Genomic DNA, 72,089 nt, shown 5'->3' with positions numbered 1-72,089 from the left:
GGACAGGAGGCAGACGGGAGGGCAGGCTCGCCCCCCCACACAGGTGGCCCGGATCCGGATCAGATCAGCTTCGCCTCGCCCCTCTCTCCCTCCAAAACAAGAAGCCAGCTCCTACAGCTCAAGTTCCAAGTTGTTCCCCCCACAATTCACTCACCCTTCCCCGCCAAGTGTTTCCCCCCGTCTTTTTTTTTCTATTACCTTTTAGAAGAGACGCAAAATAAAATATCGTTGTTGTCGGGTTTAAACCGCATGTCCAAAACTGTTCATTTGTATTTATCATTTTAAAAATGATTTAAATTTGAGAAAATAGACGATCTACAAGCACACAACGCCTCGCAATCTGCTATTTTCATTAGTCTTGTGCGACAGTCTTGTATGATGAAGCAGGGCTTTACTTTATGAAAAAGGGTACCAATTTGAAACTTGGAGATACAAGGTTTCTTGTACCTCCAAACAAGAAGCCAGCTCCAGCTCAAGTTCCAAGTTTCCCCCCACAATTCACTCACCCTTCCCCGCCAAGTGTTTCCCCCCGTCTTTTTTTTCTATTACCTTTTAGAAGAGACGCAAAATAAAATATCGTTGTCGTCGGGTTTAAACCATATATGTCCAAAACTGTTCATTTGTGTTTATCATTTAAAAAAAAAAAAAAAAATTGAGAAAATAGCCGATCTACAAGCACACAACGCCTCGCGGTGCGAGGCGTTGTGTGCTTGTAGATCTGCTATTTTCACTAGTCTTGTGCGACAGTCTTGTATGATGAAGCAGGGCTTTACTTTATGAAAAAAGGGTACCAATTTGAGACTTGGAGATACAAGGTTTCTTGTACCTCCAAACAAGATGCCAGCTCCACAGCTCAAGTTCCAAGTTGTTCCCCCCACAATTCACTCACCCTTCCCCAGCCAAGTGTTTCCCCCCGTCTTTTTTTTTCTATTACCTTTTAGAAGAGACGCAAAATAAAATATCGTTGTTGTCGGGTTTAAACCATTATGTCCAAAACTGTTCATTTGTGTTTATCGTTTTAAAAATGATTTAGATTTGAGAAAATAGCCGATCTACAAGCACACAACGCCTCTAGATCTGCTATTTTCACTAGTCTTGTGCGACAGTCTTGTATGATGAAGCAGGGCTTTACTTTATGAAAAAAGGGTACCAATTTGAGACTTGGAGATACAAGGTTTCTTGTACCTCCAAACAAGAAGCCAGCTCCACAGCTCAAGTTCCAAGTTTCCCCCCTACAATTCACTCACCCTTCCCCGCCAAGTGTTTCCCCCCGTCTTTTTTTCTATTACCTTTTAGAAGAGACGCAAAATAAAATATCGTTGTTGTCGGGTTTAAACCAATATGTCCAAAACTGTTCGTTTGTATTTATCATTTTAAAAATGATTTAAATTTGAGAAAATAGCCGATCTACAAGCACACAACGCCTCGCACCGCGAGGCGTTGTGTGCTTTTAGATCTGCTATTTTCACTAGTCTTGTGCGACAGTCTTGTATGATGAAGCAGGGCTTTACTTTATGAAAAAAGGGTACCAATTTGAAACTTGGTGATACAAGGTTTCTTGTACCTCCAAACAAGAAGCCAGCTCCACAGCTCAAGTTCCAAGTTCCCCCCACAATTCACTCACCCTTCCCCTTTTCATCCACCCCTAAAAGAATCCCGCAAACGTAGAGACCGCGGAACGATCGGCGCCCGCATGTGGAGTTAACTGGCAACCGTCACAACTCTCTACAAAATGACTAATAGTGAATTAGAATAAAACACTCAAAATTAAATGTATTTTTTTAATCAATGCATGTCAGCCTTAACTGGATGGGTCTCGGTAATAGCAGGTATTTTCTAAACCTACACAAAAAGGCAGTGAATTACAAAGGCTCCAAAAACCAAATGTACGAGGTGAGAGACAGAAAAATGATTACTTGAAAATCTTACCTCCACTTAAACCTGCCGCACTGTATGATTGTTAGGGAGACTTTATATTATTAAAAAAAAGTTTAAATTAATTAAACTCTACTGTGCATGATTTCACTCTCTAAATGCACCTTTTGTAATGCTTTGGAGCAGATGTGTAAAGTATTTAAAGATTTTTAACGAATTCTCCCTCCTGTGTTGAGACCAAATAATGCGCCGATTCCATCTTTGCGGCGCAGGTAATTTAATTGAAAAAACTATCTAATAATTCCCTGCCTTTCTATTGTGGATGCAATGCTACACATTCACTAAGAAAATATAATAAAAGACCAAATCTAAATACGAAGTCACTCTGGCTGAACTGCAAATCGAACATTAATAGAATAATTACAGAACTGTTCCGTCAGACGGCTCTGAACATTATTGTCTAAAGTTGGGTAAAGGGTAATTAATTTGGTAGTAAATCATTCACACAGTGTTTGGTAACTCTGATGAGAATGTTGAAATTAGAATTCTCTTTTTTTTTGCATCGACAGTCAAACCCCCCCCCCCCCCCTCTCCCCCTCCGCATCCCCATTGTCTGTTTGAAAATGGAAATGTGTGCCTGAAGTACAATATCCACATTATGAAGCCTGAATCCACATTGTAGCTTAACATGCTTGATTGTACTGCAGTACTACAGGGAAAGAAATATATTTACACACTGCATATACTGTATATACTATATAATATATAAAGTTACAGTACATCGTGTGTGTGTGTGTGTGTGTGTGTGTGTGTGTGTGTGTGTGTGTGTGTGTGTGTGTGTGTGTGTGTGTGTGGGCATGTCTCATCATAGGCAAAGAAATTAAACCAATTTCATCACATTTTCTAATACATCAGATCTAATGCGTTGCAGGGGGGGGCATATTGTGAGGTTGTAGATTAGCTATTTTTGGAATATTCTTTATATATGATATAATAAATACCATATTTCCATCCCAAAGCAAAACATGCTGATGCATTCAATTACGTCTTGAGGTATGATATTTGTGTATTCCTCTCCTATTTCATATTCATTTGAATTGCCCCTCCAGTCTCTGCAAATATTCCAATTTGTTTAATAACAGATTTCTGAAAGATGAACATCTTTCCTGCATTAACAATTTGATTACTGAAAAGTTGTACAGCAGTCACTTCTCTCTGTATCTCTGTCACATAAACTGTATATATTGCTAGTATGCTTTCATGCATATACAGTGCACACTATCAAACACAAGCATCAAACTCACAGATGCGTACACCCCCCCCCACCCACACACACACACACACACACACACACACACACACACACACACACACACACACACACACACACACACACACACACACACACACACACACACACACACACACACACACACACACACACACACACACACACAGTGTATCTAATATCATCTGATGTAAAAGATCAATGTCTGAAACTGAAGAAAACTGTAGGACAAGGTACTAAAGCTCATTGCATTAACAGTTTTTCATTTTTTTCATTTTTTTAAATAGATAAATAAACTAATTTAAGATAGCCGATCATTTTCTTTACTCCGTATGATTCTTTCAAATTTGTTCTGACTGTCCAAAGTGAAGTTCTCTTTCTTTCAAGAGAAACGTCCACGCTTTTTTAAGTGATGCACATGTCGAGGTCCTCCATCTGAACTCAAAACAACTTTCATACGGGCCTTATGCAGCAAAGATGAAGTTCGCAAAGACACACAAAACCAATGGTTCTCAAAGTGGGGTCCAGGGGTCCTTGAAGGTGGTCTAGGGGGTCCCCAGCTAAACAATTGATAGTGATGAAGCAACTAGTCTGTAACTCAGTACAAATGGAACCAGATTGGATTCTTATGGCTGTGAATCACTGTGTTACTCACTGGTAGCTCCCAGGAGGAAACAGTCTCTCTCTCAGAGGAGGAGTGGATTAGACATCGATGTCACCTGTGACTCAATGCTGCCATCTAGTGTTCGAATGCTTTTCTATGGAAAGAAACGGTGAGTGATGAGAATTTCACCTTTAGGGCACGTTTAGGGCAAGTTTGACCCATTTAGGCCTAGAATTATTGAATGCTTTAACCAGTGAAAAATAGCACATATACAAGCTCACAGCGCAGAGTGCCGCGCTGCGAGCTTGTAGATCTGCTATTTTTGAAAAAGTCGTGAAAATGTGTGCAAATCTTTGAATATATGTATTTTCAAAGCGAACATTTGTAACTCAAATTTGGCTTCTGGGTGGTCCTTGGAACTATAATATTTTGAGATGCGGGTCCGTGGCCATTTTGGGGGTCCTTCACATGAAATGGTTTGAGAACCACTGACATAGTAGTCTCTCAAGAACAGACTAACTGAGCTCCATTTACGTGAAAAGGACCTTTTCTTTGACGATGGCTGGCCAGATTGCTGACATAGAAACATAGGTTTTTCAAAAAATCTTAGAAGGATTCAAAAGACACTTTTAGAATCGGGTCCAAATTCTAATTTTCACGATTTTCAAAAATAGCAGATCTACAAGCTCGCAGCGCGGCACTCGGTGCCGCGCTGTGAGCTTTTATATCTGCTATTTTTCAATAGTTAAAGCATAAAATAATGATACACAATAATGTATCTACCTATGAGGGTGGATCCTGCCAAAGCTTTTCAATGGGAACAAAGCGTTTATTTGTTCTTTTGCAGAAATCCGCAAATGGCTACAAACAGCTCCGTTCCCTTTGAAGCACTGGCAGAATCCGCCCTCATAAAATTAAACTTCAGTGTGACCGTGCCCTTAAACTAGAATCCACATATAGGTGCTACCTATGAAATACAATTCCATGGAACGTATAGGGACTAATATTAAAGCACAGGAGAACCCATGATCAGTTCATGGCTCAGTGTTAATGGAGCAGTTTGAATCTCCTTCGATTCTTTGGAGAAAGGATGTTGGCCTTGACAGATGTGGATTTGGATGTAGTAGTCACGCGTGGCCAGACTGTTGCCTCCCACAAATTGCAAATGCTCCCGTCGTACAGTCTGGGAGACGGAAGTTCTGATCATGAGTATCTGGCATAAGAAGCGATAAAGCGGATGTGCAAGCCTCCTCCCAACTTCTGTTACGTACATTTATTGCACATTTATCGTGACCGTAGGTCACAGTTTAGCATGTGAACCGTCACAGCTTGACTGTATCTCTGTCTATCTGTTTGTAACGCCTGGCACTGGTGGTTCCCCTGACATCACTGTGACATCACAGGTGACATCACAGTGATGTCACTCAGCAGGGATTTCCATATATGGGCATACAAATAAAAACAGGTGACATCACAGTGATGTCAGACATACTCAGAGCAGGGATCTCGATATATGGGCATAAAAGGGATTCTGTGATGTCAGACACTCAGAGCAGGGATCTCCATATATGGGCATAACAGGGATTCATGGCCAAGACAGATGGCGCAACCTCGCCCTTTAGGCCCTTAGGCGTCTTACTGGTCCTGAATATAAATAACAATCACAACCCTGCTCACCTGTCTGGCCAAGACAGCAGCAAGTTGAAACAGAGTTCAGCCACACCAGCAACTGTTCTTACTCATTTTATCAGTAGCATGTACCATCATTCCTGCATGAGTCCTCCTGATGAAATATTACAGCTAGACAGAAATACGGCCGAGTTGAGCCAACTGAGCCAAGGTGGAAGGAACATTATTGAGTGGGCACTGGGCATTAAATATTTATAGTCACATATTTCCTTTAATATCAAAACACAGACAAGAGGTAACAGATAGCAGGATCTGACGACATCACTGATGCTGCCTCAGATAACACCTCAATCATCAACTATGTATGTATACTATGTACAGTATGTATCTGACAAAACATGAGCTCATGTCTAATGCATGTCGACAATTTATGAGTCTAACAACAGCTAGACTTATAAACCTCAATGGTTATCAGCACTGCCATAAAGTTCAAATCAAATGTACAGTTTATTTAATTTTGATAGTTCAAAACATTTTGGACATTTGAAGGTTTTAAATGGGCTTGCGCCGCCTCCACTGAGTCAGAAGGACAGTGGTGGCAGGGCATCAATTAAGGGCAATTACCATACAGACATAACTACCAGAGGACTGTATTGTTCCATACAGACATAACTACCAGAGGGGACTGTGTACTGTACCATACAGAACTACCAGATAGGACTCTATTGTACCATAAAGATGTAGCATGTTTGGACAAACGGAATAGTCCTCCTTAGTATACGACCGATATATCGGCCGCCGATTATCGGTACCCGATATGGCCTTATTTGGGCATATCGGTTTATATCGGTATCGGTGAAATTTCCCGCCGATATAAAAATAAATAAATAAAAAACTGGCCGGTGCTGGGAGCTCTGTGGACTAGTGAATGGTAGTGGTAATGAAATATTTTGTCCAGCAGAGGGCACCATTTCTTCACACTGAGGCCAGGCCAGTGGAGTGTGTGTGTGTGTGTGTGTGTGTGTGTGTGTGTGTGTGTGTGTGTGTGTGTGTGTGTGTGTGTGTGTGTGTGTGTGTGCGCGCGTGATAACTCACATAACGTCTCACGTTGCTGAAGAACAACAAAGATAATTCCAAACAAAGTCCAACAAAGATAATTCCAAACAATGTCCATGGGAGTATAGTGTGTGCCAGCGCCTACGTCATTGTAGTCCTTAGCGGCCATTTCTTGGGTAAAAACACATGTGTTTCAATTGTTTGATTACATAGAACTAATGCTATAGTCTAATCAGAACACCTGTGTAAGGCTGTGTTTACCCAAGAAATGGCCGCTCTTAGAACTACATTTGGCACACCCTATAGGGACAGCACTTGTTGGCGATCTAAGGATAGCATTTTTAATTCCCTTTATAGAGTTTAAAACGACCAGTTCTACCGGAGCTAGCATTAGCCATTAGCCAAACTGTGGACAGTCAGTGGAGAGAGGAGGAAGGAAGCGTGTTGCCAGACTTATGGGAGAGAAACAAGCAAACTGGTATATAAAACAAAACACTGTGTGGACAGTGGAAAGAAGAGTGTTGCCAGATGTATGCGAGAGAAACAAGCAAACTGGTATATAGATCATAAAAAGTGCGCTCCCCTCCTCCTTTACTGTATGGTGAATTGACAACGTAGTGTGTTTTGTGTCAGCCGAGCCTTGTCAGGCCTGTCAATGTCAGGCCTGTCAATGCTCCTGGATTGTGTGTAAAAATATAATAATAATAATAATAATAACTCATTTGCTGCCCCCGCCCAAGTTTCCCGAGTTGGCAGCCATTTTTTTTTCAAAAACATTTTTTCTTTCAATTTTTTTTTTTTCAAAACATTTTTTTTCTTCAAAACTTCTATTTTTTTTTTTAAACTTTCATTTTTTTTTCAAAAATATTTTATATCGGTATCATATCGGTATCGGTGATGGGGCCCCCTCTCTTGTATCGTATCGGTTCAAAAAAAAGTCTATCGGTCGGACACTAGTAGGCCTACTCCTACCGAATTAACTCATTTAGTGCCCATGAAATTAACGGATTATAAAGTCCACGATGCCAGTCTCAGGTTGGCATCACCCCCGTTATCTTATTTTGAAGGCCAGAAGTCCACAGCGCAAACACTTCCGGTCTGACGTCATCGCGTCCTGCGCCGGAACCGATCGTTGTCCACGTGGAGTTGTGTAATGGCGGACCGGGAGCTTTTATACATGTGTAACATAAGCGAGCATCTGCCTCCATCCTAGCTTCTAAAGTGTAGTTTTGAGATAATGGACATTAAAGATGAGATCCCCCGTCCACCTCAATGTTATGGATGGGACTATTTTGTGCTCGTGGAGCCGTGATTATGCGAAATCAGCGACGGATTTCGTCTCCGGACCTCCGGCCATTGTTCTCGGTAATGTATCCGCCGTTACAGTAATATATTACTTTTCACGAGTATACTCGGGATTGGCACCATGTGATACTCGAGTATTTTTCACGAGTCTTCTCGGGATTGGCACTATATGAGTTAAGAGAGAGCACCAACTATAACTTTTAAATCCAAAGGTTAAGAGACTGAATAAAGCAAACCAAATGTGTGATTAATTATACCACTTTGAGTGTAATTTTTCTTTGCATTACCCTGTAACTGTTTTGTCTTTTCTACTTATGTTTTGTAGTATTGTTTTATTGCGACCGAAGGTCGCAGTTTAGTATGTGAAACGGCACATCATGTATCCGTCTGGACGTGTACACTTTTTTTACAGTCTATGGGTTTGCCGCTCTGACATCACACTCTGACATCACATAACCACTCTAACAGAATTGGTTTGCCGCTCTGACATCAGGGAACCACACTAACAGATGTCAGACAATGATGTCAGATGTCATAGACGTCATAGGACTTTCACATAACAAATAACTGAGTAAGCATGTTTGGGCTCCATAATACAGTACATGGATCTCCATATATGGGTAACTGGTCCGATATATTAATACATCACTGGCCAGATGGCCAAGACATGGCGCGTAGTCGCTTGTCGCCCTGAGGCGTCTTACTAGTATTGATAGCTATTATAGTCCACCAATTATAACGGCTTTCTCAGGGACTATAGATGAAAATAAGCCAACTCTGGCACATTTACGTCCATGTGAAAAATCGAATATTGATCGTTGTGCACTGTCCCTGGTAAAAAAAAAAAAAAAAAAAACTTTTTTTTTCAAAAAGACTAACGATGGAACCAATGATGTACCCCGTGAAGAAAGATTAATATCAACACTAAAAACGATTGGCATGCAAAAGTACTTTTTCTTTTGCAAGAGAGCATTAACACATGGGAAGCGTTCTTTGCACCTTATTCATAGATAAAGCTGTTTTTATGTTTCAGCCTAGAATGGAAGTCAATGCAGCCTAGACCATCCATTCTGTGTCTCTGCGAGCCACGGTGTGACGTATGGACCAGGGTCATTCACAGACAACACAACATGCGCGCAGCACGCTGCACAGTTAACCCTTTGTTGTCTCGTTGAGGAACGAGACAACTCCTTTTGGCAGAGCGACCTCTAGTGGCCTTATCTCGTTACTGAACGAGTTTGGCCCCTTGGGTGTTGACAGACGATATAAGCAAGGTCAGATTTTGGAAGGCAAGGCCAACTGGGCTACTACACTCATTGTGGAGGCCTCCACACGCACACACGCACACGCACCCACCATTTTCAAATAACACACAATCAGAGCTCAATGCACCACATCATCACAGAGCGACAAAAATGTATTGAAACAGAGAAATTGGAAGCAGATCTGGAAGATCTAAAAAAGCTCCAGCTTGAACCAACAGCCACATTTTTACACATTTCATAAAATAGCAAGTAACCATGAATGAGATCATAGGTATTATCCTTGACAGAGGGAGAGGAGAGCGGAACAATGACCAAGCTACTCAGAACCAATACAGCACCGTACCATCACACACGTGGTTCTCAAATGTCTTCATGTCAAGACCATTGTCAAAAAAGTGGAATAATTGTGATACAAATGACTCAAATCTTCTCCTATGGGGGTCCTGGACACAAAATATTTTCAAATGGGGGGTCAAATACATATAATTTTGAATTTCAAAAATAAAATATCCTGAATGAAATGAATGTGTCCTCATCACACATAATGACAGCAGCAGCAGCAGCAGCACATTATAATAGAGCAGTGGTATTTTTTTACATTTTCTTTACACAAATCCTCTTATGGAGGTCCATGGCACAAAATGTTTTCAGAGGGACATTTGCAGTTGAAAATGTTTGAGAACCACTGCATTAAAGGGTTCTAAATGCGCAGAGATACACCTAAACCTAATAGTCTAGGTCAGTTTTCCAAAGATTTTAACCCTGAAAGGAAAATCGTGTTAATTTATGGCATACATGTTTCCTATGGGTATTGAAGGCGTGCTGAATCCAAATCTGCTGTATGCCCAGCTCAGAAATGGCCACTAAGCCCTCAAAATGGGCTATTTAAAGATGGCGGCCACCACTATGCTGAAACATAAAAGTGCCAATATCTCGGCTTCCAAGCCACTTTCATGCTTTAGTGTGTGTGTGTGTGTGTGTGTGTGTGTGTGTGTGTGTGTGTGTGTGTGTGTGTGTGTGTGTGGTGTGTGCGCGTGCATGCTTGCTTGCTTAGACATGGTCTGCATGTGTGTGTGGTGTGTCCTGTCATTTTGTTTTGTTGCTGTTGGTAGTCATGGTTGCCAGTTCCCACCTGATGTCATGTGGGAGTTCAGACTTATCCAGACCATAATGAATAACTGATAGCTTGCATAACGTCTTCAGGCTAGGACTTAAATCTAAGATGTACATGTCATCAGTGAATGTATAGTATGGTTTGCCTTTGTATCCTCCAAAGATGATGATACGACCTCCCACTATGCAACAGCACATCCCACACATCCTACAGGGGTCTTTCCCCTTGGGCTCAACCTGCTTCCAGGAGAAGGTGTCTGGACTGAAATTCCACAGATCATTGAAGTACTGGTTCTCATTACAGCCACCAAATATGTACAGCTCTCCATTATAGGAAAAGGCTGAATGACTTCGACGTTCCTCTGGGAGAAGCTGTGCAGAACGTGTCTTCAGCCAGCAGTTGGTCTCTGTATCAAACACAGTGTTGTTGTTTGACTTCCCCCGTCTCGCCCAGCCCCCAAATACATACATCTTTGTTCCAATGATGGTGGCAGAGTGACTCTGGGAAGCAGGTGGTGCAGTGCCTCTGGTGTTAATTAAAGACCAGACCATTATGCTGGTGTCCAACGTGTAGATGTCATTAGTCCATCCAGTCAGCTGGGCATGTCCTCCATACACATACATGACCTTCTCCAGGACACAGGCTGAGTGGTAGCTCCTTGCTTCTGGAATAGACCCAGAAATATTGGGTTTGAACCAACTGTGAGTGTCAACATCAAAGGCATAAAGAACGTTGCAGTAAGGATACCGTCCTCCCCAGATGTAGACTATTTCTTCTACCAGCACAGCTGTGTGGCCCCAGCGCCAGGAGGGAACCTTAAGGGGACTTTGTCCTCTTCCATTTGTCACTGGGGGCAACTTCCTCCAACGCAAAGACACTGTGTTGAAGATGTGGACTTTAATCTGGTCACTGTAGTTCAGGCTGTATCCTCCAACAAATGAGTAGAGCTTGTGTCTGACCACCACAGCAGTATGGTAGGAATTCTTAGGTCCTCCTTTCAGATCTATTATCCAGTGAAACATTTCACACACCAGCACCACCGCTAATCAGTGCAAACAAATTTACAGGATTTGTCGTTAAACGACAGCTGAATTAGTTGGAATAGTTGTTGAATGACATTTGGTTTATTGGACGTTTGCTTTTAAAGACGAGTACATTGGTTGTGATGACAATGTTGTGATGTCAAATGCGTGATGATGTAATTATGTAGTATATTTGGAATTTCGATCCATCCAGACTAGTACAGTACAGAGCCCTGGTGGATCCCAGTCAACTAAGGAAGAGGGTTTAAGTGGCTAGACTGTCATGATTACACCCACACACACTGTGAATATTATGCAGCGTTGAAGTGACTTAACACCTGAGGCAGATTATGTCTTCTAGATCCTAAAAGTTTTCTGAAAAACATATCTTGCTATGTGAGTGGTGCCCAAATCGAAATTATAATTATACATTTGGCAGTGGACCCCCATCTGAAAATGTAATGTAAAAATACATAAGATTTGCCCAAACTTTTCATAATTTGTCAAAAATAGCAGACCTACAAGCTCATTTGCGGAACAAAATGACACACTATGTGGGGTGGCAGTGGCATAGGGTCACGCACGCAGGAAATCGGACCAATTCCCCAGCAGCTTGTTCTGACCAGCCATCTTCCGTTGTATCCCTTGCCTCTTCCGACTTATTTTCCAGCCATAGTTTCCCTTTATCAGAAAGAAATATGTTTTTCATGCTTAAAAAAGGTGCTTGTGTCCACCTCTGTGTTGCATGGCTATATACGTATATACAGTAATCAGGAGAAAGCTTTCAACATTGAGATGTGCCCTGCCTGCTTGCTCTTAGGCATCATCTATTTGATGGACTCATGAATGGTGTGTCTGTGGTCCCTGATCTTAAAATACTTGTTGTACTGATCTCCACCCACTGATTCCACAGTGCAGACTGTGTTAACCATTGACTAACACTGACTAACCACTGTTATATAATGACACATGACATTTATGTACATACTTATTTTGAAGAACATTATGTACATACTTATTTTTAATTTTGAAGAGCCTCGGAAGCTTTGTGCGTGTGCACTGTGCACGTGAGTGTCCACTGACGATTGAGGAAGATAATCCATTTGTTTACAAACGCTCGCGAAACTAAAATCCAAACCGGGGCCGACCATCGCGGTAAAGTGTCGCCGTGAAAACAAGCAGATCTCTGCTTCCCTGGCGTTCTTTGCACCGTATGGACCAGGGTCATTCACAGACAACACAACATGCGCGCAGCACGCTGCACAGTTAACCCTTTGTTGTCTCGTTGAGGAACGAGACAACTCCTTTTGGCAGAGCGACCTCTAGTGGCCTTATCTCGTTACTGAACGAGTTTGGCCCCTTGGGTGTTAACAGACGATATAAGCAAGGTCAGATTTTGGAAGACAAGCCCAACTGGGCTACTACACTCATTGTGGAGGCCTCCACACGCACACGCACCCACCATTTTCAAATAACACACAATCAGAGCTCAATGCACCACATCATCAAAGAGCGACAAAAATGTATTGAAACAGAGAAATTGGAAGCAGATCTGGAAGATCTAAAAAAGCTCCAGCTTGAACCAACAGCCACATTTTTACACATTTCAGAAAATAGCAAGTAACCATGAATGAGATCATAGGTATTATCCTTGACAGAGGGAGAGGAGAGAGGAACAATGACCAAGCTACTCAGAACCAATACAGCACAGTACCATCACACACGTGGTTCTCAAATGTCTTCATGTCAAGGTCCTATTGGCCATGGACCATTGTCAAAAAAGTGGAATAATTTTGATACAAATGACTCAAATCTTCTCCTATGGGGGTCCTGGACACAAAATATTTTCAAATGGGGGGTCAAATACATATCATTTTGAAAAAAAAAAAATCATGAATGAAATGAATGAGTCCTCATCACACATAATGACAGCAGCAGCAGCAGCAGCAGCAGCAGCAGCACATTAGAGCAGTGGTTCTCTCTTTTTTTACACAAATCTTCTCTTATGGAGGTTCATGGCACAAAATGTTTTCAGAGGGACATTTGCAGTTGAACATGTTTGAGAACCACTGCATTAAAGGGTTCTAAATGCTAAATACCATCTAGCAGTCTTCTACCATGATGGGACAGTGTTTTTTGCAGGTCTTTCAGTCCGAGTGTATCAAAAAAAGGGGTGGGGGAGACACACCTAAACCTAATAGTCTAGGTCAGTTTTCCAAAAATCTTAACCACGAAGGCAAATCATGTTAATTTATGGCATACATGTTTCCTATGGGTATTAAGGCGTGCTGAATCCAAATCTGCTGTATGCCCAGCTCAAAAATGGCCGCTAAGCCCACCACTATGCTGAAACATAAAAGTGCCACTATCTCGGCTTCCAAGCCACTTATGCTTTATAGTGTGTGCGTGCATGCTTGCTTGCTTAGACATGGTCTGCACGTGTGTGTGGTGTGTCCTGTCATTTTGTTTTGTTGCTGTTGGTAGTCATGGTTGCCAGTTCCCACCTGATGTCATGTGGGAGTTCAGACTTATCCAGACCATAATGAATAACTGATAGCTTGCATAACGTCTTCAGGCTAGGACTTAAATCTAAGATGTACAGGTCACCAGTGACTGTATTGTATGCTTGTGGGTATCGTCTATTATTGTATCCTCCAAAGATGATGATACGATCTCCCACCATGCAACAGCACATCTCATGCATCCCACAGAGGTCTTTCCCCTTGGGCTTAACCTGCTTCCAGGAGAAGGTCTCTGGGCTGAAATTCCACAGATCATTGAAGTACTGGTTCCTATTCCAGCCACCAAATATGTACAGCTCTCCATTATAGGAAAAGGCTGAATGACTTGAACGTTCCTCTGGGAGAAGCTGTGCAGAACGTGTCTTAAGCCAGCAGTTGGTCTCTGTGTCAAACACAGTGTTGTTGTTTAAGTTCCCTTGGCCCCCCCAGCCCCCAAATACAAACATCTTTGTTCCAATGATGGTGGCAGAGTGACTGTGGGAAGCAGGTGGTGTAGTGCCACTGGTGTTAATTAAAGACCAGACCATTATGCTGGTGTCCAACTTGTACATGTCATTAGTATATAGAGTCATCAGGGTGCGTCCTCCATACACATACATGACCTTCTCCAGGACACAGGCTGAGTGGTAGATCCTTGCTTCTGGAATAGACCCAGAACTATTGGGTTTGAACCAACTGTGAGTGTCAACATCGAAGGCATAAATAACGTTGCAGTAACGATATCCTCCTCCCCAGATGTAGACTATTTCTTCTACCAGCACAGCTGTGTGGCCATAGAGCCTGGAGGGAACCTCAATGGTACTTTTTCCTCTTCCATTTGTCACTGGGGGCAACTTCCTCCAACGCAAAGACAATGTGTTGAAGATGTGGACTTCAATCCGGTCACTGTAGATCATGCTGTATCCTCCAACAAATGAGTAGAGCTTGTGTCTGACTACCACAGCAGTATGGTAGGAATTCTTAGGTCCTCCTTTCAGATCTATTGTCCAGTGAAACATTTCACACAACAGCACCACCGCTAATACAGTGCAACAGATTTACAGGATGTGTTGTTAAACGACAGCTGAATTAGTTGGAATAGTTGTTGAATGACATCTGGTTTATTGGACGTTTGCTTTTAAAGACAAGTACATTGGTTGTGATGACAATGTTGTGATGTCAAATGCGTGATTATGTAATTATGTAGTATTTGGAATTTCGATCCATCCAGACTAGTACAGTACAGAGCCCTGGTGGATCCCAGTCAACTAAGGAAGAGGGTTTAAGTGGATAGACTGTCATGATTACACCCACACACACTGTGAATATTATGCAGCGTTGAAGTGACTTAACACCTGAGGCAGATTATGTCTTCTAAATCCTAAAAGTTTTCTGAAAAACACATGTTGATATGTGAGTGGTGCCCAAATCGAAATTATAATTATACATTTGGCAGTGGACCCCCATCTGAAAATGTAATGTAAAAAATCACACCCGTGTGAAGTGGAGCTGTGTGTGTGTGTGTGTGTGTGTGTGTGTGTGTGTGTGTGTGTGTGTGTGTGTGTGTGTGTGTGTGTGTGTGTGTGTGTGTGTGTTTATTGCGTGGGTTCCTAGATCAAGTGTACCCATTTTTGTGATATTTGACGACAATATGTAGGAAAAGGAGCAAAAAGTGTGTTTTGGAGAAAATTCAAAATGGCGGAAAATCTATCCTGATGCAAATGGGCAGGGCCTATTTTGGGAGATGCGTCTTGAGCCAAGGAATCCAGAGAAAAAATATATGTAATTTTCCGACCTACGGTTCCAGAGTTGCGAGGCAAGTGGTCCGTTATAGCGCCACCATGTGGCCAAGTGGCAATGCTTTTGGGGATTCGTTGAGTATGCCACCCCCGACTTGTGGTTGAAAATCAGTGTTGACTCGACGTTTTGTTTGTGATTTATGGCTATTGTTTGCAAAGCGGGCCCCTCCCGCTAACTTTGGAAGCCCGTTACGAACGAACGGAATGGACTATCGCAATATCCCTTGAGTATGTTCATTGCATGGGTTCATAGATCATGTGTACCGTTTTTTGTGCAATTTGAAGAAAATATGTCAGAAAAGGATCAAAAAGTGTGTTTTGGAGAAAATTCAAGATGGCGGAAAATCTATCCTGGCGCAAATGGGCGTGGCCTATGTCGGGAGATGCGTCTTGACCCAAGGAATCCAGGGAAAAAATAAGTTTAATTTGACCAGCCATCTTCCGTTGTATCCCTTGCCTCTTCCGACTTATTTTCCAGCCATAGTTTCCCTTTATCAGAAAGAAATATGTTTTTCATGCTTAAAAAAGGTGCTTGTGTCCACCTCTGTGTTGCATGGCTATATACGTATATACAGTAATCAGGAGAAAGCTTTCAACATTGAGATGTGCCCTGCCTGCTTGCTCTTAGGCATCATCTATTTGATGGACTCATGAATGGAGTGTCTGTGGTCCCTGATCTTAAAATACTTGTTGTACTGATCTCCACCCACTGATTCCACAGTGCAGACTGTGTTAACCATTGACTAACACTGACTAACCACTGTTATATAATGACACATGACATTTATGTACATACTTATTTTGAAGAACATTATGTACATACTTATTTTAAATTTTGAAGAGCCTCGGAAGCTTTGTGCGTGTGCACTGTGCACGTGAGTGTCCACTGACGATTGAGGAAGATAATCCATTTGTTTACAAACGCTCGCGAAACTAAAATCCATACCGGGGCCGACCATCGCGGTAAAGTGTCGCCGTGAAAACAAGCAGATCTCTGCTTCCCTGGCGTTCTTTGCACCGTATGGACCAGGGTCATTCACAGACAACACAACATGCGCGCAGCACGCTGCACAGTTAACCCTTTGTTGTCTCGTTGAGGAACGAGACAACTCCTTTTGGCAGAGCGACTTCTAGTGGCCTTATCTCGTTACTGAACAAGTTTGGCCCCTTGGGTGTTAACAGACGATATAAGCAAGGTCAGATTTTGGAAGACAAGCCCAACTGGGCTACTACACTCATTGTGGAGGCCTCCACACGCACACGCACCCACCATTTTCAAATAACACACAATCAGAGCTCAATACACCACATCATCACAGAGCGACAAAAATGTATTGAAACAGAGAAATTGGAAGCAGATCTGGAAGATCTAAAAAAGCTCCAGCTTGAACCAACAGCCACAGCCACATTTTTACACATTTCAGAAAATAGCAAGTAACCATGAATGAGATCATAGGTATTATCCTTGACAGAGGGAGAGGAGAGAGGAACAATGACCAAGCTACTAGGGGTGTAACGATACATTTTAATAGCGATTCGATACATATCACGATACATGGTTGACGATACGATACATGGACGATATTGGTTCATTCATGGTGATACGATACGATTCGATTTAATGATATAAAATCGATATAGTAACTATTTAGCAAAGAAATTAAATCTGTGTGAAAGGTGTAAATAGTGCAGGTTTTTAAGGGAAACATGTATTATTATGGATATAAATAAGTAAACACAGTGATTATCTGCCAAATACATGGACATTGTATATTGACAAACCTGCACCTTGACATGAACACAGAGATTACACACATTTATCGATAGACCAGTGTAACCATATGGAAAGGAAAAGTAATTAAACCCCTCCCCTTCATTTTTTCTTCTTAAAAATGCTAAATACAATGCACAAGTAGGTAGTATCGATACAATCGATTCTTTGCACTGCCGATTCGATACGATACAAAATAAAACGATACGATTCGATTTTAGCTGTTTTAATTTCGATATACTTTGATTTTTTAAGTTAAAAACGATATTTCGATACAGTTACTATATCGTTACACCCCTACAAGCTACTCAGAACCAATACAGCACCGTACCATCACACACGTGGTTCTCAAATGTCTTCATGTCAAGGTCCTATTGGTCATGGACCATTGTCAAAAAAGTGGAATAATTTTGATACAAATGACTCAAATCTTCTCCTATGGGGGTCCTGGACACAAAATATTTTCAAATGGGGGGTCAAATACATATCATTTTGAATAAAAAAGAATCCTGAATGAAATGAATGAGTCCTCATCACACATAATGACAGCAGCAGCAGCAGCAGCAGCACATTAGAGCAGTGGTTCTCTCTTTTTTTACACAAATCTTCTCTTATGGAGGTTCATGGCACAAAATGTTTTCAGAGGGACATTTGCAGTTGAAAATGTTTGAGAACCACTGCATTAGAGAACAAGGGTTCTAAATGCTAAATACCATCTAGCAGTCTTCTACCATGATGGGACAGTGTTTTTTGCAGGTCTTTCAGTCCGAGTGTATCAAAAAAAAAAGGGGGAGGGGGGGGGGGGGGGGGGGGGATACACCTAAACCTAATAGTCTAGGTCAGTTTTCCAAAAATCTTAACCACGAAGGCAAATCGTGTTAATTTATGGCATACATGTTTCCTATGGGTATTAAAGGAGTAGTTCACCCCCAAAATGACTTTTTTTCTATTGATTACTCATGCCATGGAGAGTAGAGTTCAATAATATTTTTAGTTTTTTGTCACATTCCTAAGACATAAATGTGATAACAATAAATTTACCCCCATTAATTTCGGATGGTGACCCGTTTCGAAACGGGTCACCATCCGGAATCAATGGGGGTAAATTTACTCAAATCAAATTTTTGTCTTAGGAATGTGACAAAAACCAAAAAATATTATTGAACTCTACTCTCCATGGCATGAGTAATCGATAGAAAAAAAGTCATTTTGGGGGTGAACTACTCCTTTAAGGCGTGCTGAATCCAAATCTGCTGTATGCCCAGCTCAAAGATGGCCGCTAAGCCCACCACTATGGTGAAACATAAAAGTGCCACTATCTCGGCTTCCAAGCCACTTATGCTTTAGTGTGTGTGTGTGTGGGTGCGTGCATGCTTGCTTGCTTAGACATGGTCTGCACGTGTGTGTGGTGTGTCCTGTCATTTTGTTTTGTTGCTGTTGGTAGTCATGGTTGCCAGTTCCCACCTGATGTCATGTGGGAGTTCAGACTTATCCAGACCATAATGAATAACTGATAGCTTGCATAACGTCTTCAGGCTAGGACTTAAATCTAAGATGTACAGGTCACCAGTGACTGTATTGTATGCTTGTGGGTATCGTCTACTATTGTATCCTCCAAAGATGATGATACGATCTCCCACCATGCAACAGCACATCTCATGCATCCCACAGGGGTCTTTCCCCTTGGGCTTAACCTGCTTCCAGGAGAAGGTCTCTGGACTGAAATTCCACAGATCATTGAAGTTCTGGTTCCCATTACAGCCACCAAATATGTACAGCTCTCCATTATAGGAAAAGGCTGAATGACTTGAACGTTCCTCTGGGAGAAGCTGTGCAGAACGTGTCTTCAGCCAGCAGTTGGTCTCTGTGTCAAACACAGTGTTATTGTTTAAGTTCCCCTGTCTCTCCCAGCCCCCAAATACAAACATCTTTGTTCCAATGATGGTGGCAGAGTGACTTTGGGAAGCAGGTGGTGTAGTGCCTCTGGTGTTAATTAAAGACCAGACCATTATGCTGATGTCCAACGTGTAGATGTCATTAGTCCATCCATTCAGCTGGGCATGTCCTCCATACACATACATGACCTTCTCCAGGATACAGGCTGAGTGGTAGCACCTTGCTTCTGGAATAGACCCAGAAATATTGGGTTTGAACCAACAGTGAGTGTCAACATCAAAGGCATAAAGAACGTTGCAGTAAGGATACCGTCCTCCCCAGATGTAGACTATTTCTTCTACCAGCACAGCTGTGTGGCCCCAGCGCCTGGAGGGAACCTCAATGGGACTTTTTCCTCTTCCATGTGTCACTGGGGGCAACTTCCTCCAACGCAAAGACACTGTGTTGAAGATGTGGACTTCAGTCCGGTCACAGTAGTTCAGGCTGAATCCTCCAACAAATGAGTAGAGCTTGTGTCTGACTACCACAGCAGTATGGTAGGAATTCTTAGGTCCTCCTTTCAGATCTATTGTCCAGTGAAACATTTCACACACCAGCACCACCGCTAATCAGTGCAACAAATTTACAGGATTTGTTGTTAAAGGACAGCTGAATTAGTTGGAATAGTTGTTGAATGACATCTGGTTTATTGGACGTTTGCTTTTAAAGACAAGTACATTGGTTGTGATGACAATGTTGTGATGTCAAATGTGTGATGATGTAATTATGTAGTATTTGAATTTTGATCCATCCAGACTAGTACAGTACACAGCCCTGGTGGATAAGAGTCTGATTGATTGATTGAAGAATTTATTAGAAGTTTGCAATAGAAAAAGGTAGTTTCATGACAGTACAAATCACTGGTACAAGGTCAACTAAAAGGAGATCCTAGAAAGCCGAGGCTTATTTCCACAGGAACCACACACAGTCAACTAAGGAAGAGGGTTTAAGTGGCTAGACTGTCATTACACCCACACACATTGTGAATATTATGCAGTATTGAAGTGACTTAACACCTGAGGCAGATTATGTCTTCTAGATCCTAAAAGTTTTCTGAAGAACACAGGGCTATTTCCCTTTATCAGACAGAAATATGTTTTTCATGCTTAAAAAGGTGCTTGTGTCCACCTCTGTGTTGCATGGCTATATATATTTACACTGTAATCAACAACCATCTTTCAACATTGAGATGTGCCCTGCCTGCTTGCTCTTGGGCATCTTGAGGCAGTGAGTTCTATTTGATGGACTCATGTCTGTGGTCCCTGATCTTAAGGTACTTGTTGTACTGATCTCCACCCACTGATTCCACAGTGCAGACTGTGTTAACCATTGACTAACACTGACTAACCACTGTTATATAATGACACATGACATTTATGTACATACTTATTGGGAATATAGGTTATCGGATAAAGTTGGTTGGAAAAATATTCACCAATATATGACAATGTATACATGAGTTTTTTCCTCACATTTGATTTCAAATCGGAATACTTATTTTGGAGAAGAAAAAAAAGTTTCTACCTTGTTTAACTCAGTTACTGCCAAATTAAATATGCCTTCTAATGGCATTATTGCCATAAAATCTCCGTAGACTCCCATGTAATTTATAGTGCACAAATCATGCACGCGGCCATGCACAGATCATGCACCATGTTTGTGCAGGCTGTTCACAGCTTTCAAACAAAAAAAAAAGATTGGAAATCTGTTCAGGCATTCTTGAGATAATAGCCATTATGTTTTACATTATGTGAGCAAAGATGGCTGCCCTGTATGAAAGATGGGGTTGTATGGGGGGTGGAACATGCAAAATCGCGATTGAAATCATGTTTACTAGATTTAATGGGGTCCAAAATTTATTTATTTATTTTTTTTAATTAAAAAAATCAAAAAGAAAAACATTTTTTTGGGGGGTTTTTTCTAAGTAAAAGTCGCCAAAAGTCGTCTGGCAGGGAAGTCCATAGTGAGATAGTTGATCTGAAAGTCGTTTGGCACTGTATGAGTTAATCAAAAATATGCTTTTTGTAATATATTCCAGCATAGTGGTGGCCACCATCTTTAAATTGTCCAATTTGAGGGCTTAGTAGCCATTTTTGAGCTGGACATACAACAGATTTCGATTCAGCACACTTTAATACCCCTAGAAAACATGTATGCCATAATTTAACACGATTTGCCTTCAGCACTTTAAATTAGCACTTTTTCTGAAATCCTGCCTAGTCTATAACCTGTTAAGGTTATAGACCATAACCTCAGTAAAACTAACCATAACCTCAGTAAAACTAACACTGGTAAATGCTAACCTGGTGAAATGCGTACCTGCCAACGCTGGTGAATGCTAACCTGGTGAATGGTCGAAAACGGGAGGTCGTCTCCACTGTCACACTGAGGTGCTTTTTTTTTTATACACTCGGACTGAAAGACCTGCAAAAAAGACTGCGCCCTTCTAGCTGTCTGGTCAGTGGTCAACCAAATTCACTTTTCGCACCACCCCACCCACACCCACACCCACACCCACACAGCTACTCACAGTTGTCCATTGCAGGGCTCTTGCAGATGATGAAATCTAAACAATCATCTTCCAAGGGTCTTTCGTTCCGAGGATTCTAGTGAAAAATAAGATTTTGCAGTGTACAATATCAGTGAGATTCATGTCTGCTTCTTGTGTTAGACTATTTCCTCTACATAAACTTAATTGTGAGAGTTAGACTGCAAATAAAATAAATCAAAACGATCCTGCAAGCAAGACAACTATTTCACAAAGGCCAAACCAAAGGCTTAACCTACACAGATCCAGTACTATGGTGGTGCTATCAAAACACTTATTTTGTACACTCCATGGACTGGACTGGAGTCCATGTAATAACATAATGGTGCCATAATAAAATAATGGCGCCTTGGCTTGGGTAGGGACATCTAGTGACAACTGAAATCTGCAGACATGATTAATCATCTCAGCTGTCATCATGTTAATGTCGGGCAAACATTTTGGGGTTGAGCAGTGCAGGATGAAACTTTACACAAGTTGCATTCTTCACGTCCCAACAATAATAAGAGTGTTTTGATTTCCATCTTGTGGTCAAAATGTGCAATTGCAGTTCATTAATTATATTACAGACATTACTGCACCTGTGAAGACACTGCAGTCTCACAGTAACAGTGGTGTAAACTAAAGTAACTAAGTAAATTTACTTAAGTACTGTAGCCTACTTAACTACATTTTTTAGTTATTTGTATTTTACTTGAGTATTTCCAATTTCCAATACTTTTACTTCCAATCCACTACATCTTGGATCCAAAATTGTACTTTTACTACATTTATTTGAACACTTTAGTTACAGTTACCTTGTAGATTGAGTGTAGGCCTATTGATACTTTTATTTAGTAGAGTACTTTTTCAACTCCAGTAAACACGCTTGTTGAACTAAAACCTTATGGTGGACAAACTAAAAGTACTCAAACACAGTACAGCCCAGAGAGTGGTCAAATACTCAACTATCTGCTACGAATATTAGGCCTCATGTCCTCTACAAACCGCAATTCATTGTGGCTTTTTGGAGGTATGTTGCACATTTGCAATGACTTAGCCGTAGACTACTAGGCTACTAAACCAAATGACATTCAATAATGCTTGATAATTGTATACGTACGTGCAGACAACACGCGGTTGTGTTTACAAGTCACGGAAATGACGGCTCAACGGCTGTGTTTTGAACTGTGCGGACTTGTGATTGTGAACAGCTGATGAAAAGCGATGAAACGTAAAGTAAGAATAAATGAGCGCAAATACAGTTTGCTTTCAAAATAAAATTCCACATATTCCTAGGAGGATTTCCATAGCCTACATGGGCGGCCCGCAGCTTATCTGGATAGTGATATATTATTGATTTCAGTTAGGCCTACAACAATTCTAAACATGCAAACATGACCCGCTTTAATTATGCCTAGGCCTACTTAAAGTATATATTTAGCTTAATGTTTTAAAACAATATTGTTCATAAAGTTAACATAAGTATAAAGTGGATTTGAATTTAAATACTAAATGTTACTTTTCATGATTCCAATAAAACCATGAAAATTGCAAAAAGAAAATCTCAAAAAGTGTCACACTGCTGCACGTTTTAGCTTGTAGTTGTAGATTAGCTATTTTAGTATTTTTGCTACTTTTAACGAAGTAGGGCAGTTTACACACACAAAAATAAGTTAAAATACGGAGATAAGAGGTGTCTGCACGACAGTATGCAATGTGTCCCTCTGGAGTGTGCTGCAATAATAGTGGCCCTCAAGTTGGCCACTCCTGATTTACAACGATCAATTTTTACTATCCGTACCTTATTTTGAAGTCCCCGTACAGGAAGTTGTTGGTTTAATTGATGTGACTTGACTGGCAGTGATTTAACCATTTGACTTGCATTCAGAGGCAAGCTAGCTGTAGGGTTGCTAATGTTATTGTTAGTGCGTGACATCTAGCTCAGTTCTATTAGTATAGAATGAATGAATGGTGGTCATGCATGCATGTTAGTGAATGAATAGTGGATGTTTGGAGATAAATCGTGATTTATAACACTTGATTTCACAGAAGAACATTATCTGTTGTTGCTGCTCGATGCTGCTGCTCTGTGGATGAGAAGATCTGCTGCAGATGCTACATCTTCTTCAACGTTTAGCCAGGTTTCAGTTGGACTTGGTTTTTTAAAACGATATAACCTCGCCAGGTCTACCGCCAGTCATATCAACGCTAGTAAAGGTATCTATCATAATTGTGTTGTTGTTGCATCTGATGATAATAGGCGAAGATTCGTAAAAAAAAAAAAAGTAGTCTATTTCGGTTTCACTTTCATTATGTAGGCTATATGGCTTAAATGGTAGGTAATGACAAGATGCATGGACCTATAATGATAATGACTTCATGCTAGTAAATTGTAATATAATATCCACGTTTGTATATATGCATAATATGTATGAGAATTTTTTTTAATTTAGGGTAATATTGTTTTGAATGTTCTATTCAACTATGTAATATCCAAGTATTGTATAGCATAATTATGAGGAAAGATAAATGTAATTCTTCTTCTTTCGTGTGTCGTCATCCTTGATGATTGGTTGACAACATTTTATTTCTTATAATTTAGGGTAATATTGTTTTGAATGATCTATTCAACAATATAATGACTATATCCAAGTACAGAAGTATTATAAGTGTGATCACATAATTACTATTTGCCATGTTATGGTAATCATTAAGTCATCAACCCTGCAAGACTCTAGTCTAAAGTACCACAAATTATGAGCACATTAATTGCTATGTAATATTACTTAAAGGGTTAATTAATTTGGCAATCAATGTCATATTCTGTGTGCTTCCAAAACCTTTTAGCTCAAGAAGACCCAAAAGAGAAATCAGATATTCGCCCGGGATGCAAACTAGTGAAAATAGCAGATCTACAAGCTTGCAACGCATCGTTTTGCACCATGTTGCGAGCTTGTAGATCTGCTAGTTCTAAAACATTTTGTTTTCTAATTTAGGGAATGTCTACAACCCCCCACCCACCCACCCACTGTTTGGAAAACAGTGGTGTAAAGTCACTCAACAATAAGCAGATAACCACCCGGCTGCAACAGAATGACATTGAGTTTGTTTCTCCTCAGTTGGGACACTATGGACCTGCACAAGATTATCCACGATGCCCTACATGAATTCATCCAGACCTTCATTCCAGATGCTGATCTCAGGTCAGACCTGCTGTAACTGCATGGATTACACAACCTACTCCCACACTTTCACGAGAACTGGGATTCTTAAGAGTTTTATTTGTCATGTGTGTTTTCCAGCCTGAGAAATCTGTTATCTGATGATGAATATTGGTTATTTAACTTTTTTGGAGAGCTTCAGATTCAGAAAAATGCAATCTTTCATCCTGTTAAGTCGCCAACCCACTACTGTCGATCTAGCGTCCCTATTCTGAGTCAAAACAAAATGTCATGCCTCAGCTACTACAATTCCGAATGCTCATCAGGGTGGGCAGTGGTGCTTTGGGATTTTCTTTTCAGGGCGGGCGGTCATTTACTGACGTCACGTGCACGCGCCTCTAGTGGCTATTTAGAAAGAACGGATGTCAGAGCTAATGGTGGGAAAACAAAAACGATGTTTTCTAGTCTTTATTATATTTGCATTGGTACTTAGGATTTTACTTTCTAGTTTCATTTAATTCAATTAGAAAATACAGCGCTACAGTTACTAGAGAAACAAAGTTTGCTTTGAACAAATCTCAAGCAGTAGCCTACATACCACAGTAATGGAGCCACACACATTTACATGCAGTCACCGCTGGAAACCTTAGGTGTTAAAGTAAGTATCCAAATGAAGAGAGTAGCCTGGGCTTGAATCTAGGGGGGATGCGCTACAGACCACTCACTGGTAGACCTGGTAAACGTGTTATGCAAATAGCCATTAAATTAGGTAGGCTATATGGCGCGTCGTCACTCAAATATGGGGACGCATTCTAGCATGCAAAGTGCAAGCACTGTTCGTGCCGTGCGTGCGTGTGCATGTGGGAAATATACTGGTCACACGGCGTCCGGTCGCGTCCGGCCTCGAAAGCGCTACTGAGGGTGGGGGTTCCCCACTTCCCCAGTTAAATTATGATTATTTTGGTGGGGTCACAGCCTGAAAAGGTTGAGAACCACTGCTGTAGGAGGGTGAAAGCGGGTTACATTGTAGTATCTTATTCTACTCTTTCTTCCCCACCAGTACCCTGGATGAGGTTCTGCTCTCCTACATCACCGGCGTGCTGGAGGACCTGGGCTCCCAGGAGAGCGTGGAGGAGAACTTTGACGTGGAGGTGTTTGCCGAGATGCTGGAGGCCTACATACCCGGCTTCGCTGAAATCGACAGGTAAACGACTGGATAAGAACACGTTCTCCTGATGCCGCCCTCACACTGGCAGCTACCAAACATACAATGATACAAAACAATGCAGAGGCGCTGTTGGGAATAGTTTTGTAACATTGTAACATCTCGTTGTCATGGTACCCGCAGTCGCAGTAACCTGTAAATCAATGCAATGTTGGGTCGTCTCTCTGTATATTTCCACTAGCCAGCCCTAAGGTTGTGTCCAGATAGTGCTATACAGTATAAGCATGGAAACATAGTAGGCCTTCTGGGTGAAGGTGGCGTGGCACAATATATACTGTTGATTTATTTAATTCAAACGATATGATATTAACTACAACCAAGTTTGATGTTTACCTGGTATCTCTAGTTGCTTTGTGCTTGTTTTCACCCAAATCACTCTGGATGGGAGTATCTGTCGGATAACATTTTCACACTGTTTCATCATTTAATTTAAGCTTTTGTTATTTTACAGTGTCAAAGTCTGTGAGATGATGTTCAGCCTGGCTTCCAAGCTAGCCACAGCACGAAGCTCAGGTGAGACGTTCTTAACGGCTTGCAATTATTACAGTACGATCGACCTGGCATTAGTGTGGGGATTTAAGGGGAGCAAATGCTAATTTCGTGCAAATTTGTCTTAAAGCGCAACATTTTGCACAGATGTAGCCCAGGGCTTACTCTAATGATTTAGCTTGGGCGCCCGAGCCGACGACCTTCGGGGTCGCCACAGCGGCCAAATCAAGTTGGGCTCCCATTGACTTTCTATACAGGAGGAAAATACCCAGAAAAACATTTTTCTTCTGGGTATTTAAGTAGGATCTGAGGGGTCTAACTAGGGGTTTGTCATGATGCTGAATCCATTGCAGGCATTTGTTTTGCACAAAAAAAGCATTCCTTGGGCTAGAAATGGCCTCAGAAAACGATGCATGTATGGGTGAGCATTCATGTTAGTCGGAGGCCTTAGGGTTTTTGAGCGGTGGTCACACCGTCTCCATAGCGTGGCCGTGTGTGTAGGTATGTTTGTTTGTTTGTTTGTATGTGGGTCTGTATGTAGCCTCAAGCCTGTGGTGTAGTACCTTTTCTGACCACACATGTTAAGGGAGGGGCGCTGTTGTTCAGGCCAGGCCACCCACACACACACACACACACACACACACACACACACACACACACACACACACACACACACACACGGGGGGGGGGAACCACCGCTCAGTTCACACGGGTGTGATTTTTTTTCTCGTGCTAATCAGTCTAAAAGTGCAAATTTTTGCACAGATGTAGCTCAGGGCATGCTAACGATTTAGCTAGGGCGCCCGAGTCTGCGACATTCGGGGTCGCCACAGTGGCCAAATCAAGTTGGGCTCCCATCGACTTTCAATACAGGAGGAAAATACCCAGAAAAACACTTTTTTCTGGGTATTTAAGTAGGATGTGAGGGGTCAAACTAGGGGTTTGTCATGATGCTGAATCCATTGCAAGCATTTGTTTTGCACAAAAAAACATTCTGTGGGCTACAAATGGCCCCAGAAAACTATGGTTTAGTGATGAAAAGTGATGAGTCATCACTTTTCAGAGTTTGTGGGTGTTTTCTGGAGCTGTGGTGACCCCGAAGGTCGCCGACTCGGGCGCCCTACCTAAATCATTAGAGCATGCCCTGAGCTACATCTGTGCAAAATTTTGCACTTTTAGACCGATTAGCACGAAAAAAAAAAAAACCCTAAGGCCTCCGACTAACATGAATGCTCACCCATACATGCATCATTTTCTGAGGCCATTTCTAGCCCAAGGAATGTTTTTTGTGCAAAACAAATGCCTGCAATGGATTCAGCATCATGACAAACCCCAAGTTAGACCCCTCAGATCCTACTTAAATACCCAGAAAAAATGTTTTTCTGGGTATTTTCCTCCTGTATAGAAAGTCAATGGGAGCACAACTTAATTTGGCCGCTGTGGCGACCCCGAAGGTCGCAAACTCGGGCACCCTAGCTAAATCATTAGAGCATGCCCTGGGCTACATCTGCAAAATTTTGCGCTTCAAGACAAATTTGCACGAAATTAGCATTTGCTCCCCTTAAATCCCCACACTACATTGGACTGGCAGATATTTAACCACTTGAACCGTCAACACTTAATAAACTTGACCTTTTCACAATGCCTCGCGCTGCGAGTGTTGTGAGCTTGTAGATCTGCTATTTTTGGCTAAACTACAGATTTCTGATTACTGTTTATTTCTGACAGAGAATGATGTGAGCAAGGTGAGAACAGATGACATCCCACTTCAACATGCAGCTCTGTCTACTGGGCCTCTTCCAGAGAAAGACGTGTGCTGCCTTAGTTTGCAGACAGAGGGCGCCACTGCCAAGGTATTAAAATCCAACCAATGTCAGGCTTGTCAGCTCATATTGGTGGATTGTTTTTGTTCATATTGTCTTCTCCACTTGAATCTTTGAAATAAAGTTATTGCCACTGTTAAATTCATTTCAGGTGCAACAGTTAATCACAGTAATCCATTGAATCCGTTATAAAAGATAGTATATCATCGATTTCTATAAGAAATTATCCATTTTGGGGGGACATTTGAAATGTATGCGTTTTTAATGGCAAAATATCAGATCTACAAGCTCTCGACACATCGCTTTGTGAGCTTGTAGATCGAATATTTCTGAAATGATGTTGCACCACTAAGTATTAAACAGGGTTAATACTTAATAACAGACTAATATGTTTAGTCCATTATATTAAAAAAATCAAATCAAAATGATTTCCCCCGTCCATTTATTGATATATAAAAAAAAATAAACAGATTATCAAAAACACATGCAGCCTTAAACTCCTGTGTGACTGATTAGTTTCAGGCCAGAAGGAATGTAAATGTTTGATGTGGTGTAGGCACCAGCCTCAGAGTGGGAGCAGCAGGAGCAGCACCTGCTGGAGATGTTCCCTAAGTGCGGCCTGTCGGAGGCCCGCAGTGCACTGTGCATCGCCAAGGGGGACATGGAGGAGGCTGTGAGGCTCATCATCGAAGGGGACGTCCAGCTCAAACCTTCTCCCCTCAACGTGAGGCTCCCCTAATAATAATGCTCCCAAGATACAGACGTGCCTTTTGTTCGCTCTGTTGTGTCTTTGAGATCTTTTTTGTTCTGTAAAAGTTAGAGATGTGCCGATTGATCGGTGAGTGATCGCGATCGGCTGATAATGCCTCTATCGGCTTTGATCGGTATTGGCTTTGCCGATTTACAAGCTAGATCAGCTATTTTCACAATATTTATCTGTGGTACTGAATGTAACCTCAGCTTCAACTCCTACACGTTGAATTGGATACTAAAGGACCTCAGCCTGCAATCTCCACTGAATATACGATGTCAATGTTTTGTAAGAAGAATCATTAAGTATATAAATGCTGCTACAGTAACACATTAAATAGAAGAATTTATGTATTTGACGCTGTGATCGGGAATATCGGTATCGGCAGATAGTGATTCCAGTTGATCGGCCATGTGGCCCCGTAGGTCAGGATCCTATCTCCTGTTTCTGTAGCGTGAGGTGGCTTGATGTAGTGCTAGCATGTCGCAGGGACTTAACCCACAATTGAACCATTGATGCTGAGTGCCAAGCAGTGTTCCCCAGCTTTCAGTATAACTTGGCTGGGGATTGAATCCCGACCTCCCTATCTCAGGACAGACACTCTTATAACCATTTTCCGCTTGGATGACAAACTGCTGTTCTCTTCTATCCTGTTGGCTCAGGTAAACCATGGGAAGGATGTGTCCCGAGTCGCAGACCAGAAGCTGAAGGAGAGCATTCTGCAGAAGTAAGTCCAACGTACCGATCATGTCATGGTAGGAGGAAAACGACGATCCGAAATGATTGAATAATTTATTAGCAGCTTGCAGAAAAAAGCACAGGAAAGTACAGTTCAATACAAGGTCTGCTAAAGAGTTCTCCCATAACATAGTCAATTCAAATCAACCTACACACAAATGTCTGCAACTGTTTTTAATTTTGCTTTGTGTTGTCTTGTTTTTGTGAGTATTGATGTCGTACTGTAATGTGAGTCGCTCTCCATTCCGACATGTCGCCACTCCGAAATTGACTTCTTATTGTCGGAGTGGCGACGCTTCCATAGGGGTTAAGTTTAGGGTAAGTGTTAGAGATAGGGTTAGTGTCGGAATGGAGACATGTCGGAGTGGCGGGGTGTAACCATCTCGACGGCACTGCAAATGAGGGCAACCTCAATGTCTTTTCGAGATATAAATAAAGGTTGAATGAATGAATGTACTCAATTCATTGAAAAGACACGAGGTTTACACCCGACAGAGACGATGTGTAATATGTCTAATGTGAACCAGGAACATATGCTAGTAGACAGGATAAAAGTCCATATCAATGGCCAAAATGCAAAACCTATCTGAAAAATTCACTTTGTTGGGAAAATGAAAAAGAAAAATGTGTGTTCAACACCAAAACCTCTACTATTTCAAGGTAAAAACGCGTCGCAGCGCGACGCGTTGTGAGCTTGTAGATCGGCTATTTTCAGCACACAACCAAGTGTAAAATCAGTCATTATGATGCCATCAAGGCCTGCCAAAATACATTTCAGTTGACTAAATCAACTGTAGATTTAGTCGCCTAAAATCTTATGATATTTAAAATTAGACTAAAACTAAAACTTTTCAGGTGACTAAATTATGACTAAAACTAAATGACATTTTATTCAAAAGACTACGACTAAAACTAAATCAAAATGTGTTGTCAAAAACAACACTGCAGATAGGAGTTTTTGGCCATCGATATGACTAATGTATATTTATGTTTCTCCAGGTACATGCATGTCGACAGGGAGGAGGACAAGAAAACGCACCGGCCCGTCGCTCCCAAAGACGTAAGTCCTTGCTCGTGTTGTCGTACCGTTACGTCGGCAGTTACAAACATCAAATCGGTCCTGGCTCTGTGAAAACCATCTCCATCGTCTCTCGTTGCTCTCACACAGCCTCCAAAGAAGCTAGTTCGTTACCACGGCAACCAGGTGGTGACCACCAAAGGGGAGCGGTACCAGCTGGTGAAGAAGGAGGAGAGCGACGAAGTGAAGAAGACCTACGTCAGTCTGAAGCCCGCCAGGAAATACAGGTTCCACTGACCAAACGCACCAGAACGGAGGTTCTCAATCATTTTTAAAGGGGAAGACCACCCATTTTCAATATTGAACTATGTCATTAATATACCTTAGAGGAGTTGTGTGGAAATAGAAAAAAGTTCCCCCGCTTTTGTGTTGCCTAGAACTGGAGGATTGATTTGGGGGTTTGTATTGTAAAGTACAACGGTGTGGTGTGATCACGCTGTACTTTACAATACAAACCCCAAAATCCACCCACACAGAAGGGGGTGATTCTTTTTTTCTATTTCCACACAACTCCTCTAAGGTATATTAATGACATAGTTCAATATTGAAAATGGGTGGTCTTCCCCTTTAAGCACGGAGCCACTTATTATTTTATGCTTTAACTATTAAAAAATAGCAGATATACAAGCTCACAGCGCGGCACCTAGTGCCGCAAGTGAACATTTGTAACTCAAATATTTGCTTCTGGGTGGTCCCTGGAACAACATATTTAGAGATGGGGGTCCGCGGCCAAATACATGTAATTTTGGGGGTCCTTGACATGGAAAAAGTTTGAGAACCACCGATTAAGGGATTTAGAAGACATTCATAGAAACAATCGTGTCAAAAATATTCAAAGACTTGCACACATTTTCAAGATTTTTCAAAAATAGCAGATCTACAAGCTCGCAGTGCGGCACTCGGTGCCGCGCTGTGAGCATATCTGCTATTTTTTAATAGTTAAAGCATAAAATAATGGTTAAAGTTATGTGTTCCAGGTATAAACAGGTTTCAAGGACCCCCCCCCCCCCCCTTCCAATAACTTAAGAGTGTACAAATGGAACCGGAAAGGGTCCATTTGGTTCAGTTTGTACACCCTAAAAGAGTTGTGTGTCCATTGGAACCCCACTTTGAGAACCACGGCACAAAGACAGTAGTTCTCAAACCCTTTTTCATGTGAAGGACCCCCAAATTAATATGTATTTTATTTTGCCACAAACCCCTATCTGAAAATAACTTGTGCCAGGGATAACCCCCCCTCCCCATTCCAGATTTGAAAATGATAAAAAGAATATTCCAACATTTTCAGTATTTTCCAAGATTGTCTGTTTTCAAATGTCCGATTTACAGTAGGGTTACAGCGGTTAAACGGATTCCGATAATGATGGTATTGTAGTAACTCATTTTACTGGGAAACCCCCTGTACTAAGAAGTAATAGCAGGTATGTTTTTTTGTATTATTATTTGTAACTTATTTATTATTTGCTTTAGTCGTTTTACCTGAGATAAAGGTATTACCATTATCTGCCTTGGTTGAAGACTTGTAATTGCTTTTATTGGCAACATCTGGGACTGTGCCAAGTTGGGGATGCCATCATAGCTCCTTTGTGTGATAATAACCTGTGTAATATTTAATACGTTAAACCATCTCAGCAGGTCTGATGAAGCATTGACAGTTTATTCGCGAGTTATATTGTTTCCGGTGTGCTTTTTGTTAGTTTTCATTTTTATTTACAATAGCCAGAGCGGGGCATAGTCAGAGCGTTTCAGGCAAAAATCGTGCACTTTATGAAAGAAGCATGAAATTTGGCACACAGTTAGAACATTTTTGGCTATAGGGCCATCGCAGATTTGTCTTGGGAAACTTGTGGGAGCCAATCAAAGTTGGGCTCTCATAGACTTTACTATACAGTAAAATAATACAAAAATCGTTCCTTTCTGAGAAACGGCCGCCACAAAACTGTGAAAAGTGATGACTCATCACTAAACCATAGTTGTATGGGGTCCGTTTTTATCCCAAGGAATGTTTTTCCTGCAAAACAAATGTTTGCATTGGATTCAGAATCATTAAAAACCCCTAGTTTGACCCCTTACATGCTACTTAAAGCATATTTATTTCTGGTATTATTTTACTGTATAGTAAAGTCTATGAGAGCCCAACTTTGATTGGCTCCCACAAGTTTCCCAAGACAAATCTGCAATGGCCCTATAGCAAAAATGTTCCATATGGCATGTTCTAACTGTGTGCCAAATGTCATGCTTCTTTCATAAAGTGCACGATTCCATCAAAATACTGCCCGAAACGCCTGGACTAGCAGGACTGCATTCCCCAAATGTGTCGGCTGGCTGTAGTCAACAAATTTGACTGGGAGAAATTAGTGTAAAAACGACCTCTCGGCTCACATCTACGCAAAGAAATGTCACATGGGACAGCTGTAGGAGATATTTTAATTTGTTTTGCCATATTTTGATAATTTTAGATCACCGTAGATTAGGTTGGATTAATCTGCAGTTTCTGCAGGAACAGTTGTGTACATTTGTGGCGTGATCACTACGGTTTTTGGGAACAGTCGTGTTTGTTGTGGTAGCCTCATCATACCGTCGTTGTCGGGTGAAAACCTTGTATATCCAAGAGAGTACACATTTGAAACTTAGATACAAGGTTTCCACCCGATGACGACATGGTGACAGTTAAGCAGTAACCCATCATCATACTTTTTTATTTTCAATGCTGTAAATTGCAACATTTCTGTAAATCCTGTCACTATTTAGAGGTAATGTTTAAGTTTGATATTAGTCAGCAATTCCTTATCGCCCAGAGAACCATGGATATTTATAAATCAGTTGAATGCTGCTTGAGGAATAGTGCTACAGTTCAATCGAATAGGATCCTCTTTATTTTTGATATAAATGTCTAGATTTGCAACGTTTCTAAGTGCTTGCCAGTGTTGTAGAAGGAACCTTTTTAAGCACTCAAAGGGCCTGTTTACAGAAAGAGACTATTAACATGGTCCTCTTTAAGTTTAATTCATTGCATCTATTCTCTACTTGTATTTGCTTGTGATGTGCTTGTCAACTGTATTTGAATTGTTTGAATTTAGTTCATTGTACATTAGGATACATTGGTTAACATGCATTTTCACTGTGTTGGTTACACTACTTTGTTTTGTCCTCCATCGATTGGAGTGATCTATCTAGCCTTTTATTTTGAATCAGATATAATCTACAAGGTGTTGAAAAGGTGTAAATTACACTTGCCTCAATGTTGTCTTTAATTATTGTTAAGTAATATGGTGTTATTGTAGCGCACAATCTTATGTTTACCTAGTTGTGTTCAAATTACAACTTTGCTTTGAAACTAATATGGCGTATTACTACAGTTTATAGTAAATAAAGACTCATTTTTTTACATTACTACTTTTGTCTGATTTATTCACTTAATTGACCATCAGTAGCATGTTAAGAATGCAACACCACTTGGAATGTTTATCTGCAGTAGCCAAGTGTAGCAGAAGTCCACAAACTTTATTCAGAATTGAGAGAGAGAGAGCGGGCACATGGCCAAAACGATAAACAGAACATTCATGAACCACTGATGAGTTTCCCAATTTCATATCCTGAAAACAAAAAAACGTGCTTGCAACAAGTAGCCTAGTGCCATGCCGTTGTGGAACAAGGCACACATGGTAAACAAGATAACGTTGGAACAGAAGAGAACTGTCAAAACCGAAGTACAATCCAGACATCTGTACTTGTACAGAGGAAGTATTGCAGTAATAGTGGGAGAAATATGTGAAAAAGGACTTCCGGCAGAAAGCGTGAAAATGTGCACCTAGGGGTATTTTTGTGCGCTGAATTCAAAAATTGACGGTCCCAAGCACTTTTCTCTAATTCACTTACCTTAGGGTTAGGAAAAAAAGACCCCCCAAAAATCTTTAAGTAGCATGTGAGGGGTCTATCTAGGGGGTTTTCATGATTCTGAATCCATTCCAAGCATTCGTTTTGCACAAAAACATTCCTTGGGCAAGAAATGGACCCCACAAAACTATGGTTTAGTGATGAGTCATCACTTTTCACAGTTGTGTAGGGTCCATTTTTAGCCCAAGGAATGTTTTTCGTCAAAACAAATTGCTTGCAATGGATTCAGAAACACGAAAACCCCCTAGATAGACCCCTCACATGCTATTTAAAGAAGATTTTTTTGGGGGTCTTTTTTCCCTAGTATGGTAAGTGAATTAGAGCCACCAGATCCCATGGGAAAAGTGCTTGGGACCATCAATTTTTGAATTCGGCGCACAATAATACCCCTAGGTGCAAATTTTCACGCTTTCTGCCGGAAGTGAACACATTAACCTATTTTTGTTACATATTTCTCCCACTATGTGTACATGATAAACAGATATGCACACAAACAATCAAGTGAGAACCTCACAATCAGACTGTACTGAAAATGCTAAAATTTGCCAACATGGAACAGTCCTTTCTTCATAGTTCACCACATTATCCACAGACTTAACAGATTCATCCAGGGTTGGTTTTATAATTTGTCGTACAACGGTGCAGCGTGGAGAAAATGGCCAATCTGCAAGCTCACAGCGCTATTAGTCAGGGAATTTTAATAAAACCCTGGGAATAAATTCCTTACCAAACAATTTCTTCACCAATGTGTTCGTAAAGGTGTCTAGTAACATATCTAACAAAGATTGAAATTCAACATCCCTAGCAAAATGTCTGACAGCTAGGGTAATTCTGGGTCTCATTCACTTACTGTACTATAAGGGGAAAAAAATCACTCCCAAAAATATGCTTTAAGTAGCATGTTAGGGGTCTAACTAGGTGTTTTTAATTATTCTGAATCCATTGCAAGCATTTGTTTTGCACGAAAAACATTCATTGGGCCAAAAACAGACGCAAAAAAACTATGGTTTAGTGATGAGTCATCACTTTTCACAAGGTGTATGGGGTCCATTTTTGGCCCAAGGGATGTTTTTCGTGCAAAACAAATGCTTGCAATGGATTCAGAATAATTAAAAACACCTAGTTAGACCCCTCACATCCCACTTAAAGCATATTTTTGGGAGTGATTTTTTCCCTTACAGTAGTGTATAGTACCTGTAAGTGAATGAGACCCAGAATTACCCTAGCTGGATTTTCCTAGGGAAACTGAATTTCAGTCTTTGTGAGATGTGTTACTAGACACCTTTACAAACACATTGGTGAAGAAATGTTTTGGTAAGGAATTTATTCCAGGACTTTTTAAGATATCCCCGACTATATGTGTAGTGAGCTTTTAGATCACCTATTTTCAGCACACGCCAGAGTATAAATTACACAGACTCTAAAACACTTCTCTGTACACAACATTTTGGCACATTCAGCACTTTACAGGCAATGAATCTGTCCCATCAGTGCTTCTTAATGTCCTTCATAATTTATTCATGAACTATTAAAAGAACACTCAAATGACACAATAGCCATCTTTCAGATGGTTCTCACAACCTTGATATCCTAAAAAATTGCAGTGTGTAACTATTACACAAGTGACTTCTTTTTGATAGAGTCAACGTAAAATGTCATTTTTAAAGATACGCTCAAAGACATTCTCAAAACTGTCTTCAGATGAATTCTTGTTTGAATTTCAGTAGTGGACCTGGGACAGCAATTTGTCAAGTGTCTCAGAAACTTAACGGATTCACGCTGACAATTTGACCAGGAAGGGGAAAAAAAGTAGTTAAAGCCAAGGGATATTTCACTTTCAAAAAAACTTTTGGTCATTTTATCATCTAATCAGGCTTCTGGGAACACCCTGGACAGTTTTTGAATTTCTTCATTCAGTATTTAGATATTTGATATTCATTTCCCCCCATTTTCCCACTTCTAGGACCTTCCTATACAAACCCATTATAACTTCAAACTCCATTTTAACCATGATAGATTCGATGAAAACACCTGTCCTTTTTTCTGGTGACTCCTGACACCCTCCGAATACATGAGCAGGATGTGTTTCTTTGATAACTTTTTTCATTTATTTTTTATAATCTATAATCTTTTAATTTCCCCAAACAATTTATAGAATTTGATGAAAAATCTTATCGAAAAAACACGGCCTGCTCACGTTATTCGGAGGGTGTCAGGAGTCACCTGAAAAAAAGGAAAGCTGTTTTCATCGAATCTATCATGCTTAAAATGGAGTTTGAAGTTATAATGGGTTTGTATAGGAAGGTCCTGGAAGTGGGAAAATGGGGGGAAATTAATATAAAACATCTAAATACTGAATTAAGAAATTCAAGAACTGTCATGGGTGTTCCCAAAAGCCTGATTAGATGATAAAATGACAAAAAGTTTTTTTGAAAGTGAAATATCCCTTTAAGAAGCTTATTACAGCCACTTTCAGCAGGGAGTAGAACGTTTCTTTTGAGGATGAAGGCATAGAACTTTTTGTTTGTTTTTTTAAGAATGAAGATACTGATCAAAATGGTATCTTGTATCTTTGAGATACACTCAATATTCAAAGATTATGCCCGTTTGTATTTTGTTGCAGGATAAAACCAATTGTAATAAAAACTCCAAACTCGGGGGCAGGACCCATTTGTGGGTCGTGGACACATTTCTATGGGTCCCTTAATTATTGGTTTCCTACATTTAGTTTGTCATTATTATTATTTCAAAACAAACATTCCCCAAAAGGCTAAAAAATGCAATGATTCATCAGTAAGTCATTTAATTAATAAACAAAAGAAAAAAATCCACCTGGGTGTGTCACGTGTTTAATGAAGTTGATCAAATGGTTCTTACTCCTATGCCCAAAAGCAGGACCAAAACATTTCCATCGGTCTCATGGAATTTTGGAGCATGTTAGGACCGGTTTCCTTGCTCTGAGACGCTTGATAAATCCAGGCCCAGATGCACAGCAAGTCAAACCTGACACGCCACTGTGGTTCAAGTGGAAAATCGTTTTTTCTTCCCTTTAAAGAAGAACATTTTACTAACTAGCATAAAAATAGAAATTAAATTAATTGGCAGCTAAAACGTTTCGTGTATGAATACTTTTCCGTGCACCTTTCTTACTGGTACTGTATGTACCATTATGAAAGAAAAAAAAACACACACACACACACACACATCCAATAATATTCTTAGAATATAAATCAAACAACAGCATAAAGATCAAACTTATCATTCAACTCAAATAAATTAATTATAGGTCATCAGATTCCTTCCGCGTTCAATTCAAGTGTTTTGTTAATCACTCACAAAACCACGTCATTAGCAGACCTACGTGAACGGTGAAATTATGTGAATTAATATTCACAAAAGCATAATATATTATTTTTCCTAGGTAACGCAATACATACATTTACAAATGTAAGAGGAAGCTCTTCAGAAATGTTTTCAGCTCCGAGGCAGACAATACAGGATAGTTAGGTATAGTTGGGGTGTAGAGAGGGCTCCATATTAACTTGTCAAACTACAGTGGTGTTGTTATCTATGCGATTAGAAACAAAATCGGCCACAACTTCCATTGGCCACAGGGTTCAGTCACAAAAAAGGCCATATTGTTGTTGTCGGGTGGAAAACCTTCTTCATGTCCAAATAACAGTTCCTTTTGTATTTATCATTTCAAAAATGATTTAAAATACTGAACATAGCAGATCTACAAGCACACAACTCCTCGCGGGTGTGAGGCGTTGCGTGCTTGTAGATCTGCTATTTTCACTAGTTTTGTGTGACAGTCTTGTGTGACGAAGCAGGGCATTACTTTATGAAAAAAACATAAAAATGTTAAACTTGGGAGATACGAGGTTTCTGCCCGACAGTAACGATATATTGTATATAAGACGACGTTTGGGGGGTGGGTGAGGGGGGGGGGAATATGCCCCAGACCATTAGGGATGGGACGATAATCGTTATTATCGTGATGAAAAAAAAAACAATCGCAGAGAATTTTAAATTAAAGTGAAATTGTCCTCTGTCGCACACTAGGATGAATTTGCTTTTGTTGAGCTGCAAATTCAGTCCCGCTTAAACCAACACTTAATGGACCTTTAAAGAGTGCATTTGGTAACACTCTTATTTTACTCTACACATATCGATCCACCCAAAAAATAGCAGATTTACAACGCGTAGTGAGCTTGTAGATCAGCTTATTGTTGGCTAACGTTCCCCCTCGAATAGGGATATCGAGGGTTCAAGTGGTTAAGAAAAGTAGTATTTTAGGTTTTAAGCATATTTCGATTATCGCAATGATATTGTTAAGTACAACAATTATTTTTGCCACAATAATAATGCTTCAGGAAAACAAGACCAGTCCAGGTCCTACTGGCATGCGTGGAGGTTTGGAGGGTAGGTAACGGACTACATTAACGGTGGAGTGAACAGTAATTCTCACAAACGCCTTTAGACTAACAGATGAGTTTGACATAAGCCAAACTTGCAAACGTCACTTCTTGAAGCAGCTCCGACTCAAAATGTCTTTTCGGGTAGCAGTCGTGGATTTGCAAATGAAAACAGCTCGGGCCATCAAAGGAGAGTACTTGCACTTGTCTCTCGAGGTTTGTCCGCTTAGAGCCATGCAAAAATCGGTAGCTCCCAAATCTGAGAATGCAGCGCACACGCAGAAGCACCACACAGTCACACTCACACGCGCGCACACACACACACTCAACTTCTTCAGCACACAATTTCAGCAGCAGTGTGGTAGCGTTTATGGGTCGGGATTCTAGCTGAAGCCCTGGTCATATCGCCCTCGGATCATCATGTTCAGTAAAGGCCCCACCTAGAGGAGACAGAAGGATTTATTCAGTATTAGGGCATTTCTTGTCTTTTCTTGAGACGAAACACTTAGAGCAAAGAAATACATCTCATGACTAGGGATGGAGCTCGAAACAATATGGGGTCCGCTACAACCCGATAACAAATGTATTGAGTACCCGGTATCAATAAGCTTTGGGCTTATCAAGCTTGTTATCGAGCATAGCGGCCTATAATGTCATGTTTAAACAATCAAGACTAGAGGCGATCAAGAAAAAATTATTACAGTACTATTCATAATATAAAGCCACTATTACACATATTGCACACTAATGAATGATTGTTTTAATGATATTTAATGATAATATTTGTTACTTTTGTCAATTGTCATCTTCATAGATGGTGGTCAGCCACAAACTCACAGTCACAACAACAGGCCAATAAAAAAAGATACCAGTTATGTTCTGAATTTGTCTCACGTCTTTCCACAAAATATTAGAAAACGCTCAATAGTGGACTGGATAAAAGCCCGGCTCAATAAGAAGGATCGATAAGGTGCTCATTATCGATAAAAGTTAACAAGCTCCATCCCCACTCATGACCCAGTGTTAATTTTGTTGACTAAAAGATTTTCGGCTTTGACAATTTCAGAAGACTAACTAAATGTGTGTCATTCAAAAGACTAAATCATAATTTGCTGTCAAAATTAACACCGTCATGACCGAAATGTTGTTAGGCCAAGTCCCAAACTGCGATTTGTTTCCTCAACAATTGAGTACCTGAGACGAATAACAGTCTAAGTCCGTATTATAGAAGTTTTTAATCTCTTAAAGTCTTAATGCACTCCCCTCTCATTTTGTTGAATTAGATTTTTTTACTTAACTCATATATATTAGGAATTATAAGACATAATACTTATGGAAAGTGGAAAAACAGTATATATCCAGCAGTTTGTGGAACAACAGTCTAAGTCCGTACAAGCAATATTCAGCAGACAAAGGGAGAAAATAACATTAAACAGACAATTAAACAAAATGAGGGGGAGTGCATTAACAATTTAACAGATTAAAATTACTAGTTTGTGGTTTACAGTCTGGTAAATCCAAAAATATATATATTAAAAAAAAATCAAATATGGACTAATGTTCATGGAATACTGTTATTCGTCTCAGGTACTCAATTGGCACAATATGTAAAATGATAATGTTTTGGAGCTCTAAACCTATGTTCCTGGTGCTTTAAATACAGCAGAAATCGCAGATTGAGGCTTTTATGAAATATCCCAGACCATTTAGGGTTTATAAGGAAGATGCTTCCGAAAACATATTCTATTTCTAGTTTGCCCAATTCTCTATCTCTATCATTACAGTTGGACTCTGTCTCTGACTCCACCAGCCACATGGGTTAGGGCAGGGGTCTTCAGCGTTTTCAGACCAAGGACCCCTTAGTTGAGAGAGATGAAGCAGGGACCCCCACTACATATTGTATAAAATTGTGTTGCAGATTAAAAATGTTCATAGATTTCTTAGACAGCTTAGACTTGTTTGACAGCACTGTCATCATGTTGGAGTAATGTGTATTTTCTAGGGGTGCAGGAAAAAAATCGATTTGAATTCGAGTGTGTTTGTAAAAGTTAAAAGAATGTGTGCAAGTGTTGTGAAATGAGTGTATGTGCCCTTTAAGAGGAATGCTGGGAGACGCGGGAGGTGTGGATAGTAGAGGGAGGAAGTAGTTGATCTCTGACCTGTGTAGTGTTTGATGTGGGAAGAGAAGCAGTGTTTGATGTTCACGATACTGAAGAAGTTATAATAAACAAACTTTGCCTGATTAAAAGTGACTGTTAATTCACCACTGTGCAACGGGAAAATAGTTACACGTTGGGTTGTACCCCAAAGTTAATAACGGATTACGGATTAAGTGTTATAGTGTTAACTTCGGCCGTGGAATTGAATGGAATTCAGTTCCCCTGTGTCTGCCGGTTTTGAGAGGTCCGGAGGCGAAGACAGGAAAGGTTACACAAGTATGAATAAATCAGACATGTTGTCTTGGATTTACCTTTGTGTGTTTACATTATTGCAGTTGATAAAACCTTTACAATTGTAAAAGCTACGTAAATGTACTCTGCTTTCATGCCAGCAGACTGGAGTAGATCCTGATATATGAATGGAATAGAGAATCGTTTTGAACAGAGAATTGTTTTGAATAGAGAATTGTTTTTAAATCGGAAAATGATCGTTTCTGAATTCGAATCGTATGGATTTGAAAGAATCGAAAATAATCGTGAATCGTGACCCCAAGAATCGATTCTGAATCGAACCGTGGGATACCCAAAGATTCGCAGCCCTAGTATTTTCAGACATTTAACCACTTGAACCGTCAAATACTTAGTCTGCTCTTCTTTTCCCTCTACAAGCCTCTTTGCCAAAAATAGCCGATCTACAAGCTTACAACGCCTCGCAGCGCGAGGCGTTGTAAGCTTGTAGATCTGCTATTTTTGGCACACAAAGATTTGGTGGCCCCCCCCTTGCGGTGCGACCCGCAGTGAGCTTGTAGGTTGGCTGTTTCCGGTACAAATCATCCACAGAGAAAAGACACGTGTGAGATCTCGAATCCGTGCACACTGAAAAAGCCGTAAAACAAAGCTACACGCTGTCCTTTCTTTCACGGTTGTTTCACACACACTACGCTGCGTGTCATTCCTTGGCACTAAATCAGGTAGGCCATAAATATTCCCAGTAATTGGGTTACTGAGAGGGTCAGTATACCGGTGGGATTCCTAAACGGACGTCCTAGAATGTGGAGCAGCTTCAGAATGTGGCGTGACGTCCCAGAAACAACTGCAGTGGCAGAGAGAGGGGCGACACTAACTGTATGTTCCACTTCTGAAAACAGCACGCCCAAGAAGACACACTGCGTCTGTGCTTATATTTGCCCGTTGCTGCTCAGCAATAGGGATGGGACATAGGGCTGTCACAATTATTACATAATCGTCTAATCGTGATTTTCTTTTACATAATCGTGATTATTTTTCATAATCGTCATAATCGTTTCCATGTCAAAAATAGTGGAAATAGCAGATTTACAAGCAATCGGCTATTTCCACTATCAATGTTCTTTTTTAAGTATAAAGTTGTCAAATATGTCAGTAATTTCTTTGTATATTTAGGTTATGTGTCATATCTACCATGTGCAACTTAAAAGCCAAACAGAAATGTGATCGTCAATGACAAAAACACAATTCATTATTTTAGTGACAAATAATCGTCATGTAAAATGTCATAATCGTGACAGCCCTAATGGGACAATATAAGAAATTCATGTCACGATTACCGTGACCAAAGAAATTTGCGAGTTACGATATTTGTAGATCTACAAGCTCACAACGCGTTGTGTGAGCTTGTAGATCGGCTATTTTTTTTTTGGCAAAGCGATTTGGTAGAGAGTAAAAAAAAAGTTATTTCCAGGTCTGTTTTACCGATTACAGAGGGTTTAAGTGGTACCGGATATGCAGCTCGGCAAATAAAAGGTGAATTGATCCCAGTGCATGACGGAGGATAATTACACGATACATTTAAATCTCCACAGTACGATTAGTGTGTGTGTGTGTGTCACGATAAGTAAGGGATAACGTCTGGCTGAGCGGTCGTTATCGAGAAATAAAATCCTGACTGTCGGGATGACGGGATCCCACTTATTAGACGGCTACTCATTAAAATTAATAATTTGACTCAAAACTAAAAACCTTGGAAAACAAGGAAGTGTTGGTCAAATAGAATCCATTTTCTGTTACTGCATTTTCTATTTCACCCTTCAGATATTTTTAAAAACACTGACATGAGAGCAAATGACAATCTGTGTTTGTTTACATGGCTCTCATGTTGGATACGGCACAAAATTCACGCAGTGCAGCCCGAGTGCAGCAGGTGCTCTGAGCCTTTGATTAGACAACGGTCTGTTTTAGAGCGGATCGGTTATTTCAGCGATAGACCAATCAGAATCAAGCATTCAACCAAGCCGTGTAATAAACGATAATAACGATTATCGACCGTCCCATCCCTACTCAGCAAGCGAACTGACCAAACAACAAACAAACAAGGCAAAGTTCTTGTGGTCTTACTTCATGTGCGTCTCCCAGTGCCTCTCCCAGCATCTTCTCAATGTTCCGCATGATGGCGACCTTCTGATGAGATCGGAGAGGGTACTCTATCCTCTTGGGCGTGGGTGCACCCTGTGAACACAGCAGTACCATGATATACATTACACGCGTGTTTACAAAAACACAAAATAGCTACCTGGTAAAGGACATTTAACCACCTAAGCCCCATGTATATCTCTGCTGTCGGGCCGAAACCTCCCAACTCCAAAATGGTCATTTTCGGGAAAATGAGCTCAAGTGGAGTTAGGAGGTTTTGACCGAAGGGCTTTTTACAACTTTTCATTGGTTCAATATTATTTTAACCAACAATAGCCCTGATTTATGAAAAAAAAGAGAGGGCCAATCGGTTGGAGTTAGCTGGTCTGGCAGAAAGTGTGGAGTTAGGAGGTTTTTTCCCAAGCACTTTTTACTACTCTCCATTGGTTCAACATTATTTTAACCAACAATAGCCCTGATTTATGCCAAAATATCAAAAACCTCAAAAAAGGAGTTAAGAGGCCAGACAGTGACGAATATACGACGAATAGCAAAAATAGACGGGCTGCATTTAAAGCAATTTATTTCACTTTCACTCATACAAACAGAGGTAACCATGCAAGGCACCAACCTGCTCACCGGGAGCAGTTAGTGGTTCGGTGTCTGGCTCAAGGACACTTTGGACACACAGTCAGAAGGAGTCAGAGATCAAACCGAAAACCTCTTGACTCCAAGATGGCCACGCTGCCTCCTCACTCTACAAGCTCACGGCATGTTGCGACATGTTGGGAGCTTGTAGATCTGGCGTTTTCGGTATTATGGGATATTTTTGAAAATGTTTGCCTACGGAGACATGCCAAAAGTAGGGAAACCGGATTGAAAGTTGTTAGTGGACCATATGGGCATCAATAGATGTCAATGTCCTTTCGCAGCTTTGATCATACATGGGAACTTCTTGTGAGTTAGTAGATCACAGAATAGGGAATCAGGGACGCTGGGGTTCATGTGGTTATGGCCAAGACAATATTCAAAAGAGTGAAGTAACAGCGTTCATACCTTGTACCAGAAGTTTACAGTGATGGTTACTCCACCATTCAACAGCGACTCGATGTGATGCCACCTGAACAAAAACAAAGAACATTTATTCAAGTTTGACCCCTCATATGCTACTTAAAGCAGTTTAATGTTTGCTTTTTTCCCCCTGTAATGTAAAGTTAATGTGACACCGACTCTAGCGGCTGATAACATCAATTAAGCTGGGTCTCAGAAAGGGTATCATTACCAAAATGTAAACTAAAGACATGTACAAAGTCAAAAATGTAAAAAACGTACGGTCACCTTGGGTGGTACCAATTTGTGAAGATATCAGAATTAGCCCCTGGCCTATTTTGTAGTAAATTATGTTGGAGTGACAATAATGCGCTCTAATGGTGACAGGACCAAAGCCTTCTTCCGCGTTTAAACAGTGCTAAAAAGGAAAGCAGAGTGACCGCCTGCCCGATGCGAGTATGTTGTCACGAGTCACGGCTCGATTGCACCACTCATGTCAGCAGCCCAGAGTGCACAGGTGAAGCCGACGAGTTGGAAAGGTGACAGAACGGTGACGCCACGGTGGCCACAGCAGCAGGGGAGGCAGGTATAAGCGTTGGACAAACTGCTGGACCTCATGTCTCCCTCCACTGAGTGACAACAGGGAGGCGTGAGGTGTGGCGGAGAAAACCATTTACACCCACAGCCATCTCGCCCCGCCCGCTAACTAAGCCACGCAGTGAAGCATGCTGGGTAAGGCAGACAGAGACAGATTCGGTTGACTGACTCTGTGGCTCATCAGGAGGCAGTTCACACTGACTCACACCAACACCAAGTTCAAACACTGTAGCCTCGTTATAGCATATAGCTAGTAGGGCATTCACCAAATATTCGAATATCAAAGTCACTATTCAACATTGTTCACCGAAGTCGAATATTCGCTTTTTCTTTTTTTTTTTTATATATATTGTTTTCTCTTTACAAAATACTGTATATAGTTTATAAAGCTTGGCTAGATAGGAAGCCATAAGAATGAGTTGCCAATGCCCCTTGGTGGATGAATTTGTTAAGGCTCTATACCAGGGGTGGGGCGTTGTGAGCATGTAGATCGGCTATTTTCACAATGTTCAGCTCGTGCTGACTTAATATTTGACAGTTTGGCCAGTCCTGTCGAATATTCGACTATTCGAATACTTTGAGGTCGAATAATTCAAATACTAAAAATCACTATTCGTGAATGCCCTAGTTCACACCGACTCACACGAACACCAAGTTCAAACACGGTAGCCTCGTTATAGCATATAGCTAGAGATGCTCCGATTGCAATTTTTGGGGGCCGATACAGATCACCGATAAACTGGAATCAGTATCTGCCGATACCGATATTCCAGATCACAGCGACGAATCCATAAATGCTTCTAGATCGACAAAGCCGATCGAGGCAAAGCCGATACCGATCAAAGCCGATAGAGGCATTATCGTCCGATCGCGATCACTCACCGATCAATCGGCACATCTCTACATATAGCGGCATCTAAGTCAAGATTAAGGTCATTGGCTCTCATTTCAAGGATACCCAGTTTGGGGGCCACGGACCCCATAACTCTGTTTGGTTCCGTTTGTACACTCTCAGAGTTACCGACTGGTATTGATAGGTTGGTTCCAAACGATCAATCATTTGATCCCATGAGAACCGTCGACTTGAGGTATTACTAAGGTTAAAGTCGCTACCACTACATGAATTAGTTATAACTCTGTAATGTTAACAACTAAATATGTATAGAAGTCCTTGAGGAGCTCTAACGTCTACTCACAATCATGGCAGACGGATTTTGACTTCATCAACAGATTGAATGTAACAAACGACCCCATCCTTGCCAATGCACTTTGCGAGACAGATTGCAGCACATCGATTGGATGTTCATGATGATGCTGACAATTTATACGAAATCCACCACATGGAGGGTAGTGCACAGGTTTGTGCTTCAGACGGCCTGTGCGAGTGCATCAGCGATTTAATCTATCTTGACTCATTGTCGAGTGAGTGAGTTAAAGGGATATTTCACTTTCAAAAAAACTTTTTGTCATTTTATCGTCTAATCAGGCTTTTGGGAACACCCAGGACAGTTTTTGAATTTCTTCATTCAGTATTTAGATATTTGATATCTTCCTATACAAACCCATTATAACTTTATAATAATTTTAACCATGATAGATTAAATGAAAACAACTGTCCTTTTTTGTGGTGACTCGTGACTCCTAACACCCTCCGAATACGTGAGCAGGTGTTTTTTCGATAACTTTTTTCATTAATGTTTTATAATCTTTTGTTGTATTTAATAATTTTCATTTCCCCAAAAAATTAATAGAAATCAATGAAAAATGTTATAAAAAAACACGGCCTGCTCACGTATTCGGAGGGTGTCAGGAGTCACCAGAAAAAAGGACAGGTGTTTTAATTGAATCTATCATGGTTAAAATGGAGTTTGAAGTTATAATGGGTTTGTATAGGAAGGTCCTGGAAGGGGGAAAATGAATATCAAATATCTAAATAATACTGAATGAAGACAATTCAAAAACTGTCCTGGGTGTTCCCAAAAGCCTGATTAGACGATAAAATGACAAAAAGTTTTTTTGAAAGTGAAATATCCCTTTAATGTCTGCATCTCTGTTTACTCCTCTGTGTTTACAGGTGAAACCAGTGGATCAGATGACTCTTCTGTCATTTGTGCAAATACCGTATGCATTTAACCTGACTGCGCCAGATAATGGCAGCAGTGCGTATGCCTGGCTGCATACCGCTCTGTTTACCATCATCTGGGACCTCTCGGGCAGACTCGATGTAAGGGGCGGGCCATTTTTTCAAATTCTTTAGCAGGTGATTGGATGTGGCCGTCTCTCTGTCACAGTCTGGGAGTGCCAACTCCAACCACTCATATTGGCCTGTCTGCATCCACGTGGTCTGCAATCAGACTCTATTGGCTCAGAGCCGCTCAGAGCCCGCCCGTAGCTGCCGCTGATTGGTCCGGCCCGGGGCTTTACGAGCGTTATCAACTCCCACCGAGAGATCTGAGATGGTAAAGTAGGGCGGTAGCCTACGCACTACTGCCACCATCTGGCAAGTCAGGTTAGTATGCATTACTTTATGAACATAATCAACAGTATGTGCTACTAGCTAGTAGCTAATAGTCAGCACCTGAACCATAAAACCATTTACATGCTTGGTACCAGTGCTTGCAATTCACACTCGGGTGGCTTGTTAATCACTTACTCGCAAAACCTATAGCACAAGGATGGTTATCGGTGAAAACTGATAATTCTTTATTCAAGTGCAGAGATCGTGAAGATACCAAACTTCACAAGACATCCAAGGTGCTGCCGAAAAAAACTTCTGGGAACTCGGAAAGTCCTAACTCAGAAGGATTGTAACACAGATAGATGTACGTTACCGTAAACCACTTACCAGTACATTGGGATATAAAGTACGTCTCCTGGACCAACAACAGCTTCGTAGCCCACTATATTTTTAAAATTGGGAAACTTCTCATAGTCAGGATTGTCGAAATCAACCTGGAAATTGAAAAACAACACTTATTTAGGAAGATGTAGGGAAATATAGGAAAAGAACAAGAGCCATTCAAAAATGTTGCATCTTTTTACGTTTTTTTTCTTGTCCTCATCCTTGCTTTCATTGTCTAACGTGAACAGAATTCAAATACTCTCGCTTAGCGCAGTGATTCTCAACCTTTTCAGCCCGCGACCCTGTGTGGTGCTCAACCTAACACGGTTCTATTGTGAAAATAGCAGATCTACATGCTCACAACGCTATTTTCACAATTTCTGCCTCTAATATTTGACAATTTAATTTGTAATTTTAGAGTATTAAAAAGTCCTTAAATTGTCACTTTAGAAATGTGCAGATACCCTCTATATATTGACTTGAGGGCTACTTTTAAAATTACCAGCTCGACATGATCCACCCACCCCAATAAAGATGTACCTGAGGTGGCTTTCGAATAATAGCGACACTGGCGTTACATATAAGACAAACGCATTTGAAATGGGGAAATAGTCTTCATCCCATTCTGTATGGAATTGGTATGTTCTTGGGGTTCTTTGTAATGCTACTGACTCTTGAAAACAAAGCATTGCATTGGGTGGTTTGCTTACTTTAGAAGCCATGAAAGGAGCGGACAGGCCCCTTTTTATGTCAATCAATCAGTCACCTTAATTCAAGACAGAATTGTTTATGAATATTTTTCTTTACATTTGAATTATATATTTGTAGGGCATGTCATGTGATCTACCTGCACAGCCTTTGTGATCTACTGGTGGATCACGATCTACCTTTTGGGCACCCCTGCTCTATATACTTAAACTTGATGTTGGTTTGTTGAGAGAGAAAACAGTGTTTCACATTAAGTTAACCATTGGGGACCCCCTCAAAATAATTTGGGGACCCCCCCTGGGGGTCCCTACCCACAGGTTGAGAACCACTGGCTTAGCGGATCAGTTATTTGAATTGCGTTTTTGGCCGATCACACAAAAACACCCGATCAACTAAAAACCAACTGTGAACGTTTAGAAGGGTCTTACCTGGCTCTGCCGGTCACATGGGTGATGGACAGGAAATGGATAAAGACACTCAAACTGATCGGGAGGGAACAGGATGCATCGCTTGTGACCTTTGACCTGTGCAAAGAAGTTCTGCTGCTCGTCGTAATGCGCTGGCGTCACGTTGCCTGAGGCGGGAGATGACATTTTGAAGTTAGAAGCTTTGAAACAACACAAGACAGTGGTCCCTGGGTTAAATAAAAAAGCTTTTGTAATAGTAAAGGTTGGACTGGTCACAGCAGCCAGAATCCTGCTGCGGAACTGGAAAACCCCAAGAACTCCTGTTTTTAAAGAGTGGAACGAGGAGATGATCAAAATCACATCGTATGAGTACATGCTGGGAAGAGTGAATGGTATGGGAAAGATGAAAGAGATATGGGATAGTTTTCTAACATATATGACACTTATTTGAAGATGTGAAGAGGTTCCTACTTTTATTTCCTTTGTATTTTTATTTTTGTATTATCTTGGACTGACTGTATATATATTTGTACCTGTTGTTGTGCTGCACTGTACCACCCATTACCACTTTTTGTATTAAGAATAAAAAATAAAAAACATTTGAATTATAAAAAAAGAATGTTTTTAAAGCCCAGGCAGCTCTGTTCATTTCAAGTAAAACTAATCCTTTACCAATTTATTTCTGAGGCTGGAGGCCTTCTATCGGGGTCGTATATTTCCCATTGACATAATGTTTGCTGGGATGCTATGATCGCAGATCGGATATCAAAGTGATCCTAATGCTGCCTGGTCCAAATCTGATGCACTCAGATAAGAGATTAAACGCTTTCAACTCTTGGACACGGACAATCGGTAGGTGGAGATCTACGTGAGAATAATGGGATAGCAGACGAGACAACACACAGAGATCTCTTACCCTCCATGCCGATAAGCAGCAGATTAGATGTCAGCTGTCCCCAGTTTCTCTTGGCCTGCTGCTTATTGATCCAGTTCCAGTTGAAACCCAGGAAATCCACCACGATCTTCCTCCCCACCGTGTCGTTCAGGGTCTGCTGCAGGTAAACCCTGGAGTGGACGGCAAAGACAAAGGAAAGAGTTCTCTAAATATGGGCAAGATATTGTCACTGTCGGGCAGAAACCTCGTATCTCCAAGTTTCAAATGTGCATGTTTTTTCGCGAAGTAAAGCCCTGCTTCATCAGACAAGGCCGTCGCACAAAAGTGGTGAAAACAGCAGATCTACAAGCACACACTTTTTTCGACGAAAACGACTGTTTTCACTAGTTTAGTTCATTTTTTTAAATGATAAAAACGAACGGTTTTGGACATACAAGGTTTCCACCCGACAACGACGATATGCAACATTGATATCGTAGTTATTTTGTGTGTGTGTGCGCGACATGTTTTAACCATCAGTCTAGTAAATATGTTATTACTGCAAAGTCAAATAGAGCCACAAGGTGGTGCCTTTGTTCTGTTATGATGTGCTAGACTAGAGTTTGCGTGTACTTTGTGTTAGTTCCCACTTACTACAGTGTAATACCAAGAAACCACAAAAACAATTCCAGATTTCATCAGGGTTAAATGACCAATACACAACTTTTCCTCTGGGGGGGTTGACTAACTGCAGGTTTTATTTTTGTTCGCGGACTGTGTCTCTGAACAGTCCATTTTCTTCTGTTCTTGAACAAGACTGTCAAGCAAATTTGAAGGTGTATTAATAATTTACGTATAAGTATTTAAATTTGTCAATGCTTAATGAGAATAATGTATCAATAACAACATAACAAATACTCAAGCGAACAACTGTGTGCATTCTGTGACCTCGGTGGAACCTACATCCCTGGGTACCAAACCCTACTCTGGAGCTCAGACTGCACACTCAGTCTCCTGCATCCACATCAGCCCGGGAAACAGAGTTGGAGAGGCCCTCATTGCGCGCTATAGAGAGAGATCTCTCTCTATAGCGCTGCTGCTGCTACTCAAAGATTTGCCATTTCAGATCATGACAAGTGACAAGCCAGTGGGCCAATTACATGAGTTATATTTCGACGTTGTCGGGTGGAAACCTTGTATGTCCAAAACCGTTTGTTTTGTATTTATCATTTTAAAAATGATTTAAACTAGTGAAAACAGCCGATCTACAAGCACCGCGAGGCGTTGTGTGCTTGGCTGTTTTCACTACTTTTGTGCGACGGCCTTGTATGCTGAAGCAGGGCTTTGTTTTGCAAAAAGATTGGAGATACGAGGTTTCTGCCGACAGTGACGATTTACTTTGTTGGCCGCCCAGCCCCCAAAATGGAACGAAGGCCGACATTTTTTTTTTTTTTTTTTCCTAATGGCCGGCCTGAACCGGCCGTTCGGGAGTTGTCCCGCTTTTCCCAATGGCCAGCACGTCCCTGATCCACATTGACTCATTCAAACGTATCAACTGATCTAGGATGATTGCTGCTGCATTATTACACCATGCCCAATCTGGCTAGCCATCGTCAAAGAAAAGGGAAAACAGCGCCCTCTACTGTTTTCCAGTTAGTCTGTTCTTGAGAGGTTACAGCATGCCAAGCTGGAGCCTCCTATAGAAACAACAAACTTTTTTGTCTCATAGTCATCAGAGTTCAAGAAGTTTGGATTCTGATGAAGACGTAGTAGCATCAAAGAGGAGGACCCCTGTGCTCCACTGTGTTTTTGGGAGCTCCTAGAGCTTTTTAAAGTTATTGATCTGCAAAGAAGTCCATTACTAAGAAGACATCTATCCTGTCTCTGTCCTGCTGATGATACTAAAGTACGCCCCGAGGACTGCTTAAAGGCTTTCAACACCTTGCCATACCTAACTGACGTACACACACTGAATGAACTGCCACGTGCCTTTGCCAAGAAGCCTAGCAAATGATCCTTCGATATCGGCTCTCCTATCATTGTGAAGCAGAATTCAACAAGCGTTGGATTGTTCACCCACTAATAGGGAACGTGAGCTGGGTTTAGACCGTCGTGAGACAGGTTAGTTTGACCCTAGTAGGGTAAAACTAACCTGTCTCACGACGGTTAGTTTTACCAGTAGGGTAACCCTACTGATGATGTGTTGTTGCAATAGTAATCCCGCTAAGTACGAGAGGAACCGCAGGTTCAGACATTTGGTGCATTTAGAACGGGTACACATTATAGTGTATTATTATTTTATGCTTTAACTATTGCAAAATAGCAGATATACAAGCTGCGAGCTTGTAGATCTGCTATTTTTGAAAAATAGCGAAAATTAGAATTTGGACCCGATTCTATAAGTGTCTTTTGAATCCTTTTAAGGTTTTTTGAAAAACCCATGTTTCTGTGTCAGCAATCTGGCTATAGCCATCGTCAAAGAAAAGGTCCTTTTCACTTAAATGGAGCTCAGTTAGTCTGTTCTTGAGAGACTACTGTATGTCAGTGGTGCTCAAACCTTTTCATGTGAAGGACCCCCAAAATGATATGTATTTGGCCACGCACCCCCATCTCAAAATATTTAGTTCCAGGGACCACCCAGAAGCAAAGATTTAGTTACAAACGTTCGCTTTAAAAATACATATATTCAAAGATTTGCACACATATATCTGCTATTTTTCACTGGTTAAAGCATTCAATAATTCTAGGCCTAAATGGGTTAAAGCACCGAGTTCACAGTGTCGCATCATGGAAACGGTTGCTAGCCCTTGTGAACGGTCTCTCTGCCGTTCCGACAACCAAGAACGCGTCCTGAGAGCAATTCTCGACTGTGACCAGCAAGCACCGGATGAGACCCGTTTGTGGCCTAATACGCCGAGTGAATTTAACAAATTAATGAGAGCACCGCTAGAACAGGAGCTAATTGAAGTGATTGAGAACACATTCTAGCAGACAATTAATTACAGAGTTACACTTTATGGCACGCATATCTCATCAGTGATGGGCTTGTGGCCGCGTGCTCGATGTCCTTGGACCGAGTGGCCACCAGACTTATCCTGTGCATTTCAAGAGGAAACCAGAACAATGGCTTTGTCAGCCTGGGTTCAGGGGATTCCCATCTCGCACTCGCCCGAGTTGTTTAACTCTGTCTGTCTGCACCCCTTAAAGCATCACCCTTCACCTAGTCTCTCGAAAAGGCAGACAAAAGCTTCCGGCATGCGGTCCGCGCAATGGAAGTCATGTCCATGACTACGCACGCCATGCTGAGCCTCTCACGCTCACCAGGAAGGATGCAGTTTGTCACTGGGATGACAAATGTCAAGAAGCCTCTTGAGAAATAGCATCATATCTAGTCTCGCGTAGCCAGACAAGACAACTATTCCACAATATCCGAATGCTCTTAGGGTTGGAAATCGGAATCGGACAATATCAAAAATCGGTAGGAACCGGCCGAATCGGTGACTGGCAGGTCACTGACATAAATACCGGTTTTATGCCAATTGTGTCTATGGCACTGCACAGCATGATGCTCTGGTCCTGTGACAAAAGTAAACATTAGCAAGTAGCAGCCAGTCTACTTAGTGGCAGCCTACTGAATACAGATGGTGCTGATTACTTTTGCAATGTAAGGATATATTCATAATCCTGTGTCAATGTCGTCTCCAAAAAGAAGGGGGGAAAAAAGCATTCATCACCTGCTTTCCCCCTGCCTAGTCCAGACGGTCATATTGGTTATTGCTTATTGGTACTCAAATTGAAGTATGTCTTTCACTTCAGCTTTAACCGGATACTCATACTCATAAATCATATCAGCACCTGTCTTGAGATGTCCTGATTTTTCACCCCCTTTTCACTCATTCTGATGCTTGCGATCTTGGCCTGGGAGCAGCGTTGGTGCAGATAGATAAGGAGGCTTTGGAAGTTATTGTGGCACATTCAAGTGGCTCTGTGTTGTGAGCAGCCAATATGCAGCGATTTACACGTTGGCCACGATGGGAAGAAATGAATCGTGGGGGCGGGCCACCACAGTAACTTTTAAATAAACAGACGACAGCGCCACTGGCCATGTGACTATCTTAATAGACCACAGAAGCCATAGAAGGTTTATGTTCGACCAACTAGCCCGTTGGTCTCTCTCTCGACTACACAGACATACATACTTGTTCACAAAGGCGAAACCCTTTACTGTGCCTCAAACATGAAGAGTGCTACAGCCTCCTACAGCTCCAAACAGCCCACCAAATGAGTCACCAGATCTATTTTTTTTTTGCCATTGAACTTGTGAATACCAATTTAATTTCTGTTTTAGTTTTTTAGGCTTCATAATCACAAATTGCGCTGGGCAGATATGAGAAATAATAATAATAATAATTGATATACTGTAAACACATTAACACAAAGAAATTGCAGACACATTTAATATAATTATACGACTTAAATAGCAGATATAGCTGATCTAGTTGTGGATCTACTATTTTTTGGAAAATGTTTGAAAATGCATTTTTCAACATGGAAACGACGATGAATAATATGCAGAATAATTGTGATTATCTCATCTAATAAGGCAATTATGTAATAATTACGACAGTGACAGGCCTGACCACTCTGACCCTTGGGTCTGTGCACAGTGCTCACGACACCCTCAGTAACAAATGCCACCCTGCAACAAGCGACCCTGAGGCCAGAGACGGTGTTTTGTAGTACCCATCATCCAAACCAGTGACGTGCTGGGCCCCTGATTCAGCCCGGGAAAAAGCGTTGGAGAGGCCCTCATTGCGCGCTATAGAGAGATCTCTCTATAGCGCTGCTGCTACTCAAAGATTTGTGACAAGTGACAAGCCAGAGGGTCAATTACATGAGTTATATTTCGTTGTTGTCGGGTGGAAACCTTGTATGTCCAAAACCGTTTGTTTTGTATTTATCATTTTAAAAATGATTTAAACTAGTGAAAACAGCCGATCTACAAGCACACGACGCCTCGCACCGCGAGGCATTGTGTGCTTGTAGATCTGCTGTTTTCACTACTTTTGTGCAAACAGTGTAATTTTTACTTTTTTGCAAACAGTTAAACAGTTTCCTAATGGCCGGCCTGGACCGGCCGGGAATGAACCGGGCCGTTCGGGAGTTGTCCCACTTTTCCCAATGGCCAGCACGTCCCTGGTCCAAAGCGACAGCCACGCTGACTTCCCTGACATGTTGCTATGACACGCCGAGTGTCACTGACCCCGGCCCCCGTCACAGACTGCGAGTCTGAGAAGCAGTCGACTGTGACGTGAACTGTGTGTCTGACTCACACCCACCCAGCAGGGGCGTCACAAGGGGTAGGAAAGTGGGACTGAGTTACCAGGGCCCAAGGTGGAGGGGCCCTAGTAACTTTAGCTATTGAAAAATAGCAGATATACTGTGCCGCGCTGCGAGCTTGTAGATCTGCTATTTTTGAAAAGTCATGAAAATGCGTGCAAATCTTTGAATATATGTGTTTTTTGAGCGAATTTGTAACTCAAATTTTGCTTCTGGGGGGTCCCTGGAACTCAATATTTTGAGATGGGGTTCCGTGGCCAAATACATACCATTTTGGGGGTCCTTCACATGAAAACGTTTGAGCACCACTGACATAGAAACATAAGTTTCTTGCGCACATTTTCACGATTAAAAAAAAAATAGCAGATCTACAAGCTCGCAGCGTGAGCTTGTATATCTGCTATTTTTCAATAGTTAACATTCATGGGGGGCCCGCAGTAAATCCTTGTACCCAGGGCCCAGAATGTGGTGCGACGCCCCTGCACCCAGGTCGTACAGGACAGAGTGACCTCACTGCCCCTGAACAGGCCTGTCAAAACTGTTACATAATCGTCTAATTGCAATTTATTTGACATAATCGCAATTATTTTGTCACAATCGTTTACATGTAGAAAATGTTCATATTTTTTCAATCATTTTTAAAACTGGTGGAAATGGCCGATCTACAAGCTCACAACGTGTCGCGATGTCAACGCGTTGTGAGCTTGTGGATCGGCTATTTCCACTAGCAATGTTCTTTTTTTAAGTATAAAGTTGTCAAATATATGTCAGTCATTTATTTGTATATTTTAGGTTATGTGTCATATCTGCCATGTGAAACTTCAGGGCATACAAGCCAAACAGAAATGTAATTGTCAACGACACAATTAAATCGTTAATGACAATTATTTGAGTGACAATTAATCGTCATGTAAAATGTCGTGAGTGACAATGTCGTGATAATCGTGACAGCCCTACCGTGAACAGGTATTTATTGAATACTTGGTATTTGTCCTACTCCTAACCTGTACTTTCAGTTTGGGAAACCAATTGTATTTAGTCAAGGAGGGAGAACTCATTCAGGATAATTCATACAGGATAAACAAGTGAAATTAGAAGTGATGACACGAAGAAGTAAGCAGACAAAATTGGAAAACTATTAAAAAAATCCTGAAATTGGCGACGCACCTGAAAAGGCATTTCCTGTTTATTAAAGAGCTGGAGAGACATGGACTCTATAGAAATGATTACTATCTGACTAATAGAGCTTTAACTTTATAACATTTTTTTATGTACATTTTCACTTCACTTACACTACCTTTAACCCATTTAGAACGGGTACACATTATTGTGTATCATTATTTTATGCTTTAACTATTGAAAAATAGCAGATATACAAGCTCACAGCGCGGCACCGAGTGCCGCGCTGCGAGCTTGTAGATCTGCTATTTTTGAAAAATTGTGAACATTTGAATTTTGACCCGATTCTATAAGTGTCTTTTGAATCCTTCTAAGGTTTTTAGAAAAATCTGTTTTTATGTCAGCAATCTGGCCAGCCATCGTCAAAGAAAAGATCCTTTTCACTTAACTGGAGCTCAGTTAGTCGGTTCTCGAGAGACTACTATGTCAGTGGTTCTCAAACGTTTTCATGTGAAGGACCCCCAAAATTATATGTATTTGTCCACGGACCCGCCATCTCAAAATATTTAGTTCCAGGGACCACCCAGAAGCAAAATTTGAGTCACGAATGTTCGCTTTAAAATTACATATATTCAAAGATATTCACAACTTCTTCAAAAATAGCAGATCTACAAGCTCGCAGCGCGGCACTGTGAGCTTGTAGATCTGCTATTTTTCAATTGCTAAAGCATTCAATAATTCTAGGCCTAAGCTTAAAGTGCTCTAGAACAGTGTGGAAATCTCTTTTCCTTCAGTTAATCAGCTATCCTCCTGCTTAGGGCTGTCACAATTACTACATAATCGTCTAATCGTGATTTTTTTAAATAATCGTGATTATTTTTCATAATCGTCATAATCGTTTCCATGTTGAAAAATGTTCATATATTTAAAAAAATAATAAATAAATAGTGGAAATAGCAGATCTACAAGCTCACAACGCGTCGCATCACGACGCGTTGTGAGCTTGTAGATCGGCTATTTCCACTATCAATGTTATTTTTTAAGTATAAAGTTGTCATATATGTCAGTAATTTTGTATATTTTTGTATATTTAGGTTATGTGTCATGATTGCCATGTGCAGCTTCAAAGCCTAAAAGCCAAACAGAAATGTAATTATCAACGTCAAAAACACAATTAAATCGTTAATCGCCAATTATTTGAGTGACAATTAATCGTCATGTAAAATGTCACATCGTGACAGCCCTACTCCTGCTCACACGCCACACTCCTCTACGCCCTCTCTAGTACCTACACCATCCCACGTTGACGTTACAGTGTGCGTGTGTGTGTGTGTGCGTGCGTGCCGTGCGTGCGTGCGTGCCATGCGTGCGTGTGTGCTTGTGGTCAGGCCAAGTCAGGTCAGAGAGAGCACTAAGCACTTTCCCAGATGCTAAATGCTTAGTCATTCCCCACAGCTTCCTGTCATTACATTTCAAAAGAGTAAACACTTTCTGCTTCTAAGCACACCTGTAGCACGTAGCCTTACACCCTTTTGTTTCTGATAATGTACCCATTTAGGGTTCACGTTAAGGGCCCTTTGCTTTTATTCACAAGCTATAGAAAATGAGAAAAGTGAAGGAAAGGAAAGCCCTGCTTCATCAGACAAGGCCGTCGCACAAAAGTAGTGAAAACAGCAGATCTACAAGCACACAACGCCTCGCGGTGCGAGGCGTTGTGTGCTTGTAGATCGGCTGTATTCACTAGTTTAAATCGTTTTTAAAATGATAAATACAAAACAAACGGTTTTGGACATAAAAGGTTTCCACCCGACAACGAACGACGATATTTTCTGTAAATCAATGCCCCACTTTGTCACACAAGAGGGCAGCGCAGAAGTAGCGGGAACGACTGATCTACGAGATGCGACGTGTTGTGAGCCTGTAGGTCTGCTATTCTCGCTATCATTGGCAACGTTTGAAGGTGAAAAGTGGTTAAAGTCTTTGACTTTTATAAATATTTAACCAATGAAATGAATTAACAAGAGCGTGTGACTAAATATTAACTCTCTCGTTGCTATCAATTAAATCTCTTTGAAGGTCCAAGTTGCCATGGTCTCCATAGACTTCCATGTAATTCATAGTGCACGCCACGGATCATGCACGCCCATGCCTAATCATGCACCACGTGTGTGCACACTGTTCACAGCTTTCAAACAAAAAAATACGCTTGGAAATCCGTTCAGGCATTCATGACATGGCAGCCATTATGTTTTCTTCAAATGTAAACAAACATGGCTGCCATGTTTGAAAGATGTGGTTGGTATGGGGGTTAAACATGCAATTTTGCGATCGTGATCATGCCTAATACATTTTTTGAGGTCCCAAAAACATTTTTGAAAAAAGAAAACATTTGATTTCTTTTTTTTTTTTTTTTTTTACGGCCCAAACTCTGGAAACTCAGGGTTGGCACGGGGGGGGGGGGGGGGGGGGGTACCAATACAAACTCGGGAAACTCGGGGTTGGCACAGGGGGGTACCAATACAACTCAGGAAACTCGGGGTTGGCACAGGGGGGTACCAATACAAACTCGGGAAACTCGGGGTTGGCACAGGGGGGGGTATCAATACAAAGTTGGGAAACTCGGGTTGGCACAGGGGGGGGTATCAATACAAACTCGGGAAACCTCGGGTTGGCACAGGGGGGTATCAATACAAACTCGGGAAACTCGGGTTGGCACAGGGGGGGGTATCAATACAAAGTCGGGAAACTCGGGTTGGCACAGGGGGGGGTATCAATACAAAGTCGGGAAACTCGGGTTGGCACAGGGGGGTATCAATACAAACTCGGGCACCAAACAGGTTAACTACTATATTGGATCCATTGGAACACAGGTTATTTGTTCCATCCATATCCTGAGAAGTATTTGCTAAAACCAAATTATACCAAATAATTACCTCTCCTCCCCTTCCGTTTCCTCCGTCGTATGCATTTTCTCCACAAACTCGGAGAATTTCATTTCCTTCCGCTCCGACTTGGGGACAAAGTCCCCGAAGTTGGCCATCTTCTTCTCGTCGTAGTAGAGGAACTTGTGGTTCTCGGCAATGTAAACGGAGAAGTCTCCGTTCCCGATGTTCTCCTGCAGGTAACCGATGTCCCACTTCAGGGCTGGATAGACCAGGTTGGTGTCCGTTAAAACCACAGGTTCCTGGAAAGACACAATGGAGAAAATTAACAATTGACACTGTGTTGTTAACCCATTTAGGCCTGGAATTATTTTATACTTTAGCTATTGAAAAATAGCAGATATACAAGCTCACAGCACTGAGTGCAGCGCTGCTAGCTTGTAGATCTGCTATTTTTTATTTATTTTTTGCAAATATTTGAATATATCTCTTTAAAAGCAAACATTAACTCAAATTTTGTTTCTGGGGGGCCCTGCCCCTGGAACTGAATATTTTGAGATGGGGGTCCGTGGCCAAATACATATCATTTTGCCGGTCCTTGACATGAAAAGGTTTGAGCACCACTGACATAGAAACATGCGTTTTTCAAAAGAAGACATTTTTCAGAACACATAATCTGGTCAAAATATCCAAAGACTTGCACACATTTTCAAGATAAACATTACTTGTGGTTAAGTGGTCAATCGATTGTATTCCAGCTTAGGTCAGTGGAACTAACGTAGTATACTTTAAGTACCTATTTTAAAGTATCGGTCGGTAGCACAATTAAAACATTTTTCAAGGTTCGAGTCGTGAGCTTGTAGATCGGACGAAAATAGCTGACCTACAAGCAAACAACGCGTAATGTTGTAAGCTTGTAGTTCGGCTATTTTCTAACAGCCCAAGTATAATTAAACAGGGTTAAAGTGGATAATTTTTTTTATCTAATTTACAGCTGTGGACCCCCGGACCCCACTTTGAGGACCACTGACATACAGTACAACCACAGCGACATCATTCATAACGTTCATGCACACTGATTGACACATAACAGTGATGCTACTAACCCTGCGTCCTGAGTCCCTGACTCATATTTTTAATAAAGGACTCATTAAACTAAGCATCCCTGCATCCCCAGGATGCATACAACTCTATCCTTCCTGCTATCAATCATTTCACTGCACCAGCTGAGCTGCATGTGGTGTCCTTTATCAACTACATAAAAGTAGATATTTGCCACTATTTGTTTAAATTAAAGTCCTTTTTGTTGTTCTCGCCGTTGATACATAAAGCGTGTGTTGTCGCGGGACCCATACAATAATTCTGGGACCCATTTGAATGGCCACCTGTGGGTCCCGGGACCCATTACATTGAAAACCTGGCAACATCACTGACATAATAATATGACCTTACATCTTTTTTTGTTCATGTTTATTGATGGAGTCATCGTCATCGTTTTGATGAGATCACGAAATTATCCCATATTGGTTCTCTGATGAATTCACTGCTATTGTTAGGCTATTATTTTTGATTGATTGAATATTGATTCGTTTTTTTTTCTCCCCCTTTTCTTCTTCCTTCAAATGAATAAAACTGAAAGTGAAATACGGTAGCCTAAAGCAGGGGTTTTCAAAGTGGGTGGCGGGGCACCCTGGGGTGCCGCGATGGCAGTCCAGGGGTTTGCCGCGAGATAATTTGATAATATTTGGAATTTATTTGGACACTTGAAACAATATTTAGTATCATTTTAAACTTGAAGTACAAAGTTATTTTCAGTCAGTTTTAACCAAAATGGCAATTATCTCAACATTTTCCTCGCAACATAATCACTAAAATATCGTCACTGTCGTGCAGAAACCTTGTATCTATCCAAGTTTCAAATGTGTACGTCTTTTGGTAAAGCAAAGCCCTGCATCATCATACAGACTGTCGCACAAAACTAGTGAAAACAGCCGATCTACAAGCACACAGGCGTTGTGTGCTTGTAGATCGGCTGTTTTCACTAGTTTAGTACATTTTATAGATGATAAATACAAAACGAACGGTTTTAGACATACAAGGTTTCCACCCAACGACGATATGCTATAAATATAAGGTGCTGGGAGTGAAAATTATAATGTAGGGGTGCCTCGGATTAAAAAAATATGTATGGGGTGCCCTGAGACAAAAAAGTTTGGGAACCCCTGGTCTAAAGCATGTGGTGCTGCAGTGCGCGACACGTTCACTGGTTTGGTTTCTAATGATTATGATCTCATGCAACAAACATTATTCAACACCAATGAGTGTCCTACAGCAGTGCTTCTGTCCCGGGGACCCCCACGGGGGGTCCTTGAGGGAGTTCCAGGGGGTCCCCAGCTAAATGATAGACAGTTGGGAACCAAACGGACCCTTGTTATGGGTCTGTAACTCACGAGAGCGTACAAATATTGGAACCAAAATAAATGTACCTGTTCTTACTCTCAGAGTTAAATTAACATTTGATTTTACATTATCAACTGGGGTCCCAGCAGGGCTCCAGGGTGCGAGCTATTAGGTCGCATATGCGAGTTAATTTCATAAAGTGCAAGTTAAAATTCAACCAGGTCGCACGAGCGCGACTTGAAGGAGGATGAGTGTAAAAGAAAAAAATCCCCGAACGAGGATCTCTCTCTCTCTCGCTCCCTAGCTCTCTCTCCCTGCTCCAGTCCTTGCCCCTCCCCTCCCCTCCCCTCCCTTCTCTCTCCGTCTCTCACTCACACACACACACACACACACAGACAGGGTGAGGAGAGATGGGAGAGATGCACACACGGACACACTCAAGCTAGCGTCGCATGGGCTCCTCACTTCTCACGTGGAGTCACACAGACAGACTCTCTTGCTCACTATGGATAGATCTCAGTCATTCTCACATACCTTTCTTTGTATAACCCTGCTTTTTCTGTTGTCATCTCGAACTGGATAATCTATATGGGGCTGTGGGTTTTTTGCTATTAGATTAGCTTGCTTTGATTAGCAATCACTCGTGATTGTTTCAACCGTAGGTTACATTAAACCTACTGTTACTGTGCGCATTGGGGTTGAAAACAGCTGTGGCTCATTAAATTCCTCAGTGCCCAAAATGCGCATTTTCACTTCAAAGACAATTAGCTGAAATTAACGGCACCTGTAAACTTCTGTCTTTAGCGTAGCGTAGCGTGTGTGTGTGTGTGTGTGTGTGTGTGTGTGTGTGTGTGTGTGTGTGTGTGACTGTGTGCATGTGTTGGCGTTTGTGCATGCCCAAGTGAACGTTTTCTGTTACTGTATCAAGATAGCTACTTCCCAGTATCTCATCTTGAAACTGACTTCTACTTCACTCCAAAACCATAAGGACATTTTTATTTTTCTATCCTGAATGGCAGCAGGCCTATTATGGCATATACTGTAGTCTAAGTAGTGCAATCATGCAGCTGAAAGTCAAAGTTCTAGGTATTATATTGCCTTTGTTAGCCTAGATAATTGTTTTTTTTGTATTATTTTTTTACTTATGAGCATCATCAACATTATATTGAATATCGAAGGCTTTCCTAATATCACAGCCTTAATGCTGACCTATTTTGTCAACTACTGCTGCTCATGCAGAGAAACCTGAAGTTCAGATTAAATTAACACAACTATCATCAGCATGATAAGGCTTTTGATTGATTGATTGATTGATTATTTTATAAGACAAATATGGAGAACAGTACAAGTATAGCCAATAGGCTACAATAGAAATGCAGTACAGTACAAGTACTGTTAAACACCCTGCCTAAAAGGAACAACCCAAATAAGTCCTTTTACTGTCTTTGTTACGTTGGAAGGTATTAAGGCTATATATTAATACCACGCTATGAAAATAAAAAGGTGGTGCTACCTAATTTCAGGTGGTGCTACCTAATGAAAAGGTAGGTGGCACCAGTGCTACCTGTGAAAAAGTTAGTCTGGAGCCCTGGGTCCCAGAGATAGAAATACCATTAAATAGGTGTCCATAGCCTCAAATGCATGTCAAACTGAGGGGTCCTTGAAATTAAAATGGATGCGAATCACTGCTAGAGCCCTAAAAAAAATCTTCTCTTATATGGGGGTCCCTGTGCTTATAGGTGTCAATTTGGGGGTCCTTGACGTGAAAAGGTTTGAGAACCACTGTCCTACTATAGCCATAAATTATTCTGCTTGTAGAGTGCTTTTACTTTGGGACGTTATCTCTAACGTCCCAAAGTAAAAGCACTCTACGAGCATGATTTATGGCCAGTCCTACTACTGTACAGAATTGGTCTACATATGCTACGTGACTGAATGAACGTACACTGGCAGCCTGAACCCTCTCTCACTCTTTATCTCTCATTCTCCTCTACGAACCCAATTTATGGACCACTGTGTCATGTCAGATATGAGTCAAACCGCTGAGATCATTTGTTTATGTTTGGAACACATAGGGCTGTCACGATTATGACATTTTACATGACGATTAATTTTCTCTCAAATAATTGCGATTAACGATTTAATTGTGTTTGTCGTTGACAATTACATTTCTGTTTGGCCGATCTACAAGCCGATCTACAAGCTGCGCGACGCGTTGTAGCTTGTAGATCTAATATTTCCACTATTTTTGACTTTCTTCAAAATATATGAACATTTTTCAACATGGAAACGATTATGACGATTATGAAAAATAATCACGATTATGTCAAATAATCACGATTAGACAATTATGTAATAATTGTGACAGCCCTATAGAACACAGTTCTTATATGACGCAATATGAAAAACGTCTATGGGAATTCAGAATCGGGGGGAAAAAACAGGTAGGATGTATAAATTACGTCAAACTTCTCGGGTTGCTTTCTCTCAATAACCCCATAGCCCGGAGGGACGGTCTGTCGCGTTGTGATTGGCTACGGTGCTGTTGTCGGGGGCAACCGTGGCAACGGTCCCCTCGCTCATAGGTCCGACAGGCCCAGAACAGAAGAACACAGTGAGTGAATTTACAAGATAGGTAGACGAATAAATAATGCAAATAATAAAATACAAATGACGTTTCGAAATGACAACGTATAACAAATGCTTGTTTGGTTTTTGTTTATAGAATAATTAACAGGCCAGTCGCAGCTCGAAGCGCCGACCGTCCAAGCTATGGGACTATCATGGAGACTCTCAGGTTGCCATGGGATACGGTTTGCCCAGTGCAGAGTTGCCTGTCTGCAAAGTAGAACATATCAACTAATGGTTTTATAGGGATCTGGAAAAAGTCATTGAGATGGCAGCATTTATTTTCTTTGGAGATCGGTTCTTGTGGGCAGTATATCGCCATTGAAAGGCAGTGATTCTAAAAAAAAGTGGGGTTTGGGCTGGGGACCCCCAGGGGACCTTGAGGCGGTTCCAGGGGGTCCACTGCATAATTGGTTAATATAGATTCAAATATTATTTATTTTTTATTATTATTATTTTTAATAGCTAATCTACAAGCTCAGGACAGACACATCTTCTCTGATGGGGGTCCCTGACACAGAATATTTTCATATGGGGGTCCGCGGAGAAATAGACCGTTTGTCAGCCTTCTGATTGGTCCCTGAGACTCCCTGACTGGCCAACCAGAAAAAAACATTCACTTTTTGCTATCGGGGGTGGAGTTTGTGCAGTGGAGAATATTGAATGTGGCTTTCAACAACTGTCCGCAGTGCGCGACACGGAGATCGGCCGGTACGGTGATAGCGACGGCAAGCGTCAAGCGATCTCGCTCATCATAACGAATAAGCTTCAACAAACTAGTTCACATGTACCTTATCAATGGTCTAAGAGTCACGATTGGGTACATATCATTTAAATGGGCAGAATTACGAAAAGCCAGCCTATTATGTGAGGAGAAACATTCTCTCTGTCCTCTTCCTAGTACCCAAGATGCAATGCGCTTCTCTTTCTATCTCTGGTCCAGAGGATTAAACTAATTAAAACATTTATTTTTCGGGGGAAAACTACTGTTTTGCTATGTAATTACTGTACCTTTTTCTTCCCTTTTTATTAATATCACGTAGATGTGTTTTTTGTGGTACTTTATATAGCTGTAATGAGGCTATGAAGGGAAAAAAAATCCCATCCACTACCACTATAAAATAATCTGCAAAGAGGATTCTGTCCCACTGGGATTAAACAAATTAAAACATATATTTTCGGGTAAACCCCCTGTTTTGCAATGTAACTACTGTACCTTTGTCTTCCCTTTTTATTAATATCACCTAGGTGTTTTTCCTTTGGTACTTTATATAGCTGTAATGAGGCTATGAAGGGAAAAAAAAATCCCATCCACTTCCACTATAAAAACAATCTGCCCAGGGTTAATGTCCCATCATAGTAACAGGGCAGAATGGGGCGGGATTTGCAAAAGGGTTTATTGGGGGTACTTGACAAGAAAATGTTTGAGAACTACTGCTTAAACCCATTTAGAACGGGTACACATTTTGTGTATCATTATTTTATGATTTAACTATTGAAAAATAGCAGATATACAAGCTCACAGCGCGGCTGCGAGCTTGTAGATCAGTTATTTTTGAAAAATCGTGAAAATTAGAATTTTGACCCGATTCTATAAGTGTCTTTTGAATCCTTCTAATCCTATGTTTCTATGTCAGCAATCTGTCCAGCCATCGTCAAAGAAAAGGTCCTTTTCACTTAACTGGAGCTCAGTTAGTCTGTTCTTGAAAGACTACTATGTCAGTGGTTCTCAAACCTTTTCATGTGAAGTACCCCCAAAATGATATGTATTTGGCCACGGACCCCCCATCTCAAAATATTTAGTTCCAGGGACCCCCCCAGAAGCAAAATTTGAGTTACAATCGTTCGCTTTGAAAATACATATATTCAAAGATTTGCACACGTTTTCACGACTTTTTAAAAAATAGCAGATCGACAAGCTCGCAGCTGAGCTTGTATATCTGCTATTTTTCACTGGTTAAAGCATTCAATAATTCTAGGCCTAAATGGGTTAAAAGAGAGAAGAAAAAAAGGTATGTGACTCATCGCTGCTCTTGTCATCATCTGGCCTACCTTCCTTCCAACGTAGATGCATTAAACTAGGGTGCTGTTCTGTGTGTTTCCATTTGCGGTTTGGCCTGTAATTGGGTTAATGGCTGATAGTGGGCTATATGACTTTCAAGATGGAACAGAGGGGGAAAGACTTGCTTATCAATGCACTTTTTAAACACAGCACTCTTTCAATATTGACCCCCATGGTGTTATCTGGATATTTTAGAAATAATGCTTAGGTATCTGATTCTTTTTTATTTTTAATGTAATTGTAACTATGAACTATAGGAGTAGTCGTCTTGGCCAAAGTTGATGTTTGTGTTCATGTTAATCTTGATTATCACGTTTTGTTTTCTTTTTTCTTCTTTTTTTCCTGATGTTATCTCTATTGAAAATGAGGGTCCACCCCCAATGTATTCACGAGAAAATAAATAAGAAGCTGAAATCAATTAATGAAAACACTGACTGACTGTGAGTGTGCACAGCTTGTTTCTTAAATTAACAGTGTTTTTCTTTTTCTTTTTTCTTTTTTTATGTTCAGGCTAGCGGTAGCCTATAAAACCTACTTTGCACAAAAACAGGTCGATAAATATTGCACGGCACCAGTCTAACGATCAGAAATTAAAACGTTCCTCAAATGAAAATGAGGTAAAACTCCCCGTGGACTATGTGTGTTTATCCATGGACATGTTGATGACCAGAAATAGGCGCTACACTACGCAAGGTGTAGCCTACACCTTGCTGCTTCCTCGTGAAAATATGAGCCTTCACTTTCAGCAAAACTGAATGAATAAAGAAATAAATAACTGCTCGGGAACCTACTCCATAGCACCAACTAAACCAGTGATTCAAAAAGGTAAAGAAAGGGTAAAAAAAAGACACTTATACAGTGATGTTGCTAGGTTTTCAATGTAATGGGTCCCGGGACCCACAGGTGGCCTTTCAAATGGGTCCCAGAATTATTTTATGGGTCCCGCGAAGACACACTCTTTATATATCAACCGCGAAAACATAAAAAAGGACTTTAATTTAAACAAATAGTGGCAAATAGCTACTTGTATGTATTAATAAAGGACAGAAGCATGGATTTACAAGACAATCTCAATTGATCTCATCAATAATGCCAGAACGCACAGCTGTGGAGACTCCACCACATGCAGCTCAGCTGATGCAGTGAAATGGTTGATAGCAGGAAGGATAGAGCTGTATGCATCCTGGGGATGCAGGGATGCTTAGTTGAATGAGTCCTTTATTAAAAAAATCGAACCTCTGTTCGAAGTGGAGCTGTGTGTGTGTGTGTGTGTGTGTGTGTGTGTGTGTGTGTGTGTGTGTGTAGCACCTCTCTGGTCACCCAGGATCATGTGTACCGATTTTTGTGACATTTGAAGAAAATATGTAGGAAAAGGTGCAAAAAGTGTGTTTTGGAGAAAATTCAAGATGGCGGAAAATCTATCCTGGCGCAAATGGTGGCCTATATGGGGAGATGCGTCTTGACCCAAGGAATCCAGGGAAAAAAGAATTTTAATTTTCCGATCTACGGTTCAAGAGTTACGGGGCAAAACGAAAGTGGCCCGTTATAGCGCCACCATGAGGCCGAGTGATGTAATTATTTTTTGATTCTTTCTTAAAATCATTATGAATCTCCTCTCCGAGGTTTGAAACTGTAGCTCCTATGGTTTACGAGAGAAAAATACTTGAATGTGAGTTTTTGCAATTCCCATTATAAGTCAATGGGGAAAATTAATTCACTAATAAATTAATATCAATTAAACTATAGAACCTTTCTCTTAGCAAGTTACTAGCACACGATTCCTGAGTAAGCCGGTCGATTTGACATATGGCGCGAGTGTGTGGTGCAAAAACTGTGGGAGGAGTAGCGTGCCAAACTTTGAGGCTACAGACACGGACGGACGGACGGACGGACGGACGGAGACAGACCCACACACACGGCCACGTATAGGGAGCTTGTGTTCCACACAGCTCCAAATATATATGGGTCAGGGACTCAGGATGCAGGGCTAGTAGCACAAGGACTGGCATATTATTCTATTATAACTGTCCAGGATATCTTGAGTTGATTTCTTGGCCCAAATTGCATCAATTAAACTACATTTGATTTGTGGAACAAGTGGACAACCCTCCCATCTCCCTCCTCCTCCTCCCCCCTCCCCAGTGACCAATCAACCTTCATTTGTCCATGCATGGAAATGCTAATAGTTCTTTACTTTGTGGGGAGGGTGTCTGCCTTCTGCAACAAAAGCCATGTGTCACCATCAACACCAGCAGTAAGCTCAGAAAGGATGCTCAGCACCCTGATGTAAACTCAGTTCATACAGTTTGTTTCCCAGTGGGGCTATATTTACATCACCTTGAAAAGAGCATGGTGATGATGATGACTTATGAAATGCTGTAAGATGACACCCTCAATATATAAAATGCACAGAAACTGCATCTTCACCGAAGAAAGGATAACTTGATAGCAGTATTCTTGTTCGGGACTGGCTACTGTATTTGAATGCCCCATTCAAATACTGTCCCTCTCAAAAAAACAAATAGGCCTACATGAAAAAATAACTTGACAATAGCCGTGTCTTTACTTGCTAGGGCATTCGCGTTGCGAGGCGTTGTGAGCATGTAGATCGGCTATTTTCACAATATTTATCTGCGGAACCGAGTCACATTAAATGTAATACCTACAATTCCAAGTGCTTGTCAGGGTGGGGGTCCCCAGTTCAAATATGTTTATTTTGGGGGTCACAGCCTAAAAAGTTTTGACAACTCATTCTTATGACTTCCTATCTAGCCAAGTTTTATAAACTATATATTTTTTAAAGAGAAAACAATAAAATAAAAATAAAAAAGCGAATATTCGACTTCGGTGAACAACGTCGAATAGTGACTTTGATATTAGAATATTCGATTAGTTGGTGAATGCCCTATTGCTTGCAATAGGCCATGAAGCTTGCCAGGGTGGAGCTGACCCTGTTCGCTTGTAGATCGGTTATTCGAGGCCAGTGACAATTAGGGCAGTCCTCCTCATATCCATTTCAAAACAACAGGATCTCACGGAACAGCTGTCATCTCACTCTGACCACCACAGCTGTCTCTGGATCCATTTCTTTTAATGATTGACCAAGGAGGAGGTTCCAGGGGGTCCCCAGCTAAATGATTCGTGGTTAGGATTAGGAAGCAAATGCTAATGCACCCTAAAAGGTGTTAAACTCTTTAGAGTGAACAAATGGAAACCAAATGGTACCAGGAGTAAGCGTCAATTTGGTTTCCATTTGTACATTGATTGATTTTACATTGTAGATTGGGGGTACTCCCAGAGATGAAAATCATATCAAATTAGGGTCTGTCCATGACCGTGGCCAAGTAATAATGCATATCAAACTTAAGTTGGGCTAAACTAAATGGCTAGCTATATTCACACCCTTGAAAAGAGTGTATGGCGATGATTACTACTAATGAAATGCTTTTTTTGTATTACTGTAAAGCTGACAATATAAAAATGCACTGAACTGCATCCTGATGAGAGGATAACTTGATATAGGAATTATAGCAGCATTCTGGCTCTGTACTGTACTGTACTCAGTGGTGTAAAGTAACTAAGTACATTTACTTAGTTACCAATCCTTTTACTTCTACTATGCTATATCTCGGATCCAAATATTGTACCTTTGCTCCACTATTTATTTGATTACTACAGTTACTTTGTAGATTTAGATTATTATTACAAAACATACATTAACAACTTCAGTCCTATTCGTTTTGGCCTTTTGAAAATAGCCGATCTACAAGCTCACAATGGGGTTGCTATGCGACGCTCTACAGTCTACAAGCTCACAATGCGTTACTATAAGCGATGCATTGTGATCTTGTGAGAGTAGATCTGTAGTATTTTGAAAAGCTATTTTGAAAGCTTGAAATGGGAAATTCTGCATAGTGAGTACTTTTACTTTTGGTACTTTAAATACATTTTGATACCAATACTTGTACTCAACTACATTTTGAATTGCAGGCTTTTACTTGTAGTTGTAACAGAGTAATCCCACACCTTCAGTACTGATGCTTGCTTGTAGTACTAGAGTAAAACATTTGAGTTCCACCACTGACTGTACTGTAGCCTACTGTACTCTACTGTACTGTACTGTAAGGCAGTGGTTCTCAACCTGTGGGTCGGGACCCCCAGAGGGGTCCCCAAATTATTTTGGGGGGTCCCCAGATGTTTAGCTAAATGTTAACATTGTTTTCTCACTCAACTGTAAACAGACCAACATACAGTATAAGTGTATACAGGGTATCTAAAGTGACAATTTAAGGACTTTAAAGACCTTTTTAGTACCTCTGGTCAAACATGAGTCAAATATTAGAGGCAGAAATTGTGAAAATAGCAGATCTACATGCTCACAACGCCTCACAACGCCTCGCAACGCGAGGCGTTGTGAGCATGTAGATCGGCTATTTTCACAATGGTATAGATCGAGTCAAACTAAATGTAATTCCGACTCCTACAATTCCAAGTGCTTGTAGGGTCGGGGTCCCCAGTTCAAATATGATTATTTTGGGGGTCACAGACAGAAAAGGTTGAGAACCACTGCTGTAAGGCATGTGCAATCAACACTGTATTTACTGATGATCTCACCTCGTTGTTGATGAGCATCTCGGCCCGGGGGTCCGTGTGGGACAGCCTGGGGATGGCTCTGGTCTGGAACGGGTACTGTCTCAGCTGGGACTCCGTCCAGCCCTGTTGGCCGCTCAGGAGCTCCTCATCCCCCGCTCCGAGAGAAGCGGATCCCCCGGCGCCTGGATCAGCCTCCACCACCACCGACGCTGTAGCCATGACAGCACAGCACTGTCTGCAGGCCCCCGAGTCAATAAACAGATCTCCCGTTCCTGATTGGGATTGTGTGGAAATCAGTCAACTGGAATGCATTGACGAGTTCCAAGCTGCAAGCGGATCGCTCTCTCTCCTCTCTCTGATCTACTCTCCCTGCAGCTCCGTTCCTAAGGTGTAAACACTGACACACAACACACACACGCACAACGTTGACAGGCAGAAAACTAACGACACACGGGAAAATAGCGGACAACGCTCGTGGAATGTCTGCGCTGAACGTGATTCACTGACCCCTGCTGTAGCGAAGGGCTAACTGCAAAGGATGGTCGATAAAGGCGTTTACATATCTGTACCAGCAGAGGGAGCCACTGCACCTCATTTGGACCCTCAATGATTTTCTTTGCTCGGATTGACATTTATTTACGTTTACTTTAAGGGATAGTTCACCCCCCAAATTACCTATTTTTCTATTGTTTGTTTGTTTGTGTTCTTGAATTCATGGATATTTATAGTTTTTGTCCCATTCCTAAGCCAAATAATTTGATGACCA

At 41.1% G+C, this 72,089-nt stretch overlaps 2 protein-coding genes across 2 annotated transcripts; one reads left to right on the top strand and one right to left on the bottom strand.

Annotated features, from left to right (window-relative positions):
* The first annotated feature begins 23,627 nt into the window (after nucleotides 1–23,627).
* cuedc2 (CUE domain containing 2) lies at nucleotides 23,628–31,281 on the top strand. Its single transcript, XM_080739779.1, has 9 exons — nucleotides 23,628–23,911; nucleotides 24,814–24,897; nucleotides 25,916–26,059; nucleotides 26,532–26,593; nucleotides 28,298–28,422; nucleotides 28,949–29,116; nucleotides 29,806–29,870; nucleotides 30,881–30,941; nucleotides 31,050–31,281. Exons 2-9 carry the CDS (start codon nucleotides 24,824–24,826, stop codon nucleotides 31,194–31,196), a joined length of 846 nt encoding a protein of 281 aa, XP_080595905.1. The 5' UTR covers nucleotides 23,628–23,911; nucleotides 24,814–24,823; the 3' UTR covers nucleotides 31,197–31,281.
* An 8,376-nt stretch (nucleotides 31,282–39,657) lies between these two features.
* hif1an (hypoxia inducible factor 1 subunit alpha inhibitor) lies at nucleotides 39,658–71,669 on the bottom strand (the record flags this gene model as incomplete). The annotated part of the gene is made up of 8 exons (XM_080739705.1): nucleotides 71,345–71,669; nucleotides 59,692–59,942; nucleotides 50,342–50,490; nucleotides 49,447–49,592; nucleotides 48,314–48,420; nucleotides 44,878–44,941; nucleotides 43,807–43,917; nucleotides 39,658–39,714 (listed from the first exon to the last, which is right to left on the bottom strand). The coding sequence occupies exons 1-8, from the start codon at nucleotides 71,540–71,542 to the stop codon at nucleotides 39,658–39,660; spliced, it is 1,083 nt and encodes a 360-aa protein (XP_080595831.1). The 5' UTR covers nucleotides 71,543–71,669.
* Between the last annotated feature and the right edge of the window lie 420 nt (nucleotides 71,670–72,089).

This window comes from Nannobrachium achirus (assembly GCF_963921795.1).
Source record: "Nannobrachium achirus genome assembly, chromosome: 13".
NCBI classification, from domain to species: Eukaryota; Metazoa; Chordata; class Actinopteri; order Myctophiformes; family Myctophidae; genus Nannobrachium; species Nannobrachium achirus.
The sequence above is the reverse complement of the archived record's forward strand: the minus strand, read 5'-3'. Positions and strand labels throughout refer to the sequence as shown.

Bases quoted from the DNA above. Each gene is read 5' to 3' on its own strand.
- cuedc2 (XM_080739779.1), top strand. From the start codon at position 24,824: ATGGACCTGCACAAGATTATCCACGATGCCCTACATGAATTCATCCAG. The intron at 26,060-26,531 runs GTAAACGACTGG...GTTATTTTACAG, and splicing joins GGCTTCGCTGAAATCGACAG to TGTCAAAGTCTGTGAGATGA. The intron at 29,117-29,805 runs GTGAGGCTCCCC...CTGTTGGCTCAG, and splicing joins TCAAACCTTCTCCCCTCAAC to GTAAACCATGGGAAGGATGT.